The sequence below is a fragment of the Symphodus melops genome, assembly GCF_947650265.1.
Source record: "Symphodus melops genome assembly, chromosome: 2".
Classification (NCBI taxonomy): Eukaryota; Metazoa; Chordata; class Actinopteri; order Labriformes; family Labridae; genus Symphodus; species Symphodus melops.
Window position 1 is genome coordinate 1,314,267 of NC_136692.1, and position 52,048 is coordinate 1,366,314.

A 52,048-nucleotide genomic window follows, 5' to 3' on the forward strand; every position below is an offset into this window, starting at 1 on the left:
CAACAGTCACTGAAACGATCGTCTCCATAGCAACATGTTTAGCATGTCGAAGCTAACTCAGACATCATGCTGCATGTGGCTCGTTCACAGCAGAACCGAGCCGCGTGCGTGTCTCCTGCGGGTCTCTGACGTCACGCTCTGTCGTGTCCAGGTGTGATCGAGAGAGCCGTCCACTCGGGGATGATCAACCCTGACCGTCAGTGGCAGAACCTGAAGCACGAGGGCCGGGTGGCTCAGTTCGCCTTCCAGGTCCGACTCACCTGCGACGAGCACTACTTCGGCTTCGGCTGCAACAAGTTCTGCCGCCCGAGAGACGACTTCTTCGGACACTACGAGTGCGACCACAACGGTAACAAGACGTGTCTGGAGGGCTGGAGCGGTCCGGACTGTAACACAGGTGAGAGCCGTGCTTTCCCCCCTCAGCATGTAGGAAACAGATGTTTAAAATCTGCATCTGAGCTTTTTATTTTATTTTATTATTAACAGTTTCTTTTATTTTATTTAGAGCAAACAGATAATTTTATTTTATTTCTATTTTATTTTATTTCCATGTTTTCGGACACTTTCTCTGCAGCGATCTGCAGGCAGGGCTGCAGCTCAGAACACGGATCCTGTAAAGTTCCTGGAGAGTGCAAGTGAGAACCAACACACACACACACACACACACACACACACTCTAATACACACACACACACACACACACACACACACACACACACACACACAACCACACACACACACACCACTCTAATACACACACACACACAGTTTACCATGTTGTGGACGCTGAGTCAGAGTGCATTTCCAGTATCGATTGGACGCTAAAAGCCTCCTGCAGGACCAGTTGGATGATGTGACTCGGACTTTGTGCAGTAATATTGACTGTGTGTGTGTGTGTGTGTGTGTGTGTGTGTGTGTGTGTGTGTGTGTGTGTGTGTGTGTGTGTCAGTGTGTCTGTATGGCTGGCAGGGAGATTACTGTGATCAGTGTATTCCTCACCCCGGCTGTGTTCACGGCGGCTGTGTGGAGCCGTGGCAGTGTCTGTGTGACACCAACTATGGAGGACAGCTGTGTGACAAAGGTACACACACACACACACACACACACACACACACACACACACACACACACACACACACAGGTGTGCAGATCTTTAGCTTGCACACGCTGAGTGGTTTGTGTGTCTGCAGATCTGAACACGTGTGCGACGCTGCAGCCGTGTTTAAACGGAGGGACCTGCAGCAACACGGGACCGGACAAGTATCAGTGCTCCTGCAGGGACGGCTTCTCCGGAGTCACCTGTCAGAGAGGTGAGAGGAACCAGAGTCATGATGTAAACCCTCAGACGAGTGAGGCGATCCTCACCGCTCTCTCTCTCTCTCTCTCTCTCTGTCAGCGGACCACGCCTGTCTCTCTGCCCCCTGTGTGAACGGAGCGAGCTGTGCTGACACCGTCCTGGGGTTCGAGTGCCGATGTGCGCCCGGATGGAGAGGCCCGACCTGCTCCATCAGTACGCCTCCCCGAACCTTCCTGATCGGATCCTTTTCTTCACACCCTCACGAGATGATGCATGACCTCTGTCTCGCCCCTCTAGATGTGGACGAGTGTGCGGCGAACCCCTGCAGTCATGGGGGGACGTGTCAGGACCTGCTGAACGGCTTCAGGTGTTCGTGTCCTCCTCAGTGGACCGGGAAGACGTGCCTCATCGGTCAGTGATCCTCGCGTACATGTCCTGCTGTTTTCCATGAATTCTGATGTTGACGCTTGAGGAAAAAAAAACAAACTTGTTGGACTCGTCCTTGAAGTCGTGATTCATATTTTCCACTGCGGAGAGTTTCTTTAACTTTATGTACAAATAAATCAGCTGATGGTTTTATTTCCAAACTTCCAGCGTGTTGCCTGGAGGAACGCTTGTGGTTTGGAGGATTAGCGCCCCGTATCGCCTCACCGCAGCGCTAATCAACCGCCGACCACCAGCCACATGCTCCTCAGTGTGTAGCTGTGTGTAGCTAGCCGTCTGTTTTCTCTCTGACTGAAGCCAGACTCAGAAAACACACTGTTTATGTTTCATAATTCCACTGAGTTTTAGCCTCAAGTTTTGACTTTTCAAACAGTTCAGATATTTGTACAGATTACGCTCCAGGCTAATCAGCTAGCTAAGAAGCTAAGCTAACGAGTCAGCTGCAAAAGCAAGCACAGATAGCTGCTACTTGTTGCTAACATGTAAACACAATAAACTGCAGCTGTAAAGTTGGACATTTTAACATAGAGCTCTATGGAGACTGACTCACTGCAGGAGACAGACTCTAGTGGACACTGGAGGAACTGCAGCTGTAAAGTTGGACATTTTAACATAGAGCTCTATGGAGACTGACTCACTGCAGGAGACGGACTCTAGTGGACACTGGAGGAACTGCAGCTGTTGGACATTTTAACATAGAGCTCTATGGAGACTGACTCACTGCAGGAGACAGACTCTAGTGGACTCTGGAGGAACTGCAGCTGTAAAGTTGGAGATTTTAACATAGAGCTCTATGGAGACTGACTCACTGCAGGAGACAGACTCTGGTTTCACTCTTTAAATGTTTCGCGCTTCGTTCTTTCAGACGCCAACGAGTGTAAAGATGAACCCTGCGTCAACGCCAACTCCTGCAGAAATCTGATTGGCGGTTACTTCTGCGAGTGTCTCCCTGGTTGGACGGGACCGAACTGTGACATCAGTGAGTGTTTGTGATTTTGTGTAAAACACAATAATGCAAACATTTGAGTGTCCTGTGTGTTTGTCACACAGTCTGTACTGAGCAGTCATGGAAAGTTTTAGTTTTTTTTTTTTTTTTTTAACTTTTGGAAAAAAACATCTCAGAAAACTTCGTGTGCAACTTTTTGTTCTGTCCTGTTTCCAGCAGCGTATCTCGAGGACACCGTGCTGTCTGTGATCGTCTTATTGTTTTTATAACAACTTTTCATGCCCCCCCCCCCTCCCCCCCCCCCCCATTCAGATATCAATGACTGCCAAGGCCAGTGTCAGAACGGAGCTTCCTGTAAGGTGAGCGTCGGCCTCTTGTTCCTCCTTTAACACGCACTTTGTTTCTTCTGCAGAGTTATGAACAGTAAATGCTGAGGCAGTGTGTGTGTGTGTGTGTGTGTGTGTGTGTGTGTGTGTGTGTGTGTGTGTGTGTGTGTGTGTGTGTGTGTGTGTGTGTGTGTGTGTGTGTGTGTGTGTGTGTGTGTGTGTGTGTGTGTGTGTGTGTGTGTGTGTGTGTGTGTGTGTGTGTGTGTGTGTGTGTGTGTGTGTGTGTGTTGCCTCCATGACAACAGCAGATCACATTTCTCCAAACGTTCTGGTTTCCCCAGCGGAACGTAAACAGTCCGTCGTGGTTCTTTGCAGACGCTGATTGCTGTATTTTCCTTCCCTTCTCGCTCTCTCAGAGGTTTAACTGTCGGCTCCTGTGAGTCGTCTCACGTTACTATAACAACCATATCTGCCGCTGATCGCCACACCACGGACAGAAGCTGTCGTCTTAGTCCAGGAGGGGGGACAGGGGCAGGAGTTTATTAGAACCAAGAAATGATGTCATCTCACGCATTCTGTGACCGGGGGGGAGAGAGGGAGGGGGGGAGAGAGAGGGAGGGGGGGAGGGGTCGTCTTAGTTGTAAAACATTGTTACAGCCGTCTCCGCTGATGCTAAAGCTAGCTCTAGTTTCTGACCTGCACACGACTTCATCAAAGGTTAATATTTGTTGTCATGTCTCTCTCTCTCCCTCTGTCTCTCTCTCTCCCAATTTCTGTCTCTGTCTCTCTCTCTCTCTCCCCCCTTTCTGTCTCTCTCTCTGTCTCTCTCTCCCCCCCCTTTCTCTCTCTCTCTCCCCCTTTCTGTCTCTCCCCCCCCTCTCTCTCTCCCTCTCTCCCTCCTCTCTCTCTCTCTCTCTCTCTCTCTCTCTCTCTCTCTCTCTCTCTCTCTCTCTCTCTCTCTCTCTCTCTCAGGACCTGGTGAGCGGGTACAGGTGTGTGTGCGCTCCGGGTTTTGGCGGCGACCACTGTGAGGAAGACGTGGATGAGTGCTCCAGCGGGCCGTGCCTCAACGCCGGCCGTTGCCATGACGAAGTGAACGGCTTCCACTGCCTGTGTCCGCCCGGTTTCTCCGGGCGTCGCTGTCAGGTGAGAGCACGCACGCACGCACGCGCGCGAGAAGCCATGCTCGCTAAACGCTGTGTTTGCGCCCTTTCATGCGGTTACCATGACGACGGGTGCCATAGAAACGGCTGAGTACAGGGTGTCATTGTTTTTGTTTTGTTTTGTCCACAGTTGGATATCGATTACTGCCTCAACGCTCCGTGTGAAAATGGCGGCCGGTGTTTCAACCTGGTGTCGGACTACGTCTGCGAATGTGGCGACGACTACGAGGGGAAGAACTGCTCCCGTTTGAAGGATCACTGCCGCAGCACGCCGTGCAAAGGTTCCTCTCCCGCCCATCATTACTCGCCATCATCATTCAGCGCTAACTCTCAGCTCTCTGACCAATCAGCTGCTCCTCCTCCTCCTCCGCAGTGATCGACAGCTGCACGGTGGCGGTGACGTCCAATAGCACGCCAGGAGGGGTGCGGTTGATTTCGTCCCACGTGTGCGGCCCACACGGGCGGTGCCGGAGTCACGCCGGCGGACAGTTTAGCTGCGAGTGTGACGAGGGATTCAGCGGGACGTACTGCCAGCAGAGTGAGTGATGGGACGCTTGAACGCGTCGCGGCTTCAAACGAGGACTCGGCTCACGTTCTGTTTCTCTGTCAGACATCAACGACTGTGAGAGCGCCCCCTGCCTGCACGGAGGAACCTGCATCGACCACGTCTCAACCTTTCAGTGTATCTGTGCCGACGGCTGGGACGGAGCCACCTGCCACAACAGTGAGGACTCTTCATCTTCTTCATCCTCCTCCTCTACTCCTCTTCATCCTCTTCATCCTCCTCTACTCCTCTTCATCCTCCTCTACTCCTCTTCATCCTCTTCATCCTCTCACTCCTCCTCCTCATCTTCATCCTCTCACTCCTCCTACTCATCTTCATCCTCTCCCTCTTCATCCTCCTCCTCTACTCCTCTTCATCCTCACTCCTCCTCCTCCTCTTCATCCTCTCTCCTCTTCATCCTCTCTCTCATCTTCATCCTCTCACTCCTCCTACTCATCTTCATCCTCTCACTCCTCCTACTCATCTTCATCCTCTCACTCCTCCTACTCATCTTCATCCTCTCACTCCTCCTCCTCATCTTCATCCTCTCACTCCTCCTACTCATCTTCATCCTCTCCCTCCTCCTCATCTTCATCCTCTCACTCCTCCTACTCATCTTCATCCTCTCACTCCTCCTACTCATCTTCATCCTCTCCCTCCTACTCATCTTCATCCTCTCACTCCTCCTACTCTTCCGCCTCTTCATCCTCTCACTCCTCTTCATCCTCTCTCTCCTCTTCATCCTCCCACTCCTCTTCCTCATCTTCATCCTCTCACTCCTCCTACTCATCTTCATCCTCTCCCTCTTCATCCTCGCCCTCCTACTCCTCTTCATCCTCTCACTACTCATCTTCATCCTCTCACTCCTCCTCCTCCTCTTCATCCTCTCACTCCCACTCCTCTTCCTCATCTTCATCCTCTCACTCCTCCTACTCATCTTCATCCTCTCCCTCTTCATCCTCGCCCTCCACCTCCTCTTCATCCTCTTCCTCCTCTTCATCTTCTCCCTCTTCATCCTCTTCCCCCTCTCCCTCCTCCTCTTCGTCCTCCTTTTCCTCCTCTGCAGCCCAGCTGTGATGAAGAGCGAGCGGCCATGTTGGATGTGACCTCATGTTTTTTTGTGTCGTTCAGACGTTGATGATTGTCGCTCCGCTCCGTGCATGAACCGCGCCGCGTGTCGAGATCTGCTCAACGATTTCTCCTGCGAGTGCAGCGACGGCTGGAAGGGAAAAACCTGCAGCTCACGTACGAAGAACATCTCTTCTACTCCTCTTCATCCTCTTCATCCTCTTCATCCTCTCCCTCCTCTTCATCCTCTCCCTCCTCTTCATCCTCTCACATCGTTTGTTCTCATTCTGTTCTTCCTGCAGGAGAGAGTCAGTGTGACGAGGCCACGTGTAACAACGGAGGAACCTGCTACGACGAGGGACACACTTTCTCCTGCGTGTGCGTCGCTGGCTGGGAGGGCAGCAGCTGTAACATCGGTCAGCGAGACGCCATCTTGGATTTTTTATAATTCAAACGTCGTCTTCTCGCAGTCTGACCGTTTGTTGTTTTTCCCTGTGTGTGTGTGTGTGTGTGTGTGTGTGTGTGTGTGTGTGTGTGTGTGTGTGTGTGTGTGTGTGTGTGTGTGTGTGTGTGTGTGTGTGTGTGTGTGTGTGTGTGTGTGTGTGTGTGTGTGTGTGTGTGTGTGTGTGTGTGTGTGTGTGTGTGTGTGTGTGTGTGTGTGTGTGTGTCCAGCTCAGAACAGCAGCTGCGTGCCGAGCTCCTGTGAGAACGGAGGGACTTGTGTGGTGGACGGAGACTCGTTCAGCTGCGTCTGTAAGGAGGGCTGGGAGGGCGCCACCTGCAGCCAGAGTGAGTCACTGTAACGCACGTTGACGTCCACGTCACACATAGACCGTCGTTTGTTCAGTTCAGTAACACAGAAGAAACAAAATATTGAAAACTTCCAAAATCAAGAAACTTCTTCACTTTTTAAAAAGACACAATGATGAGTTTTAGGCCGTTTTGGATGCCCCTGGGTTTGCCAGATATGAGAGCAGTTATCAGGTGAACAGGTGTTGCAGCGATGGAAGCGGGCAGTGGAACTGCTTCAGATAGAAGTGATTGTACCCGAGCTAAAAAGCCTCTGCATGTTTCTAATAAGCTCCAGCAGCAGAAAGCTGCTCAAACTAGGATCAATGTTGGAGATGAAACATGGAGAGAGGTTAGAACGCAGAAAGCTTTACAGACCCATGCAGAGCTGGCTAAACACTGAAGCTACAGTGTCCACCACATGCAGAGCTGGCTAAACACTGAAGCTACAGTGTCCACCACATGCAGAGCTGGCTAAACACTGAAGCTACAGTGTCCACCACATGCAGAGCTGGCTAAACACTGAAGCTACAGTGTCCACCACATGCAGAGCTGGCTAAACACTGAAGCTACAGTGTCCACCACATGCAGAGCAGGCTAAACACTGAAGCTACAGTGTCCACCACATGCAGAGCTGGCTAAACACTGAAGCTACAGTGTCCACCACATGCAGAGCTGGCTAAACACTGAAGCTACAGTGTCCACCACATGCAGAGCTGGCTAAACACTGAAGCTACAGTGTCCACCACATGCAGAGCTGGCTAAACACTGAAGCTACAGTGTCCACCACATGCAGAGCTGTCTAAACACTGAAGCTACAGTGTCCACCACATGCAGAGCTGGCTAAACACTGAAGCTACAGTGTCCACCACATGCAGAGCTGGCTAAACACTGAAGCTACAGTGTCCACCACATGCAGAGCTGTATGATGTATACAAGTTGCCATGGAGACCAAACCGTACTGGCGCCTGTGACTGGCATTGCCACGGTTCGCTCTCTGTTTTGTAGATTATTGATGATTATTTTTTCTCTATATGTGATCTTTGCAGCCCAGATGACAAATGGAAGTGTCCTGGCTTTACTAACCTATGATCGGGACTCTTTATTTCGTATCAAAGAGTCATTGGAGGACATGTTTCATACCTGGGACCGTTACAAACAGGCATTTCTGCCTCCGTTTGAAATCGATCCCGTCTCACCTGACTACTTGGTGCTGTATCGGGTGCCGGGTAGGACCCGCAGGAGATCCAGAAAAAGAGGCTCTCGGTCCGGTATCCAAGTGAAGCGAGGGCGTGCTGCGGCTGCCGGGGGCTCCGTCGTCTTCGGCTGCCGGGACCACGCTCGGTTCCTGCGCCAGATTCCTCTCCTCGATGTGTGCGCCGGCGTGTCCTCGCTGCCGCCTGCCCGCACTTCAACAGGTGTCCTGGACCCTTCACAGTGCTGGAGCCATGATCAGGGGTTTTCATCGCCATCGCCTACCTCCGTGTTTATGCCGGCTTTTCCAGCGTGGACCAGCTGGAGCTCACGTGACCGCTGGATGTGCCTTCGTCCAGTCCCGCTCCGCAACACGGACACTACCTCCGAGACGCCAATCCACGTCGGCCTATTGGATGCTGTTCAATGTGACTCCGACACTTTCAAGAGTCAACTGGGGACGTTTTTGTTTGTCCAGGCTTTTAATTAGTCTCTTTTAGGGCTGTTATGATCTCTGTACTGTCTGTTTGTTGCTTGTGATGTTTTAAACCCTGTTTGTGAAGCACTTTGTGGCCCCTGCCTGTGAAAAGTGCTATATAAATAAATTTTACTTACTTACTTACTTACTTACTATGAGAGGAGGGGGGAGGCAGCTCTCTGTGATGATTAGAGTTTAGACTGCAGTACTCATTTTAAACACTAGGGGGAGCTACAGACTGCTCCTCTAAGTTATTCTTTTTGGAAACGACAGAATCTGAAAGTCTAAAACAGTTTTCCTTCTTTCTGTTCCAGATACCAACGACTGCAGCCTTCAGCCCTGGTGAGTCAACACACACTTTCAACATTTACCTGAACAGGTTCAAAGGCTGCTGGGAAATGAAGGAGCAAGTCTTTCTTTCCACACAGTCAAAACATTTGAGTTAAATTTAGACTAGAGACGCATGTTAGAGGAACATGGAGGAGAGGATTCTGGGTAATATGTGATGTTTGTTCTTTAATATAAATGTTGAATTAAAACTCATCTCTCAGTTATAACAGCGGGACGTGTGTGGACGGAGAGAACTGGTACCGATGTGAATGTGCTCCGGGGTTTACCGGTCCAGACTGCAGGATCAGTGAGTGGACCCTTTTGTGCTGTACTGTCACTCTCCGTCGCCCCCTATTGGCTCTTCTTATTTACTGATTTCTTTGTCTGACTTTTCTTTGCAGTTACTTTTCTCACTAAAAAAACTTGACTTGTGTTTTTATTAAATCAGAAAAAGTGAACGCCTCTTTCTGCCTTCTGCAGAATTTCAGATCAGCATCATTGGTCGTGCATGTGATTAGCCTAGCTTAGCACAAAAAAATACACTCACACAGCATCAGTTCTGTACAGCTGAAAACCTCCCTTCACTCTGCCATCCTTCGTTTCCTGTCTCGGGTTTGTAGGACGACTCTGTAAATCTCCTCTCCTGTCCCCTTCTTTGTCTCAGACATAAACGAGTGTCAGTCGTCGCCCTGCAGCTCCGCCTCCACCTGCGTGGACGAAATCAACGGTTACCGCTGCGTCTGTCCCCCGGGGCGGAGCGGCGCTCGCTGTCATCAAGGTAAAACCTGCAGCCGCACAGATTTTAGATGTTTCATGGTAGCCGAGCTTAAAAACAAACTAACCTTCAGGTGTGTGTGTGTGTGCGTGTGTGTGTGTGTGTGTGCAGTGTCGGGGAGGCCGTGTGTGGTGCGGGGGCTGGTCGCTCTGGATGGAAGCAGGTGGGATGAAGACTGCAACACCTGCAGCTGTAACAACGGGAGGATCAGCTGCACTAAGGTAGAGCGGACACCTGATCTGAGCCGTGCATCACTGATGCTCTGAAATGACCCTTTAAATAAACACGACCTCCTCCTCCTCCTCCTCCTCCTCCTCCTCTTCCTCTTCGTCTCCCCGTCAGCTCATGTGCGGACCCAAACCCTGCAGCCTGCACAGTAAGACGCGGGGCGCCGAGTGTCCGGCCGGTCACACCTGCGTCCCCATCCGTGATGAGCGATGCTTCGTTAAGCCCTGCACGCAGCAGGGGGAGTGCTGGAGCCACGCCCACCAGGCCCCGCCCACAGCCAGGTGTCACCTGGAGAGCAGCTGTGCAAACATCACCTTCACCTTCAGAAAGGACGGCATGGAACGGGTCAGTGGGCTTTATGTGGTCGATCAGGAAGTCCTGTGAGGTCACGTGACCATCGAAACACTTTTTGAAACGTATGAAAATAAGATCCAGGAGTGGAAACACGTGTTTGTCACCTTCGGGCTGCCGTAGTTTCTGATGTGCAGGTCCTGGTGTTCTGTGTTTTCAGGGTGTGACGGTGGAGCAGGTTTGTCACGAGCTCAGGAGTCTCTACGCCGTCAGGAATCTGTCCTCGGACTCGTCCGTGTCCGTGACCTGTGAGCCGTCGCTCAGCGCCAATAACGAGATCCACATCGCCATCGTGAGTCCTGCTTCATGGGGAAAAAAAAAAATCCTGCAAAGCAAATCATCAATAGGAAATAGGAAACTGTTCAAAGCACCAGAGAGGCAAAGTCAGCTGATTATAGAGAACGCCAAAGAGCGTTTAATCTGACAGGTCGCAGATAATCAGAGCGTTTCTTTGTGTCCATGTTTCAGTGGACGGAGGAGCGAGGAGGAGGAGGAGGACGAGGAGGTCTGACCTTTGTCAAAGAAATCACAGACAGGATCATGGATCTGGTCAGCAAGAGGAGCGCCAACAGCTCCATCATCAGCGCCATCGCCGAGGTCCGTGTGCAGAGAAGACAGAGCGGCGCCGCCAACGGTAACGACCACGCTTTGAATGTTGACAGTTCTGAGTCGTGAACGCCAAACTAACCCTGACCCTTCTTTCTCTCCGTCCATCAGACCACTTGGTCCCCCTGCTGGTCTCTGTGGTGGTCTTCGTGTGGGTGTTGGCGGTGGTCTCCATGCTGCTGTGGTGCGTGAGGCAGCGGAGGAAGCAGAGCGCGCACACGGGGGTCAGCACGCAGGTGGCGCCGTCCTCGTCTTTGAACCCCGCCGTCGAGGACAACAACGCGCTGCACAACAGCATCAGCGCCGCCCGCGAGCAGCTCAGGCACATCAAGAACCCCATCGAGAAGCAACCCCCCAACTACAGCCAGCAGCAGCACGCCCACCACCAGCTCCTCCTGCAGCCCCGCCTCTGTGACGACAAGAACGCCGTCAACGCCAGGATCAGGAAGTCGGACGCCGCGAGCCAATCGGACGAGGATGAGATGGACAAGCGTCTGCAGAAGGCGAGGTTCCCTCGGGCTCCGCCGGCGTACTCGCTGGTGGATTGGGAGGACCGACCCGCCCTCCATAAACCCGCCCAGTGGAGCTGCAAACAGGACAACAGGCAGCTGCAGACTCAGAGCGGGAAGCGCGGCGAGTACATCGTATAACCGACGCCGAGGCTGCACCTTTGGATCCTTTATTGTTCCTGACGTCACATTTTATTTTCCTGATGCTGGTCTGAACGCTCCGCCGCAGTCGGTGTAAATGTCGATATTCAGGAAGAATCTGAAACTCTGACGTGACTTTGATTAATAACTGAGTTTGATTCGGCTGCACGCCGGCGACCGTCCAATGTAGAAACAAAACAAACATATTTATTTGAGTTATTTTTAGAGGAGGAGAAGTCGAATGTTTCTGTACAGACGTGTAAATATATTTCTAAGAGTCGTTGTGCATATTAGATTTTTTTTTAACTCCAGAGTCTTCACTTTTGTAATTTATGATTTTTAGCCTGGAGGTTTGACGGCTCAGGACTTCTGAATGGAAATCATTTCATGTTGTTGTTTTTATTTTTACAGCAGAAATGTTCTGAGAGAAGAGATTCAGTCGAGACGTTTGGATTCGGGCATTTTGGTGCCTCAGATGAATCTGTCGTTGGCGTCCGATGTTCGTGTTGTGTCGGCACGTTGGCCACGATGTTCTGTGTAGACGTAACGAGGCCAACATGGCGGGGGACATTTTGCTTTTGCTACTGAAAAGAAATGATTTGAGAGACTGAACAGTGAAGTTTTTGTAGTGATTTGTATATTTTGCACATTGTCAAACGAGTTGACAAACAGACTCTGGATCCTGTTTGTCTTTGTAACTGTCTGATTCATTAAAGGAGCCATGTGGAGTTTGATTGTAAAATCGTGTTAAAGCCATCAAAATACAATATGTGTATCTTTAGTTTAAAGTCAGGGTGGGTCATTTCCTCCAGATCGACCTTTTTAAGATCCTGGTTGAAACTGTCTTTAGGTCCTGACAGAAATTAATAACTCAGGTTCTCTGAAAAAGGATCAAAGTAAATCCATCATCTGGATCAGTTTGTAAGTCTGTAAAAACTTCAACCAATGTCTGCCACGAGGTACCAATCTGATGAACCAATCACAGGCCTCCCTGTCTCCCTGCTCTCTGATGAACCAATCACAGGCCTCCCTGCTCTCTGATGAACCAATCACACGCCTCCCTGCTCTCTGATGAACCAATCACACGCCTCCCTGCTCTCTGATGAACCAATCACAGCCTCCCTGTCTCCCTGCTCTCTGATGAACCAATCACAGCCTCCCTGTCTCCCTGCTCTCTGATGAACCAATCACAGGCCTCCCTGTCTCCCTGCTCTCTGATGAACCAATCACAGGCCTCCCTGTCTCCCTGCTCTCTGATGAACCAATCACACGCCTCCCTGCTCTCTGATGAACCAATCACAGCCTCCCTGTCTCCCTGCTCTCTGATGAACCAATCACAGGCCTCCCTGTCTCCCTGCTCTCTGATGAACCAATCACAGCCTCCCTGTCTCCCTGCTCTCTGATGAACCAATCACAGCCTCCCTGCTTTCTGATGAACCAATCACAGCCTCCCTGTCTCCCTGCTCACACTCAAAGCTTGTCACCGATGACAATACTGAGAGTTTACTTCCCGCTGAATGAGACATGAGACGAGCTGAGGTCACCTTCTGGAGCGACGGCGCTCGTGCAAATACAGGTAAGGGGGCGTGGCTTTAGATAGATGGATAGATAGATAGATAGATACTTTATTGATCCCGAGGGAAATTCAAGGCGTGTGATTAGAGGGAGCACAGAGGGGAGGGAATGCTACTTTTAAAATCATGCTAGTTTTAGAAAACCACCAACCCTGCCTTTGAGTGGAGCCCGTTTTTTAGTGCGAGGGGATAAAAAGTAAAGAAGGTTTGGTTTGGTTAAGAACGGTAGAGCCTGAGCTTGTTTAGGTTTAATGAACAAGGCCTGAGTGACGTCACTCATCTGTTCCTGCAGGGGGCGCTGGAGTCCAATCGATGGAGGTACTCCCACCCCCCACCCCCCCCGCTAGAATCCTGAACACGTTTGGTTCTGAATCATTTAAGAAGCCAAAAAACAAAAAGTGTTTTTTTTCTGCAGCACGGTCAAAGTACATGTTTGAGCCTGGATGAGCTCTGGTGAGTTCACTGTTCACTGAGAGCCCACAAACAACACGGGACTGAAGAAAGACTGCAGGAATCTGTGCTTCGACACACAAAACAATCAACAAACAGAGAGCAGAGACCAAACAGATTCCACTGTGGTCGGGTCTGGGAGGGGGGGGACGGGTGGGGTGGGGCGTCTTTCATTCTTCTCAGATGATCCAGACATTGTGATTTTCAAACTGAGGCTCCAAACCAGAGAGTGTCTCGACCTCTGAGTCGCTGTCAGACGAAGCCGATCAGTGTGATTGTTTCATGGCTGTTGTGTGTTTTGTGTCTCTTGATGCCTAACCCCCCCCCCCCCCCCCCCCGACACAAACCCATCCATTATGGCCTCTTCCCGGTTCAGACCACATCTTCCACTCTCAGACTCCGACTGTCTCTTCACGGTTTCTCTGACAAACAAAAATCTGATTTTGAAGAATTCGTTTTCCTCGTTGAAAAAAGTTTTCCACCGTCGAGCTGTCGCTTTAAAGTCTAAAGTTTTTAATAGCTCAACAACTTTCAACTGAGAGAACGTCTCAGAGCGTCCCAGTCGAGAGTTTTCAGGTGGTATCGGCGTACTGAAGGTTTGAACAGCCTCTCAGTGTGAACAGATGTGGAGCTGTGTGAAGGTCAGCTTGCACACACTGAGGGGTGTGACTGACGTCTGTGTTGTTGTTGGAGCTGCAGGAGTGCAGAGAACAGAGGAGCTGACGTCACCGCCCACTGGCTTCAGATCAGCCAGTGATTCATCCCGACATGTTTCACCATCGCTCTGTTCTTCTCTGTCCGCTGACTTTTCTCAAACATCTTGACTCAATTTCTCAACAATCAAATCTGCAGAGAAAAAAAATCAGACTTAAAAAAACTCCCTGACCGACCGTGCAAAGACACAACATCTCCTGATCAAACTTCTGCAGGCTGAAGTTCTTCTCTGTTTTCTCTTCTTGTTGAGGTGAGAGCACGCACATGACAAACTCTCAATCAAACAATTATCATGCTCTAAACGTCTCCACAGAAGGAAGCTGGGAGGGTGAGGAGCTCAGTGAAGAGCCGCTGATCCTTCGCACTGAAAGGGGCCAGCCGAGGTGGTCCAGGCATCTGATCAGGATCCCTTGGGTGGGGTCGCCTCCGACTGGGAGGAGACCCCGAGGTAGACCAAGAGCTCGCTGGAGGGATCATGTATTTCTTCTGGCCTGGGAACGCCTTTGGGGAGGAAGGAGCTGGAAAATGTTGGGATAAGCAGAAGATAATGGATGGAAGGATGGAGGTTCAAGAGTTTCACCTGGGTCAGTTTCCCAGATCGGTCTTAAAGGTTGGACATAGACCAGCTTCCTCCGTCCAACACGATTATGTCACTGCTGAAATGAACTCGTCTCCAAAGACGAGTCATGAAGAGAAACAGCTCAAACTCCAGCAGCCGGACGGTTGGGTCCGTCTCTCTGAGTCGGTCTAGTTTGGGTGGTCTGAGTTCAGCCCGGTCCAGCGTTCCCACACAGACCAGTAGGCAGTGTTGACAGGAAAAGTGGAGCTCAGGATGCAAATTCTCTGCTGTGGTTTTGGGGTAAACATCTTGTTCTGCAGCCTCAGGGTCTGAAAAGCTGGAAGGAAACCCAGGAGGCAGAGCTGACGGCTCCGAGGCCTCTGAACATCCCGAGGAAGACCGTGAACCACTCTGACACCAGCTGCGTTTTGGCAGACACATCCGAGGTTTGAAGGAGAAGTTGTGGTTTAAAAAAGGGAAGCGAGACAGCCACGATCAAAGTCAGAAGATGGAAATGAGCATCGGCAGCTCAACGCGAGGTCAGCGGAGAGCAGGGTGGTCTGCTGGGTTCAGAGAAACATCCAGAACCAGAAATCACAGAGAAGCAAATAGAACGTTACATTCTCAGGAAATAAAAGTGTCGTCTGCTCCAACAAATACAATCTAAGGATTATGATTTATCCCTCGATGGACCTGCTGGGATTATGAAACTCGATTACACGTCCATGCTTGATGTGGGAATCTAAACCTCACGAGTCAGAAACATTCAAACAAATAACGTGATGTAGCTGGCGAGCCCAGCACCAGTGTTTACAAACGGCTCATTATTCATGTCCTCTCCTGGGAGGGGCTTTAAAAACAACACATTTAAGTGGATCAATAACAAATTAAACACGCTGCTTTCTTTGTGTGGTTTTCAATCTCAGAGAGAGAGAGGACTTCTAACAGATCACACAAAGGTTTTTATGTTCTGTCGGTCGGGACGTTTGGGTTGTTTTTATTCACACACAAGCAGCACTCAGACCTGAGTCTCCAGGATGGACGACCCATAGGCAAGGCAGGCATGGGGCCCCCGACCAGTAGGGGACCCCCAGCAACTGACAAACTCTAAACCACAGCATTGCCTCAAATTGTGCAAACTTTGCAACGACAGTAGGAAACCCCCCTAATGGTGCCCCATCTGAAATGTAGGCTGTGGCCTCCATACGGGACGTGTGCACTAACCACTGCGCCACATTGAATTTTAAAGGGAAAATGTACCGGTGGACAGACAGGGCAATGATAGTGAGTGCTGTCAGATGGGGCCCCCTTAGGGAGGTTTCCGACTGTCGTTGCAAAATTTGCACATTTTGGGTTGTGGCTTTGGTTCAAAGAGACCCTGCTGATCTGGGGTCCCAAGCAGCAGCCGCCCCTCCTTAATGCTTACACACGGAGCTGCAGGTCAGCGTCCGTCCTGCAGACACGAGGATGATCAATGACTCTAATTATCTTTAAATGATAACTTATTGATCTCTGACTCAGCAAAAAAACAGCCGACACACTCAGCAGGGTAATTAAAGAAGCTTTTTAAGTCATCGATTCAGAAAACACATTAAATACAGGACAAACAACTTCAAACTGCTGCTCTTGTGAAACTTTGCGTTCACTCGCTGTGAGTCCGAGGTGAAAAAAAAAAAAATCGATACCATTTGTGTTTAAACGACACGATCTGTTATTTCAAGGTCGACCAATTCTGCTGATCCCTATTTTTAAAACTCACATATAGGAGGTATAATGCTGGACGAACAAAGTTTCAGATGATTTTGTCGGCGTAATCCCAGGAGGAGTCTGCAGAGGGCGCTAAACAGCGTGCTCTCACGCCACAGTTCCCCCGATATGAAACCGAGACTTCAAGCCTCTACGAGAGCTGCTGACACAGACTCTCTTCTCCCAGCACTCCCCTGGCAGCCCTGCCGCGTTCTGCACCCCTGGTAGACTTCAAGAAAGTCGACCAATCAGAAGAGAGAGGGAACATAGAGAGGGGGGCCTTAAAGAGACAGGAGCAGAAACAAACCCCAGTGACCGTTTCTTTCAGTTTATTTATTAGATGTAAATCAAAGATCAATCATTAAACATTCAATTCAACACAGCAGAAAACACAAACTGTCCCACACAGCAGCTTCTTTACATCACTTCTGTGATTTTAATTTAAATAAACGATGAAAAGGTGGAGTGATGCTCAGTCCTCTCTGTGACCAACACTTCCTGTCCCTTCCATCAGTGAGGGTTTCTGTACGTCTCAGTCCTCCGAAGGTTTCTGTCGCAGTGCGGCCTCCGAGCGCACCAAGCTCTTCATCGCTCTCTGCATCAGCCAGGTGACCAGGTGGATGCTGACGAAGGCGCCGCCCGCCGCCCACATCCAGTTCCTCCGGAGCCAGCTCTGAGGCTTCATCACAACTGTATGCAGGAGGGAAGACACGCAAAACTGTATGATACTCTCTCTCTCTCTGCTTGCTCAAAGTGACGAGGGAGCAGCTGGCGTTGATAAGAGTGACTTTGTTTTATGTAAATGTGAATCTAAGTTCATAAGTTTGCTGTATTTTGTGATATTTCTGATTTTCTATGTAAACAGATCTTTCCTTTGGAGGATGTTTTAAGAACAACAGCCTGAAGCCTGTCCACCGTGTACTTTGAGCAGCATCTAGTGGACAGAGCAGGAACTGCAGCTGAGCTTCTTACCTCAGCGTGGTTACTTGCTCTTGGCAGCCGGAGAGGAGACGTAAGCGACGATGCCCGGCTCAGGAATGTAGTCGTCTTTGTCTTTGCGCAGCAGCGGGTTGGCCTTCAGGTTGTACCAGCCCCAGTGGATCAGCCCCAGACTTGTTCCCATCACAATCAGGACTTTGTAGCTCCTCCAGAACTCCCGCAGGCCCATGACTGACCCACAGCGAGCGGAGGAGGGACAAAGTGGAATTAAAACAACGTCATTCAAAAAACGATCTGGGTGAAGGACGGTGATAAAATCCTCTCCACCAACATGTACAAACAAAACATGAAATAAATCAATAAGTTTTAATATAATAACACAATCAAGACTTTATAAGATTGAAGGTTTGAAGATTGAAGATTTCATGCAAGTCCACTTAAATATCGAAGCTATTCTTCTACTCAGCGCGACTCTTATTATTCTCATTCAGTAGATTTATGTTGTAGTGAAGCGATGTGCGGAGGGGTCATTGGCTCCCTGCAGACATTGTGGGGAGGTTGGAACTGTTGGACTGATGACTCTCATCTGTGTTGTTTTGAAGAGGGGCGGAGTCAAGGGGGGCGAGGAAGAGAACGGGCAGTTGTCTGGGGGCTTTGGTACTAAACGATAAGGGGGACACGTGTGCCGTCTGCAACTCATCGCCAGACCGGGCGAGTTAAGTCCAATATATTTATTTTGTTTGTTTTGTTTTGTTAGTTCTAATTAATTTAGCTTCTAGGTTATCAGGCCTAATTTAAATATTTGATGAGCTAACACCTGGTCTTACTGGGTCATGATTGAGGGAGGGGGGGGTTGAAGTGGTTTTGGCCTTCTGATAGTGTGAAGTGGTCCTTAGTGGTGGGCTTGCAGTCAGTCACCCCTCTTTGTTATTGTGAGGTGCATTGATCATTGATTACTGAGTGTTAGTGTGCAGTGTCTCTTTACGGTGTGTTTTATTGTCATTGCTGTGTTTCTGGGGGGCCATCGATAAATGAATTAAAACTGTGAAATAAAGTCGACATTTGTACAAAAAGTGTAGTGTGAACTCTCTGACACCGGACCAGACAGGGTTAATAAAGGTGGTTACAACCAAACCTTTTATTTATATATATATATATATATTTATATTTATTTATTTTTTAAATTACAATATATATATTTTCCTAATTCTGTGTTTTAGAGCGACTGTCCTGAATTATTTTAATTCGTAAACTCGTGAGGCGGAAACATCAAAGGACAGTTATTCAACAGCGCTGTTAGCTTTAACAGCTCGCGGAACGGTTAGCTAGCTGCACGCGCAGACTCACCTGAGCACGTGAATCAAACTTTATACAGAATTTAAAATCATAAACGACCCTGAGAAGAATTCACTGACATACTCTCACCTTCAGAAATCAGCTGTTTCTCTCCTGTAGTCGACCATGATGTCCCGAACGGGGTCCTGATCCGCTGTAGGGTGACCGATCAGATGCCTGAACACATTCATGACATCGTTCCTGCTTCTTCAAAATAAAAGTCCTGTCTATTAGAAAAATAAAAATAAAATGTTGATAATAAACGAGTCGTGTTCAGCTCCATGTACATAATAACATAATAATATATAAATCACCACACATAAACACGACGGTGAAGACAGCGATGTTTTTTTGTAACGTTGTGGAGTCAGGCAACTTTGTGGGCGACTATAACGGTCAAAATACTACAAAATAAAAATAACAGTAAAAACTTTATTTACAGTACATTTATTGTGATGATTATGATATAATGAATACAATGATAGCCTAAGGATAACTTAGTACTTTTACACATGTAATAATAATTTTATAATTACAGTAATATTAAAAATAAAAATATATATACTTATAACAAATAAACAAGTAACAATAATATCAGAATTAAAAATATACCCAGTAAAAGTACTTTATAGTATCTTTGCATGTAATCTAAGAAGTTCTAACCATATCAGAATCATGGTATACTTACAAAAAAGACATCAAAGTCCAAAAAAAAATAAATCAAGGAGGTTTATGTTTTATAGCATCAAAGAAAAACCTTTAAAAAATGATACAAAATAGAAAAAAAAGAAATGCAAAACTGGGTTTGAGAAAATTAGACCCTACATGATCTCTTTGACCTCATAGTTGGTTTGGTTTGTATGCTATTTGTCATTTGGTGTGCCACAAAGCTCAGTCTTGGAGCCACTGTTATTTACACTTTATCTAAAGTGCATCAGTTAAAATGTTGAAAATGCAGACTTTCATTTGTATGTGGATGAGACTGTTCTTTCTTGCATTTCATTAGAATTTAAAATAAACTATCCTTTTGAGCCAGGGTGCATCATCACATCCAGTTTTTTTTCTAATTCTGCAATGATTTATTTTATTTTTTTTACATTGAGCTACAAACAAGAGTCTTGATATTCTTGTCCTTAATGAGTCAACTCTATGAGTGCCATAGATTCCGTTTAAAAAAAACTAACATCAGTACTGGATGCCAGTCTGTAACTTCCTGCATATCAATGATGTGAAGAGGAAGGAAGACAAACTTTAACAGCTCGACTCGCGCTGCCTGATGACCACAGAGGAACATTTGCTGTAGAGACGACATCTCCTCCCTGTTGTAAGTATTCAGTGATATGACTGATATTTATTGAAACATGTACAGACCTTGTGTTGATGTGTTTAATTTTCTCTGAAGTCACACAGGGATGAGAGGAGCAGCTATGAGTTTGAAAGCAGCAGTGAGTGGATTGGTTGTCTTCCTTCTCTCTGTGTCAGGTACTGTATATCCTCATTCAAACTTTCATCACTGAACCTTTTTTTATAAGGCTTCAATAGTTTTCAAAATGATTAAAAAAGAAAAGATGACTTTAATGTTCATGTTTTTAGAGTGAGTGTTAGATATGATGCGAACTGTGAAAGTTTGCTTCTGTCTCTTTCTATAATTAGATTGTTTTGTCTCTCCACCTTTCTAACTCTCAGGATGTGTTTTTAATGTTTTCACACATTCAGCATCTGTCCGAATCATTTGATCATTTTTCACAAACAGTGAAGATGTTTGGAATATTTCACATTAAGAAACGTTCTGAGAGATTAGAGCTGCAGCATTCAGTAACTTTCAGCTCTCAGAGTCTTTATGAGAGAACAAAATAACACCTTCAGAAAAAAGGAAGCAGAATTTGCAGATGCATTAAGTTTGTATTGACGTAGTGTATGTGTGATGTTTGTGTTCTATTTATGGTGAACAGTTAACAGTCCTCTGAATTCAGGCTCACACGTGATCTTCAGTTCTCTTCTTTTCAGTCTCTAACCTGACCACAAGTTAAACAGACAGGAAACAAAGACAACAACACTTCAGATATGCCCACAACACTGCATTTACATTCACTTACCTACAATCAGTTCCTCGTCTGTATGCAAACACTTTGTCTTTACAAAGAAACATTTTAAAACAACAAATGTCTTAGTGTTGTTCATCTTTACAGGAGAGATACATTCCTTCTAAAATCAGTAATTATGTTCTTTGTGTATTTAAATCAGTGAGTTATCAGAGCACCAGTCCTAAATGTGATCCACCTCAGCTCTGCATCATCTGCAGGTTTAATTTATTCACAGTTATCCTGATGACTTGTACTGTCATATAGACAAAGTGAACATCAGAGGGGAGAGGATGCATCCTTGTGGTACCTTAGAGGATGGTAACAAGTTGTTTCCTTTCAGAAAGGAAGTGATGTGTCCACCTAACGACGGTGTGCTTAACTCCCATAATGCTCAGCATCACAGCCAATAGTTCTGCTCAAACAGTGTTAAAGACAAGTGTTCAGGACACTTTACAAAAAGCAGGTAAAAGACCTCACTCATTATCTACAGAGACCCAACATCAATCCAGCATGAGCACGAAGCAACATTTATCAAAGTGACAGTGGAGAGGACAAAGTACACATGAATTTCCTTTCTAACACTTCTTGCTAAACTCTGTTTGAGGTGCACTGGCTGACTTCAAAGTTTCTGAATTCACTCAGCAGGAAGAGTCTCTGTTGTGTGTTTTAAACGAGCTGTTCTGTGGTCCATGTTTGTCCTGATTGTGTTTCCTGATCTGTGTTTCAGTGGTGAGGGGAGAGGAGACCTGGGGAGTGACTCACTCTTCTGCTCAGATCTGTGCCGTCAAAGGATCAACAGTGGAGATACCCTGCACCTTCACATACCCATCCAGACAAAATGAGCATGATGACATCGACGTTAAAGCTGTCTTCTTAACTAAGTGGAATCGATATGTTGATTTGAGCTCAGACCCAGACTACTCAGGTCGTGTTCAGTATCTTTTTAATGAGGGCGTCTGCACTCTGAGAATCACAGACCTGAGAGAGAGCGACTCGACTGTTTACAAGTTCAGGTTCACAACAAACCAACCAGGAGGAAGATTTACTGGTGAAGGAGTCACTTTGTCCGTCACAGGTAACATTCTCATTTCAAGTATTGTCCTCACATCATCAGAGTTCATACTACTGTGAGTCTTTTTGTGTATTTTAATGCTCTAACTTTCTTCACATGTTCAGACCTTCAGGTTCAAGTGAAGAGAGTCGGGAACCAGGCAGAGCTGAAGTGTTACAGCAGCTGTAAAGTGGCTGATAATCCTTCATATGTCTGGTACAGAAACGGACAAACAATGACTCAAGAGACGTCTTCTATTAGAGTCTCTGTTTCTAATAATAATAACAAGTATTCCTGCTCTGTTAAAGGACGAGAGGATTACCGCTCTCCTGAAGTGTGTAAGTTTACTCCACAGTGTTTGACTTTATTTTTAACAACCTGTTCACTCTTCCTCATTTTAACTTGTTAAAGTTTGACCATACATTGATTTCTAATAAAATGAAAAGTTTGTCATTTTCTCCTCCAGATGCTCCAAAGCGTCCCTCTGTGTCAGTGAGTCCCTCTGCTGAGATAGTGGAGGGCAGGTCAGTGACTCTGACATGTAGCTCTGATGCTAACCCAGCAGCTATTTACACCTGGTTCAAGAAGAACAACAATCAACCTCTCATTAGAGAAGCTCAGCTCGTCTTCAGATCCATCCAGTCCTCTGACTCTGGACAGTATTACTGTGAAGCTGAGAACAAGCTGCGGAGGACGAGGTCTCAACACGTCTCTATCAATGTGAAATGTGAGTGAAACTGCAGAAATGTTCTAGAAGATATTTTGTGTAAAGAAGAAACTGTCACCTACAAATATACACACTACTACAGACTCTCTGACAGATTCAAGTTAAAGGACCAGTGTGGGAGATTTAATCAGGACTTTTTAACTTTGGTTTCATTACTTTAAGAGTTTGTTTGTTAATGATTTCAAAGAAACAGTTTTTTTAATGTCTACACTTTACAAAGTTCACACTGCAGCTTCATATGTTTCTATCATGAACCAGAAGAGACAAAACAAACGGCAGCTTCAGAGTGACCTTCAGTATACTGAAGCTGGGTGGACACTTTGTGATGTCATCGAGGGAGGGGTTATCAGCTGGTTGAAATCTGCAGCGTCAGCTCTTTATGTCTCTTAATTCTCCACATTGGTCATTTCAGTTATATTTGTATTCTTCTCTCCTCCAGATGCTCCAACAGTTTGTTCAGTGACTGTGAGTCCTGCTGGTGAAATCACAGAGAACAGTAGAGTGACTGTGACCTGTAGCTGTGATGGTTTCCCACCACCACATGAATACAACTGGTTCAAGGAGTACAGTCTTATTCATCCCAGTAAAGCATCAGAGCTGATCTTCAGTTCAGTTCAGTCCTCTGACTCTGGATGGTATTACTGTAAGGCTCAGAATGATCTGGGGGAGAGTTCATCTGGATGGGCCGATGTTTCAGTGAAATGTGAGTGAAAAACATTTGATTTGAAAAGCAAACATTGATCTGATTTCTCATGTGTAGGTTTAATGTGCTGATCATATCTGCTTCCTCGAGCTCTGTCTACTCCACAGAGGAGTTTATATTTAACATCCTTGTGCAGGGGACCGGTACAGATATATAGTTTTTGGGGTCCTCGTTTTAAACCACAGATGAGCGCGCTCGTTTGCACCAACCTGCACAGACAATGCTAATACAGACGATTTATGTCACCATCCGGAAAACCCCATGGCATGTCATTCAAAGCAGCCTGTGATCAGCACCACGGACAGCAGCCAGAGACACATTTATCCATGCTGAACTAACAACCAGAGACAGCTGGTCTATAGAGGGGCCACAAGGGGGCAGCAGAGGGAGACTGTGACTGTAGCTGCTGGAACAGAGTCACTTAAAGGAATCATTCAGTTTCCATATATTCAAGCTGGCTCCTTCTTGTCCTCTTTTCTGTTCATCTGATGTGTCTCTAATTATCCAGTTCTTTATACTTATTATTATTCTCCCATTTCCGTACGTTTTTTGCTTCGCTTCTACTTTTGCACCGTTTGTGCTACTTTCACCGTTCAACTATCATACTGTTCAGCTTTTTCTGCTCATATATGACTTTTCACGTTTTTACTACTTTTAATTTTTAAGTTATTTCACTTTTCTGCCCATTGAAATTAATGGGAAACTTTTCCACCTTTTTCTCAGCCTTATAACTTTTGCTGTGTTCCACGTAGAGACTTCATTTTTACCTCCACACGGTTTTCCACTACATTTACTACATTTACATTGTTTTGTTATCTTTTATACTTTTTAAACTATACCTCCAAATGTTTTGTGATGTTTTTTGCTGTCTTCCTTGTTTTTGAATGGGTGTCTATGTGGTGGAATGTTCAGAGCTAGAGTGCGTGACATCATCGTGAGAGTGCGGCAGAGTTGGGAGATTATTTCAAGATCTTCTGAACAAATTGCTCTAGCGACCACAATTTTCACACCACATGACTAAATTTACCCTCAAAACGTAGGACAACTTGTCCTCTCGCTCACATTAAGATTTCAAGACAAACGGAGCTACGGTTTGGACACTGTGAGCTTCAAAGCGGCAGGTGGTCCAAAAAACTCTCCATCCGCGATAATGTTAAAACGAAACGACACATGTCTCAAGAATACAACATTTTCTAAGTTTTTACATCGCTGTAATTCCGACATTTCTTGGATCCCAGACATTAAAATTACATCAACGCGTTCAGCTACTTCTCCTCTTGCTCAAAAAATCTTCATTCAGCCACCAAGTCTTCATTTTAACCCTTAAAATAAGCACTGAATAGGGAGACTTTTCGCACCCCAGCTGCCAGCTGAGTGCAGTTACCGTAAATTCCGGACTATAAGTAGCTATTTCTTTTCTCACACTTAGAGCACTGCGGCTTCTACTCCGGTGCGGCTTATTTATGGATTTTTCTTGGGGGACTGTGGCGGGGTTCTCTTATTAAACACCCGAAAAGAAAGTTTGAAAAACACACAGGCGTAGTCGAAGACTGTGTTTTGTGGATTTATTCTTCACCGGCCTCCAAAAGTGCACAATGTTTACAAAAATGTGAAAAATCCAAAACAAAAAAAAATAGAACAAAAATATTTACAAAAGAAATATTTACAGACCAAAACTCCAACATGAGTAGTTCAAAAAAACCCGTTCGTCCTCGAGATGTTACCTTCTCTGTAACTTGCCTTCTAACCCCTGAAGGTCCCACACAGCCTTCCTTTTAAAGAAAAAACCCCTCCCACCGGGCATTATGATTTGCCTATTTCTAAATCACGTGGTTGTGATTGGGCGCCACGTCCACCTATTTACCTGGCGGAAATGTACCGCCTCTGTTTTCATCAGAACGGGACGCCACGGAGCGTGCATCCAACGCCCTGAACGGTGAGTGCGCTGAAAGTTGATTTAAATGTATGAGACCCTTGGTTGCGCTATGGAACGGGAAGGGAAAGGAGGAAGATGATATGTTTAATTGCATGATAAGGAGTATTGGCAGAGGGGAAAGTTTGGTGCGCGTGTGTGTGTGTGTGTGCGTCTACACTCCGTGATGGAGCCGCTCCGTCACAGGGACAATGAGCTTGTGCCGCAAAAACATTTGTCCTCGTCACATCGGATCTTAATATCAGTCATTTTGCGCTTCATGCACGCACCCTCATCATGGAAAACACACGGAGAAATACATATTATGCAGCTTTCAAGTTAAAGGCGATCGAGCTGGCTGTCAAAGAAGCTAACAGAGCTGCTGCACGTAAAGTTGAAACTGACAGTGACAACGAAAAAGACACTGAGGAAGTAATGAGTAATGAAGTCATTCTGAGTCAGTGAATGGATGGACATTTTCTTGTGAAATGTATTACGGTAATGTGGCGAGTTTTCACACACAAACTGACACTTTATTCTGGAGGGTCAGTTTCCGGGGTAAGGGCAAATAAAGACAGGTTTCCGGTGCCGCGTTTTCTGACACTGTATGTGAAGTGAGTTGCAAAATAAAGCAGTGGAGACTCAGAGATACTTTCGTTCATTTTTCTCTTCGACCTCCACATTGGTGACCCCGACGTTTGAACTATGTCGACTGAGAGCACTTCTTCGGTTGCAACCGCACCGACTGTTTTCGCGGCCACGGTTAAAATCCCGGACTTTTGGCAGCATGACCCGGAGCCATGGTTCCAACACGTGGAGGCTCAGTTTCACCTGCGCGGCATAACCGCGGACGACACGAAGTATTATCATGTCGTCGCGGCTTTGGATTCAGCCACGACACGCCGGCTAATGGGACTGCTCCGGGACCCGCCTGGAGCCGGGAAGTATGCTGCACTGAGGACGGCGTTGCTACAACTGTACCAGCTCTCGGATATGGAGCGGGCTGATCGTTTGTTGTCCCTCACGGGTTTGGGAGATAGCAAGCCTTCTGAATTGATGGAGAATATGTTGGCGCTGCGAGGCTCCGGGGACGCTTCTTTCCTTTTCACTCACCTTTTTCTGCGTCAGCTTCTGCCGCAGGTGCGCACAACCCTGGCCAGCTCTCCTCTGATTCGAACCAAGGATTACAGAGGTTTGGCTGAAGAAGCAGACAGACTTTTGTTGGCATCCCGCCAGTTTTCGGTGCACGCTCTGCTGCCCTGCGTGCCTGACGGTGACACTAGGGACATGACGTCTGATAGAGGCCCCCAATTTACCTCCGAGCTGTGGAATATGGTTGCTGGGAGCTTGGGGGTTAAGCTTCACCGAACCACCGCGTACCACCCACAGGCACTGGTTTCACCGTACCATGAAGGCTGCCCTCCGCGCGTCTTTAGTTGACAGTAGTTGGGTGGATAGACTGCCGTGGGTGTTGTTGGGGCTACGTTCTGCCCCCAAGGAGGACCTGCAATTCTCCTCTGGTGAGCTGGTTCTGGGTCAGACCTTGAGGGTCCCGGGGGAGTTCCTTCCTGGGGTCTCGGGGTTGGGCCCCGTGGTGGTGGGGAGGTCTGGTTTACAGGGGGAGGCAAAGGTTTTCTCACCTGTGGTAGTGCACCACTGCATCCCCCAGTCATACATTCCCAAGGACCTCATGTCGGCGAAGTACGTTTTTATCAGACATGATGCGCACCGTTCTCCCCTGCAGTCGCCGTATGACGGGCCTTTCGGGTGTTAGAAGCAGCGAGTAAGTTTTTCCTGGTTGAGATGGGGACGAATCGGGACCTGGTTTCGGTGGACCGTCTGAAGCCTGCTCATGTGCTTCAGGATGAGCAGGTGGAGCTGGCTCGTCCTGCACGCCAGGGCCGTCCTCCTAACCCTGCCTCTTTGTCTCTTCCTGTTGTACCTCCGGTGGCTGTTAGGTATAGTCGCAGGGGTAGGGAGGTCAAAGTGCCTAAGCGGTTTGGTTGAAGTTTCAGGATATGCACTTGTTGTTTTTCATGTTATTGGATGAAGTGTGTTTTGTGTGTTCTGGGGGGGCCTATGTGGCGACGCTATTCTGAGTTTTCACACACAAACTGACACTTTATTCTGGAGGGTCAGTTTCCGGGGTAAGGGCAAATAAAGACAGGTTTCCGGTGCCGCGTTTTCTGACACTGTATGTGAAGTGAGTTGCAAAATAAAGCAGTGGAGACTCAGAGATACTTTCGTTCATTTTTCTCTTCGACCTCCACAGTAATCTTTTCCATCAGCCGTGTTACAGACACTGTTTGATAAAGGATTTCCACTAGGCTTCGTATTTGCGTATGTTACCGGTAGTACGTATTTAATTAAAAGTTAAACAAATGTTTTTATGTCACGTCTTTCTGTGCAAATAGCTCTGTTATAACGTGGACACCTGCGGCTTATAATCAGGTGCGGCTTATATATGTACTAACAATTTTTTTTACTTATTTTTAGCCGCTGCGGCTTATATCCAGGTGCGCTCAATAGTCCGGAATTTACGGTACTCTTGATTGCAGTTACACACACAAACACCCTCCCCCACACGCGCACACACATGCATTGAACTTTTTACTGTAAATGCTTTGCTTTCTCATTTACTTCTTCATACTTCTGCTTTTTCTACATTTTCTGCTTCCACGTCTTTTACTACATTTTCTTTATCAGTATTTCTTGTTCTTGTAGAGATACTTTTACTTCTTGTACTAATTTTACTACTGTTTTTTCTGCTATTTCCTCTTCTTCTACGTCTTCTTATTCTGCTTGTACTTCTTTTTCTGCTTCCACTTCTTCTTTTACTACACTTTCTTATTCTAGCACTATTTCTTGTTCTCATACAGATACTTGTACTTTTTTCTACTTCTTGTTCTACTTTTACTTCTGTGTGTTTTCCTCTACTTCTGCTAGTTCTTTTTCATTCAGCAGTGTTTCTGCAACATTTCAGCGGGAAGCATTCACACGCATTTTCCGCAGGGAAATGCACATTTTCTAGTTCAGTTTCTATATGTTCAAGCTGGCAAATTTTCTAGTTTTATTTCAGTGGTTTCATCTTGACAGCTCAAACATGTGAATGTTGATGAGGCTTTAAAACAGATGTTTTCTCCTCCAGATGCTCCAAAGCTTCCCTCTGTGTCAGTGAGTCCATTTGCTGAGATAGTGGAGGGCGACCTGCCCTCTACAGTGCCGTCTACAATGGCACTCTATGGTCACAGATGGAGGGTCTTTATGGCATGGCTGCTACTTGGTCTGGCCCGTCTACATTTGCTCGGTTCTACCAGATTAATGTGGCTGGAAGCATGTCGTTCGGTGAACGCTTACTTGAGCTAGCCCAGGAACAGCATCATTTATTACTTTTTTCCTTGTCCATCAGCCTGACGTGGCTGTTCGGAGTGGCAACTTCACCTCTTTTGTCGAGCCTTAGCGCCTTGCAGGGCAGGCTGGTCTTGGTAGCATCTGGCAGCAATGTCTGGCAGTCAGCTGTGCTTGCTTGCCTAGTGGTGTGCATATTTTGTACATTTGTATATAGTTTGTTGGCATCCACGTGGTGAGTGTTTTGTTTGGAGCACTGGTGGTGGCAACATCTCATGCGAAGGACACACAATTCATGTTATGGGCGGGTGCTGCTCTATCCCCTTGCAGTGTGTCTTAAACAGCCCCATACATATGGAATATGTAGTGAAGAGATAGTCTCGACACTATAGAGAACGTAGGTTAATAGGTGTAACCATGGTTCTCTGAGTGAAGAGAGTGATTGAGGCCACACAGGGAAATGTTCCATCAAAATTTTAATCAGTGACATTGTGGTGCACAGGTCATAAAGCTAATTGTTCACAACGTCACCTGACCCGATGGTCAGCAACATACATACGGAATATGGAGTGGAGAGACATTGTCTTCACTCAGAGAACCATGGTTACAACTTGTAACCTGCGTTTTCTTAAGTTTAGTTTGGATGCATCCTTTAAGGAAATGAGTTGTTTTGTAACTCCCACGATGCTTTGCAAAATTAAATGTAAAACGTCACTTCACATGTGCCTCCAAATCATAAACAAAGCAGTTGTCTAAGTTGAAGTTATGATGTTGATGGTTGTTCCTGATCTGCTTTATGTTACAGTGATTCAGGGTCAGAATGGCTGGGGAGTGACTTACACATCTACTAAAGTCTGTGCCATAAGAGGATCAACAGTCATACTGAGGTGCACCTACATATATCCATCCACAACATATACTACAGTCCAGAAGCCCTTCTGGTTTACTAAAGTGCGGTATGGAGAACCTGTAGATCTGCAAGCAGACTCCCAGTACACAGGTCGTGTGACGTACAGCTCTAAATCTAAGGACTGCACTCTGACCATCACCAATGTGAGACATAGTGACTCAGCTGTTTACAAGTTCAGGTTCATAACAAACCAGCCTGGTGGAATTCATACAGGTGAACCTGGAATCACTTTGTCTGTCACAGGTAATTTGTTGATTATTTTAATGACAATAAAAAACATAATACCAATTCTTTAGTATCTGTGAATGTAGACAGTGATGACTGAAATCTCCTCCCTGTTCTCTCTACACAGAAGATCCAGAAGATCTACGTCTTCATGTGCAGGTGGTCAAATATGCATGGCCTTCTTCTCAGGCAGATCTGACGTGTGTCAGCGGTTGTCCTCTCCCTCCTGACTCCTCCTACATTTGGTTCAAGAATGGAGAGAAAATTCCAGCACAAACATCCTCGACTTACTCAGATTACTTTGGTTATGGAGACAGCTACTCCTGTGCTTTACAGGAACACCAGGACTTCCCCTCTCCTTCAGTCTGTGAGTTTACTTCACAATCTGACTCAAACAAAACAACATCTGGTGGAGGAGACCAGTAACTACTTCTGTTTCCTCCTGTGAATACTCACCTACTGAGATTTAAATCTATGAATCTAAATATTTGTTTTATTTTCCAGGTGTTCATGGAACATCCTGTAACAGAGTGACGTACGATGTCAGATCCACCTGTGCACCCAAAGGCTCATCAGTCGACATTTATTGTTCTTATAACAGTTACAGCGGTCATTATTGGGTCTCTTCAACGCTCTGGTTCAGGTCTGAGCGTACTCTCTCTGGGGGTTATTCTACACAACATGAAGACCTCAGTAGAGACTCTCGGTATACAAATCGTGTTCAGGTCGTTGATACAGAAAGTGGACGCTCCCACCTGAGACTCTCTGACCTGAGAGAGAGCGATTCAGCCCAGTATCGTTTCAAATTAACAACAACAAGTAACTTTGAATGGAGGAGCAGTTTACCTGGAACAAGTCTGACTGTCACAGGTACTCATCAACACAAAGTGATGGAGACACACAAACACAGAACATGAACTGATCACTCTCAGTTTGTACTCACTGTCTCATATGTGCAAACAGGTCGAGCTTGTGTGTTAATAACAGAGAACCACTCAGCCTCTTTGACTTTAGAGCAGTGGTTCTCAACTGGGGGGTCGGGACTCAGAAAAGAGTTTAAAAAGTCTCTGAGAGCTTCTAACATGTTTTATACCATCTGAGGTCCAAACTGAACAACATGTCAATGAATCTGATTGGTTGATATCAGATATTCTGGTCCTCAGTTCCTCTTTAAGGAGTTGGTGGTCGGTCCTTGGAGCTTTTCTGTCAGAATCAAAGGCTGTGTGGTCACAGGATCGTAGTGTTCCTGATTTCACTTCTAGATATTAAAGAAGTTTAGATAATCTGTCTCTGTTTAGAACAATGATAATAGACTTCTTTCTCTGTATTCAGCTTTACAGGTGCAGGTTAAAAGGATACGAGTCAGTCAGAATCTCATTGAGGCAGAGCTGACGTGTCACAGCAGCTGCAGTGGAGCAGCTCGTCTCTCATACGTCTGGTTCAGGAACAGACGGATAATAACCAGAGCTGTGACATCTACCTTTAAAGGCCGGTTTTCTCTTGGGGATGAAATCTCCTGTGCCTTAAAGGGACATGATGGATTCCCCTCTCCTTCAGTGTGTGAGTAAACTCAACTAATTCAGGAAACACATTTACAGACTGACACCACAGCACACTGCTCTAATCTTTGAGTCATGTGACCTGATGTCTTCCTCAGATGCTCCAAAGCTTCCCTCTGTGTCAGTGAGTCCCTCTGCTGAGATAGTGGAGGGCAGTTCAGTGACTCTGACCTGTAGCTCTGATGCTAACCCAGCAGCTAATTACACCTGGTACAAGAAGAACAGGAACCAAGACTTTAAACCTCTCAGTGAAGGACCAGAGGTCGTCTTCAGATCCGTCCAGTCGTCTGACTCCGGGGTGTTTTACTGTGCAGCTGAGAACGAGCTGGGGACGAGGACATCTGAACTCTCCAACGTTGATGTGAAATGTGAGTGAAACATGACAAACTGTTTTTATCTCTTCCATCTCTGTGGGAGAAGGTTGTGCTCAGCTTTCATGTTTGAATGTCATTCACACTAAGCTCCAATCCACTGAGCTAAGGCCCCGTTCACACAGAGACGCTGTGACAGTAAGACGAAACACTTGAGTAACGGATTATCCTGTTGTTCACATGGCAACGGCGTTTCATGGGTGTCAAAACGCAAGTTTTGGAATTCGACCTCCAGGGTGGAGCGATACTGATACTAGGGTGTATCGCAGCCATGTGAACAAAACGGAGCGAACTCTCTGTCTGCGATGACCTCACCACACCTCCCCCCATAAATTGAGATTTGCGCAGTAGCCGAGAACAAACATAAACAACAATGGTGGCGTATCCACTTGTGGTATGTGTGCTTCAGCAGCTATTCGCGTTGTATAGTCTCTTAAAACAGAACCTTGATATGATACATTGTGTATGTCGCCACCGAAAAAGAATCGAATACTTACGGCGAATAGTCCAACCTTTACCCAAGCACAGGGCGACCATACGCAGTCTTTGGGTAAGACCTAGGACAACTAGTATCCTAGGAGGATGTTATGGAGGAAGTGGTTATACTGTTGAGTTTTGCGTGCATAGATATATGGTCGTGCGTGTCGCGTGTTAAAGTTCCACTGCCCACTACTGGCCACGCGTGAGAACTACATCGTTTTCACTCAGGCAAGACCTGCAGTGTGGACGATCTGTACTTCGAATCCAGAGTGGGGTCATTTTGCTGCATTTCTGTCACAGCGTCTCCATGTAAACGGGGCCTAAGACTGGGGAGTTTTGTCACATGGTCTCTTCAGACCAAAAACAGCTAAAATGTTGCTACACAAAGTTATTCACGGTTTATGATTCAACTACTCTGTGCTGTGGTGCTAGCATACCTCAACATAGAATAATCACTGCTGACACATCTTCTCCAGATGCTCCAAAGCTTCCCTCTGTGTCAGTGAGTCCGTCTGCTGAGATAGTGGAGGGCAGTTCAGTGACTCTGACCTGTAGCTCTGATGCTAACCCAGCAGCTAATTACACCTGGTACAAGGAGGATGAACACTCACCAACAGCTTCAGGACAGAATTTTACCATCAACGACACAGGACTTCAACACAGTGGGAAATATATTTGTATCACCAAGAACACAAGAGGACGTCATAACTCCACCGTACATCTGACTGTTGTGGCAGGTAAGTTTTACCCACACTGCTTCATAGGTCATGACACATCTACTGGGTCTGATAAAACAGTTCTTGTGAGACTCTGATGTTTGTTAAGTTGATGGTTTACTCAGTTGGTTAAAGAGAAGGCCCAAAGTTGTCTCAGTACAAGACTTAAGATTCATCATTGCATGTCTTCATCTTCCATAAACTATCTATCTATCTATCTATCTATCTATCTATCTATCTATCTATCTATCTATCTATCTATCTATCTATCTATCTATCTATCTATCTATCTATCTATCTATCTATCTATCTATCTATCTATCTATCTATCTATCTATCTATCTATCTATCTATCTAGCTAGCTAGACCTCCTGTATGCAAACCTGAAGGACGCCTACACTGCCACCCCCTTACCACCTCTGGGGAAGTCCGATCACAACCTGGTCCTACTCAAACCACAGTACAAGACAAAGATCCAGAGACAACCGGTAACAGCACGCACCTTCAGAAAGTGGTCTCCTGAAGCAGACGAGGCTCTCAGAGACTGTTTTGAGACCACTGACTGGAGTGCCCTGCAAGAGACTCATGGTGATGACATTGAGGGGGTCACACACTGCACAACTGACTACATGAACTTCTGTATGGACGTTGTGGTTCCCACTAAAACTGTGCGCTGCTTCCTGAACAACAAGCCCTGGATCACCAGCGATGTCAAGGAGATCCTTAACAGGAAGAAAAGGGCATTCAAGGAGGGAGACCAGGCAGAGCTGAAGCGTGTGCAGGGGGAACTCAAGGTCAGACTCCGAGAGGCAAAGGAGGAGTACAGAAGGAAGGTAGAGCAGAAGCTGCAGAAGAACAACATGAGGGAGGTCTGGGAGGGCATTAAAACCATCACAGGCTGCAAGAAGAAAAACAACAACGCAGAAGACGGGGACCCTGAGAGAGCAAACCAGCTCAACTTGTTTTTTAACAGGTTTGACTGCCCCGTTGCTGCAGCCAGTGCCTGACCCCCCAGCACCCCTCTACACACCCCCTCCCTCCCTCTCACTCCCCCCAACACCTCCACCAGGACAAACACAATCTCCAGAGACAATCCATCCCCTCTCCCCCCCCACCATCACCAGAGACCAGGTGAGCAAGGAGCTGAAAAGACTCCGCCCCAGGAAGGCAGCAGGCCCGGACAAGGCGTGTCCCAGGATGCTAAAGGCCTGCTCTGCTGAGCTGGGGGAGCCGCTTCAGCATGTCTTCAACATGAGCCTGCGGCTCGGGAAGGTTCCTGTGCTCTGGAAGACTTTGTGCCTCACCCCGGTCCCCAAGAAGAAAAACCCCAGTGAGCCAGGCGACTTCAGACCTGTCACTCTGACATCCCACGTTATGAAGACCTTTGAACGGCTGCTGCTCCAACAACTCAGATCCCAGGTCCAACACGCACAGGATCCCCTGCAGTTTGCATACCAGGCAAAGGTGGGCGTGGACGATGCCATCCTCTATCTTCCACACAGGGCTTACTCTCATCTGGGGAGCAGAGTGATGAGAACTATGTTCTTTGATTTCTCAAGTGCTTTTGACACCATCCATCCCCTCCTACTGAGAGACAAGCTGACCGAGATGAGGGTGGACTCGCACTTGGTGAGGTGGATCACAGACTACCTCACAGAGAGACCACAGTATGTCAGACTGAAGGACTGCATATCTGAGACTGTGGTCAGCTGCACCGGAGCACCACAGGGGACTGTGCTCTCCCCTGTCCTGTTCACCCTGTACACCTCTGACTTCCAGTATAACTCTGAGCTCTGCCACATGCAGAAATACTCGGACGACACTGCGATAGTTGGTTGTGTCAGGGATGGACAGGAGGAGGAGTACAGGAGCCTGATCGAGGACTTTGTGGCGTGGTGCAGTGCCAACCATCTGCAGTTAAACACCTCCAAGAGTTCAGGAAGGAACAAACCACATCTAGAACCTGTTTCCATCAGGGGGGTCGACGTGGAGGTGGTCAGGACCTATGGGTATTTGGGGCTGCAACTGGATGACAAGCTGGACTGGTCACCTAACATGGACACTACCTGCTGGAAGGGACAGAGCCATCTGTACTTCCTGAGAAGGCTGGGGTCCTTCAACATCTGCAAAAAGCTGCTGCAGATGTTCTACCAGTCTGCGGTGTCCAGCGTCCTCTTCTATGCAGTGGTGTGCTGGGGAGGAAGCTGCAAGAAGAGGGATGCAGCACGCCTGGACAAGACTGGTGAGGAGGGCCGGCTCTGTGGTGGGCACAGAGCTGGACTCACTGGTGACAGTGGTAGAGAGGAGGTCTCTGGACAAAATGCTCTCCATCATGGACAACACACACCACCCTCTGCACAGCACCTTCACCGGGCAGAGGAGCATGTTCAGTGACAGACTGCTGTCACAGTTATGCTCCACGGACAGACTCAAGAACTCTTTTGTCCCCCTATAGGCCATAAGACTGTACAACACTTCACTGTCACGGCAGGGAAGAAGCACACGCTGAACCCTGGACTCATTTTTCACTTTTTTTCTCACTCCTCATCTGCACTGCCGACCTCAGAGTCAGCCTCCAGTTGGACACTTCAATGCATATCGATAGTCACCTTACTGAGCACTGGTCACTTTAATGATAATCACCCTAATCATGTCTGGTTTCATCCTACTGTTGTGTTATGCTACATCTGTAATGGTTTGATATGATCACCCTAACTAGGTCAAGTTTCACTGTATTTTCGTTGACACTTAATGTTAATCTGCTCCTCAATAGTTGGGTACTTTAATGGCAATCACCCAAATCACTCCTGGTTTCACCTTATTGTTTTGGACACTTAATGCTAATCACTGCTCCTTTATGTTGCTGAGTACTTTAATGGACCAATCTGCATCCCTAACTGTCTGCATTGACTGTTTAATGACTGTACTCACACCTCTGGCACTACCTCAAACACCTCTGTACATGCACATGTAACTAGTTTCTAGAAGGTCAGCACTTTGTTTCTAAGGCTCTTTAACTGTTTTACAGGTGTCTTTTAATCAGCACATGTTTTTCTCTCCTTCACAGGTTATGTACATTATGCTATATAAGTTTTAAGTCTAATGCTAATGCTAACTGCACAGGTTTAACTGGTGATTATGTTTACTCTTGGTCACATAGGAGGGCTGCTTAATCTTGTTTGGGGGATTCTTGTATACAGAAGGGAGGGGGGACAGCGGGTGTGTATTGTAACTAATGTCTTGTGCCCTGCCTGTCTGTATACTGCAACTGGATGCCTTGAATTTCCATCGGGATCAATAAAGTATCTATCTATCTAGCCATCCATCCATCCATCCATCCAGGTGAATTAACCAGCTGCTCATGGATATACCACCTGAAGCCACCTCTCTGTCAGTGCTCTGACGGTTGGCACAGGGAGAAAGGCTCTGATTGAACGGGTGACTTTAACGCCCACTGGAGCAGTTATTGACCCCCTGGAAAAAAAGGATGATTGATATAGTGACATGTCTGATCTGATCACGAGGGGTTCTTTGTTATTGGACTTCTGTGCGAGTCATGGATTGGCCATAACAAACACCATGTTCGGGGATAGGAATGTTCACATGTGTACCTGGTATCAGAACACCCTAGGTCGTAAATCAATAAGCAGCTGTATGTCTCACCCACGCCTGGTCCCTTGACACTGAGGAACTTTTTGACATCTATGGCATCCTCTGCTAAGCGATTCTTTCTTTTCCTGAGCCCTCTGACGGTTTGTCAGAACTTCCCTGCAACCACACAAAAGTCCTTTTCCACAGCCTGCCTGAAGTCCACCAACATCTAGGTTTTTGCCTCCACAACTACTGCGATATTCCAAGCCCTCCAGTGGCTTTCAGCTGCTTCAAAAGAGTCCTTGGCTATCCAAGTGCAAAAGGTGTCCCTCTCAGACCAGATGGCTTTCTTCACGGATAGTGTCCACAAGGGGGTTCTTAGGAAGACGTCAAGACTTGCACCGAGGGTCTTCTCCGATCAGCCACTTCCACAATGGAGGCTTTGACCGAGGACCACTCGGGATTGATGTCCCCAACCTCCCCAGGCATGCAAGAGACAATCTTTGGAAGAGGAGACCTAACCAACCACCTCTTCAACCAGACATTCCCAGTTCACCCACACTGCACATTTAGGTTCACCTGGTCTAAGCAGCAGGCTTTCCTGCCATCTGATCCAATTTACCATCAGATGGAGATCAGTTATAAGTCTGCCTTTCATTCACCCATGTGTAAAAGTCATACCACAACAGATATGATGAGAAGACTGAAAACCAAAGATCCATGTACCATAGACACAAGTTGTCAGAATGTGTTCATGACGTGTTTTTACTTGAACGGTTAACTTCCTGTCACACCATTATCATTACAGGAGAATGGAAACTGGCGACTGCTGTGACAGTTCCTGCTATTTTCCTCATTATCATACTCATCTTCGTCATATGGATCATGTGAGCAGTTCTGTTTCAGCAAATCTTTGTTTAACTTCATGACTGATTCATTGAATCCTTAAGAGCAACAATATGTTTTACTTGTCTATGTAAATACACCTCACTAGAAAGAAGAGGGCCAACAAGCAACCGTCTGAGCTCAGAGAGAGACCACACAACAGTGAACAGGTGAGGAAGTCTCTGGATTTACAAATCAGGGATTTGTAAATTTGTTTGTTTCCTGTTAGTGCTTAAGCTTTTGCTCTGATGAAACGACCCAAGGTTCATAGACATTCAGTGTGGCTCTCAGTGAAACACCAATAACAGGATCTGTGTCTCATTCAAGTCTCTATTGTGCTTTGAGTTCAATCAAAACGTCTGTCTCTGTGAGTAACACAAGCCTTCAATCCTTTCTTTTAAAAGTCTGTCTGTAAATATTTAAACACTCTTGGTTGTCTGGTCTTTACAGATACAACCAGCAGAGGAGCAGAGTGAACTTCAATATGCCACCGTCAACTTTTCCAGGAACCAGGCTGATCCTCTCTACTCCAACATCCAACCAGATAAACCCCAGAGACTCAAGAAAAAGAAGAAGGAAGAAGAAGGAGAACAAGAGGAGATGGTTGAGTACTCTGCGGTTAACTTTAACAGTCGCAGCACAGCCCAGAGGTAAAACAACCCATCAAATAACACTATCTTTAATCACAAGAGATCTACAACTATTGTTTGAATCATTCTGTTTTGAAATTGACTGTGATCATATTATCTCATTTCTTTCTTCTTCTCAGCACCAGTGGTCAGGAGGCTGCAGATCCAACTGCATTGTACAGTACAGTCAACAAACCCAACCAAAAACGTGGACGAAGAAACCTCTAGTTTAGTCTCGTCCAATGAAATCCTTACAGGAAACTACTTTCAAAATGAATCCTCTGGACAGACTCCTTCAAGAACGCAGCTCGAACGGCATTTAATAAATCATTAAAACAGATAATTTATGTCAGTATTAAACTTTGTGTATGATTAACTGTTAGGAAAGTGATTTTGAATTATTTTACAGGATTCATTGAGTTTCACATTAACTAGACTCAGTTATAAGAGAGCCAACATCAAACATGTATTACTAGCTAAGAAGTATTTACCTTTATTTTTCTTGTGAAGTTTCTTATTTTGTATTTAACCGTTTCTAAATGTTTTTTTGGGGGTTGCTTTTATTTTGAAGGCTGATTTTGTTCTTACCTGCTTTAAACCAGATATAAAAGGACGCAGGTAGGTAGGCAGTCAGTGTGTTAATTGATGAAAAGAAATCACTGTTATTTACGTCTTTACATCTTTGAACGTGTACAAGCTAAAACCTCGATATTCTGTAAGATGTTTTCAGTGATTTATTTAAACATGCTAGCATGCCAGCTAGCCTTTAGCTTAGCCGTGCTATCTTACTCGTTCGCCTTGGTTAATTGAGTCCTGTACAATGTATTAGCCTATGTAGAATTTCTTGCCAGCTTATTTGACATGCACACTTTTTTTGTATTAAAGACTTATAGTACACAATATGTGCTTTGTGTATTTGTTTTGGAAGCTGAGGCTCTGTGGCTCTGCAGGAAACACTTCCTCACTCCTGCGTCTCCGCGGAAGGCGTTGCTAACAACTGTATCCTTGATGTAGGCCTTGCCCTCTCTTTCTCCCTGTCCGTGGCCTGGCCTGCAGCTGCCCATGTTTTTACGTTGATGGCAAGGCAGACATCTCTCAGCCGCCTTTCCAAGTGGCTCTCACCATTTGGTCGAACTCCTGTCCAGCCTCCTGAACTGTTCAAGTTCATCCCATACAGGTTCCTGTTCTCCCTCTGCTCTGCCACATGGTCGCCAACCTGACCTTTCCTGCTCCCTGAACTGTAGCCCTCGGTTCATCTCAGCTGCATAGCGTTTAGCATAGCATCCAGCCTCAGTGCCCTGTTGAACTGTACAGGACCATGCAAAGAGAAGACTGAAAACATTTAAATAATAAAGAAAACTTTGAACTCAGCATTTGTCTATTTTGATCTCATTTTTTTGTTTTAACTTTCAATTGTAATAAATACTTATATCTAATTCATGCTAGCTGTGCAAAGGACATAAATCCACACTGTCCTACTTGCAATAAAATAACATGTACAGCACCTAAACATTGCGAATTCCGTTTTTTACACTGATTTTGGGTTTGGGTTTGGTTTCATTGTAGAGACATGCTTCTCATACACACAGGCCTGAATATCAGACATGCACAAGCCGGACCTGAGGACATGCATCAGATGGACGGGTCAGATTGTGACGGCTCCCACTGGGAGCGCCCCCTGAGCTGGTGGGCGTTCGGTGCCTTGCCCAAGGGCACTTTGGCATTGCTCGAGAAGTGGTCTTAAATCTCTCCAGCTACCAGACAAACTTCTATATTTTGGTCCACATCGGGACTTGAACCGCCGACTCTGAGGGTACTATTGTTCATGATTCCTTTGTTCAGTTTTTATGTCTTGAAAAAAGAGAGCTTGACAGTCAAACAAGTTTGGTAGCTGCACTTATTTGTGATCTAAGTTCTTCCTGTTTTTAAGTCATCATGTATGTAAATCATCTAAAGAGGAAGGAAATGTAGTTGTTGAAAACACCCTGAAATCTGTCTTCTGCTCAGTGAGTGCAGAGTCTTCTTTCAGACGTCGTCCTTCTTCACTGTAAGTAAAATAATTTATCAACATGTCTGATACAGTTTGAGTCCTGCTCCGTTCTTATTGTTCTCTCTGCTAACATGTCTTATTGTCCCTTCAGTCACACAGAGAGAAGAGAGGAGCAGCCATGAGTCTAACTGCAGCAGTGAGTGGGTTCATCATCCTGCTCCTCTCTGTGTCAGGTACTTCATACCTACAGTCACATTCATTTCATCAAAAGAGAGATGTAGCATTAGACATCCTTGCAGCAGTCTTGTGTGGTTACAGTCATCAGAGATGGCAAGCTATCACTAGCTTATTTAGTTATGCAAGAAAAACAGCACACCTGCTTCTTTGGTCGGAGCTCTAGACGGAGACCAGTTTTATTGTCACGCATGCGCACAGACTGCAAAACAAATTCAGTGAAATCACAGCATGTATATGTAAATGAACGTGGCTTTGCATCTCATTTCAGATATGCTTAACAAGAGAAATGTGATGACTGATTCATGCAGACTGAAGGTCACCTGTGTGAAAAGTGGATCACAGTTCATGAAGACATGAATTAGAGTTCTGTGGTACAAACTCTTTGACAAGCTTTTCATAGCTTTCATGTGACGCCACACGCTTATGGATCCGCCCATCTGGCTGGTGAGAAAGGCTCTGTAGCTGTACGCTTCTGTGAAGTTATCGGTCTCAGAGCTTGTTGTTCTACAGAATGTATTGTTTGAAATAAAACCCAGAGATGCTGTTTGACGCTCAGCTGAAACATGCAGCAGGTTCCTTCTTTTACATCACTGTAGTCACAGTTCAGTATGGAGGCCGAACGTTTCAGTAGTCTGAACCCTCGTGGTCATTCAGTGGTCAGTTTTTGGGTCCGCCTCTGTAGACTGAACATTTCAGGATGGGTGCGAACTTCCTGGTTTTCTGCAGTTTGGTTTGGATGCATCCTTTTTGGAAATGAGTTGTACTTTAACTCCCATGATGCTTTGCATGATCACCTCACATGTGTCTCCAAATCATAAACAAAGGAGGATGGATGCGTCTGGTTCGGGTAACGCACCATTCAAATGTAACATTGTTTATATGTTTTGTAATCTTTACTCAGCCTTCGTGCTCATCGCGCTCGTGGATGATGATTTTATTTCAGATACTTTGATCAGGTTTACTGTAAGCTGACGACATGTTTCATGAATTATTTAACTTTATTCAAGTTGGACAAAATCAAAACTTGTTTCCTGACATTTATTTTATTTTGAAATATGTTGAGGCTGTTTTGTTGTCTGAGTTGAAGTTATGATGTTGATGGTTGTTCCTGATCTGCTTTATGTTACAGTGATTCAGGGTCAGAATGGCTGGGCAGTGACTTACACATCTACTAAAGTTTGTGCCAAAAGAGGATCAACAGTCACACTGAGGTGCACCTACATATATCCATCCACAACATATGCTACAGTCCAGAAGTCCTTCTGGTTTACTAAAGTGCGGTATGAAGAACCTGTAGATCTGCAAACAGTCTCCCAGTACACAGGTCGTGTGACGTACAACTGTCAATCTAAGGACTGCACTCTGAACATCACCAATGTGAGACATAGTGACTCAGCTGTTTACAAGTTCAGGTTCACAACAAAACGGCATGATGGAAAGTATATAGGTGAACCTGGAGTCACTTTGTCTGTCACAGGTAATTTGTTGATGATTTTAATGACAATAAAAAAAAACCCAAAACAATTCTTTAGTATGTGTGAATGTAGACAGTGATGACTGAAATCTCCTCCCTGTTCTCTCTACACAGAAGATCCAGAAGATCCAGGTCTTCTTGTGCAGGTGGTCAAATATACATGGTCTTCTTCTTCTCGGACAGATCTGACGTGTCTCAGCAGTTGTCCTCTCCCTCCTGACTCCTCCTACATTTGGTTCAAGAATGGAGAGAAAATTCCAGCACCAACATCCTCGACTTACTCAGGCTCCTTTGGTTATGTAGACAGCTACTCCTGTGCTTTACAGGAACACCAGGACTTCCCCTCTGCTCCAGTCTGTGAGTTTACTTCACAATCTGACAAACAAAACAACATCTGGTGGAGGAGACCAGTAACTACTTCTGTTTCCTCCTGTGAATACTCACCTACTGAGATTTAAATCTATGAATCTAAATATTTGTTTTATTTTCCAGGTGTTCATGGAACGTCCTGTTACAGAGTGACGTACGATGTCAGATCCACCTGTGCACCCAAAGGCTCATCAGTCGACATTTATTGTTCTTATAATGGTCATTATTCGGTCTCTTCAAAGCTCTGGTTCAGGTCTGAGCGTACTCTCTCTGGGGGTTATTCTACACAACATGAAGACCTCAGTAGAGACTCCCGGTATACAAATCATGTTCAGGTCGTTGATACAGAAAGTGGACGCTCCCACCTGAGACTCTCTGACCTGAGAGAGAGCGATTCAGCCCAGTATCGTTTCAAATTTACAACAACAACAAGCAGCTTTGAATGGAGGAGCAGTTTACCTGGAACAAGTCTGACTGTCACAGGTACTCATCAACACAAAGTGATGGAGACACACAAACACAGAACATGAACTGATCACTCTCAGTTTGTACTCACTGTCTCATATGTGCAAACAGGTCGAGCTTGTGTGTTAATAACAGAGAACCACTCAGCCTCTTTGACTTTAGAGCAGTGGTTCTCAACTGGGGGGTCTTGACCACAAAGTGGGTCTCAGAAAAGAGTTTAAAAAGTCTCTGAGAGCTTCTAACATGTTTTATACCATCTGAGGTCCAAACTGAACAACATGTCAATGAAACTGATTGGTTGATAGATATCAGATATTCTGGTTCTCAGTTCCTCTTTAAGGAGTTGGTGGTCGGTCCTGAGCAGAGACCAGTTAAGAACCACTGATTCAGAGCTCTCCAACTTTTAGAAGCTTCTCTGAGTCTTTTCAGTTTCAGGTCTTTGAACTCTTCAGGAAGAAACTTTTAACCTTTTGGTTTCTTTCTTTGGAAACCAATTAATCAATCAATTAATTATTGACCAATCTTTCTAACAAATTCTTCCTAAGACAAAGTTAAAAATGAAAAGCTTGACTCGGTTTTACACCAAGCTGTAAAGTATGTCAGATAGAAATGATCATAATAGAAAAGACACCTAGTTAGTGTGCACTGACTGAGTCCAACAAAAAAAGACTTTTCAGTCCAAGTTCTCTGTTGGAGCTTTTCTGTCAGAATCAAAGGCTGTGTGGTCACAGGATCGTAGTGTTCCTGATTTCACTTCTAGATATTAAAGAAGTTGAAATAATCTGTCTCTGTTTAGAACAATGATAATAGACTTCTTTCTCTGTATTCAGCTTTACAGGTGCAGGTTAAAAGGATACAAGTCAGTCAGAATCTCACAGAGGCAGAGCTGACGTGTCACAGCAGCTGCAGTGGAGCAGCTCGTCTCTCATACGTCTGGTTCAGGAACACACAGATAATAACCACAGCTGTGACGTCTACCTATAAAAGCTGGTTTTCTCTTGGGGATGAAATCTCCTGTGCCTTTAAGGGACATGATGGATTCCCCTCTCCTTCAGTGTGTGAGTAAACTCGACTAAATCAGGAAACACATTTACAGACTGACACCACAGCACACTGCTCTAATCTTTGAGTCATGTGACCTGATGTCTTCCTCAGATGCTCCAAAGCTTCCCTCTGTGTCAGTGAGTCCCTCTGCTGAGATAGTGGAGGGCAGGTCAGTGACTCTGAACTGTAGCTCTGATGCTAACCCAGCAGCTGATTACACCTGGTACAAGAAGAACAGGAACCAAGACTTTAAACCTCTCAGTGAAGGACCAGAGCTCGTCTTCAGCTCCGTCCAGTCGTCTGACTCCGGGGTGTTTTACTGTGCAGCTGAGAACGAGCTGGGGACGAGGACATCTGAACTCTCCAACGTTGATGTGAAATGTGAGTGAAAGACGACAAACTGTTTTTATCTCTTCCATCTCTGTGGGAGAAGATTGTGCTCAGCTTTCATGTTTGAATGTCATTCACACTAAGCTCCAATCCACTGAGCTAAGGCCCCATTTACACAGAGACGCTGTGACAGTAAGACGAAACAGTTGAGTCACGGATTGTCCGGTCGTTCACATCGCGACGACGTTTCACGGGTGTGAATACGCAAGCTTTTGAATTCGACCTCCAGGGTGGAGGGATACTGATACGGGGGGCGTATCGCAGCCATGTGAATAAAACAGAGCGAACTCTCTGGCTGCGATGACCTCACCACACCTCCCCCCATACATTTTGATTTGCGCAGTTGCCGAGAACAAACATAAACAACAATGGTGGCGTATCCACTTGTGGTATGTGTGCTTCAGCAGCTATTCGCATTGTATAGTCTCTTAAAACAGAACCTTGATATGATACATTGTGTATGTCGCCGCCGAAAGAGAATCGAATACTTACGGCAAATATTCCAACCTTTACCCAAGCGCAGGGCGACCATACGCAGTCTTTGGGTAAGACCTAGGATAACTAGCATCCTAGGAGGATGTTGTGGAGGAAGTGGTTATACTGTTAAGTGTTGCGCGCATAGATATATGGTCGTGCGTGTCGCGTGTTAAAGTTCCACTGCCCACTACTGGCCGGGCGTGAGAACTACGTCGTTTTCACTCAGGCAAGACCTGCAGTGTGGACGATCTGTACTTCGAATCCGGTGTGGGGTCGTTTTGCTGCATTTCTGTCACAGCGTCTCCATGTAAACGGGGCCTATAACTGGGGAGTTTTGTCACATGGTCACTTCAGACCAAAAACAGCCAAAATGTTGCTACACAAAGTTATTCACGGTTTTTGATTCAACTACTCTGTGCTGTGGTGCTAGCATACCTCATAGAATAATCACTGCTGACACATCTTCTCCAGATGCTCCAAAGCTTCCCTCTGTATCAGTGAGTCCCTCTGCTGAGATAGTGGAGGGCAGTTCAGTGACTCTGACCTGTAGCTCTGATGCTAACCCAGCAGCTAATTACACCTGGTACAAGGAGGATGAACACTCACCAACAGCTTCAGGACAGAATTTTACCATCAGCGACACAAGACCTCAACACAGTGGGAATTATGTTTGTATCACCGAGAACACAATAGGACACCATAACTCCACCGTACATCTGACTGTTGTGGCAGGTAAGTTTTACCCACACTGCTTCATCGGTCATGACACATCTACTGGGTCTCATAAAACAGTTCTTGTGAGACTCTGATGTTCGTTAAGTTGATGGTTTTTTCAGCTGGTTAAAGAGAAGGCCCAGAGTTGTCTCAGAACAAGACTTAAGATTCATCATCGCATGTCTTCATCTTCCATCTTCTTATCATAAACTACAGTTTAAGTTACAGCAAGTTCTTTTCATGGTAAAAATAAATGCATTGTTTGAGGTATTTTTGTTTTAATCTAAATTGACCTAAGAGCACTTCCATGAATCTCTAAAGTTTGGAGCCCAACTCTAACCCTCTGATGATTCAGAGATTGCGATACATGAACTCATCATGTCTCGACTCGACAACTTTAATTCTTTGAATGTGTGATTGAACCGGTCGGTCGCAACATAAATCTCAAATTATTTGGTCTTTTTCAATTCTCTGGTAGAGGAAGAGAGAAATCATAACCCTTGAGTTGCTAACCTTTCACTGGCTTCCTGTCTACAACAGGATCAATTTTAATAATAAGTAATTACTTCAATGAAATAGCTAATTAAATAAAGATAATTATTCATTTTAATTTGATAACCAAATGTTACAATGCAAAAACCCAACCCAACCCAACAGAACATTATGGTGCCCCGTGTGAGGCCCTTGGACTCTACACAACCGGACTTTCACCAGTTTGTAAGCTGTCCCACCAGGAAGAACAGGACAATAGAACTCCTGTATGCACACCTGAAGGACGCCTACACTGCCACCCCCCTACCACCTCTGGGGAAGTCCGATCACAACCTGGTCCTACTCAAACCACAGTATAAGACAAAGATCCAGAGACAACCTGTAACAGCACGCACCTTCAGAAAGTGGTCTCCTGAAGCAGAGGAGGCTCTCAGAGACTGTTTTGAGACCACTGACTGTAGTGCAAGAGACTCATGGTGAGGACATTGAGGGGGTCACACACTGCACAACTGACTACATGAACTTCTGTATTGACGTTGTGGTTCCCACTAAAACTGTGCGCTTCTTCCCGAACAACAGGCCCTGGATTACCAGCGAGGCCCGGACAAGGTGTGTCCCAGGATGCTAAAGGCCTGCTCTGCTGAGCTGGGGGAGCCGCTTCAGCATGTCTTCAACATGAGCCTGCAGCTTGGGAGGGTTCCTGTGCTCTGGAAGACTTTGTGCCTCACCCCGGTCCCCAAGAAGAAAAACCCCAGTGAGCCAGGCGACTTCAGACCAATTGCTCTGACATCCCACGTTATGAAGACCTTTGAACGGCTGCTGCTCCAACACCTCAGAACCCAAGTCCAACACGCACAGGATCCCCTGCAGTTTGCATACCAGGCAAAGGTGGGCGTGGACGATGCCATCCTCTATCTTCTACACAGGGCTTACTCTCATCTGGACAAAGGGAGCAGAGTGATGAGAATCATGTTCTTTGATTTCTCAAGTGCTTTTGACACCATCCATCCCCTCCTACTGAGAGACAAGCTGACCGAGATGAGGGTGGACTCGCACTTGGTGAGGTGGATCACAGACTACCTCACAGAGAGACCACAGTATGTCAGACTGAAGGACTGCACATCTGACACTGTGGTCAGCTGCACCGGAGCACCACAGGGGACTGTGCTCTCCCCTGTCCTGTTCACCCTGTACACCTCTGACTTCCAGTATAACTCTGAGCTCTGCCACATGCAGAAATACTTGGACGACACTGCGATAGTTGGTTGTGTCAGGGATGGACAGGAGGAGGAGTACAGGAGCCTGATCGAGGACTTTGTGGTGTCCTCGATCAGGCTCCTGTACTCCTCCTCCTGTCCATCCCTGACACAACCAACTATCGCAGTGTCGTGGTGCAGTGCCAACCATCTGCAGTTAAACACCTCCAAGAGTTCAGGAAGGAACAAACCACATCTAGAACCTGTTTCCATCGGGGGGGTCGACGTGGAGGTGGTCAGGACCTATGGGTATCTGGGGCTACAACTGGATGACAAGCTGGACTGGTCACCTAATATGGACACTACCTGCAGGAAGGGACAGAGTCGTCTGTACTTCCTGAGAAGTCTGGGGTCCATCAACATCTGCAAAAAGCTGCTGCAGATGTTCTACCAGTCTGCGGTGTCCAGCGTCCTCTTCTACGCCGTGGTGTGCTGGGGGAGGAAGCTGCAAGAAGGAGGGATGCAGCACGCCTGGACAGACTGGTGAGGAGGGCCGGCTCTGTGGTGGGCACAGAGCTGGACTCACTGGTGACAGTGGTAGAGAGGAGGACTCTGGACAAAATGCTCTCCATCATGGACAACACACACCACCCTCTGCACAGCACCTTGACCGGGCAGAGGAGCATGTTCAGTGACAGACTGCTGTCACAGTCGTGCTCCACGGACAGACTCAAGAACTCTTTTGTCCCCCTATAGGCCATAAGACTGTACAACACTTCACTGTCACGGCAGGGAAGAAGCACACGGTGAACCCTGGACTCTTTTTTCACTTTTTTTCTCACTCCTCATCTGCACTGCTGACCTCAGAGTCAGCCCCCAGTTGGACACTTTAATACATTTTGATAGTCACCTTACTGAGCACTGGTCACTTTAATGATAATCACCCTAATCATGTCTGGTTTCATCCTACTGTTGTGCTATACTACATCTGGAAGGTTTGATATGATCACCCTAACTAGGTCAAGTTTCACTGTATTTTCTTTGACATTTAACGCTAATCTGCTCCTCAATAGTTGGGTACTTTAATGACAATCACCCTAATCACTCCTTCACCTTATTGTTTTGGACACTTAATGCTAATCACTGCTCCTTTATGTTGCTGAGCACTTTAATGGACCAATCTGCATCCCTAACTGTCTGCATTGACTGTTTAATGACTGTACTCTCTGGCACTACCTCAAACACCTCTGTACATGCACAAAGAACACTTGTTTCTAGAAGGTCAGCACTTTGTTTCTAAGGCTCTTTAACTGTTTACAGGTCTCTTTTAATCAGCACATGTTTTTCTCTCCTTCACAGGTTATGTACATTATGCTATATAAGTTTAAGTCTAATGCTAATGCTAACTGCACAGGTTTAACTGGTAATTATGTTTACTCTTAGTCACATAGGAGGGCTGCTTAATCTTGTTTGGGGGATTATTGTATACAGAGGGGGGGGACAGCGGGTGTGTATTGTAACTAATGTCTTGTGCCCTGCCTGTCTGTATACTGCTACTGGATGCCTTGAATTTCCATCGGGATCAATAAAGTATCTATCTATCTATCCATCCATCCATCCATCCATCCATCCAGGTGAATTAACCAGCTGCTCATGGATATACCACCTGAAGCCACCTCTCTGTCAGTGCTCTGACGGTTGGCACAGCGAGAAAGGCTCTGATTGAACGGGGGACTTTAACGCCCACTGGAGCAGTTATTGACACCCTGGAAAAAAAGGATGATTGATATAGCGATATGTCTGATCTGATCACCAGGAGTTCTTTGTTATTGGACTTCACCATGTTCGGGCATAGGAATGTTCACATGTGTACCTGGCATCAGAACACCCTAGGTCGTAAATCAATAAGCAGCTGTATGTCTCACCCACGCCTGGTCCCTTGACACTGAGGAACTTTTTGACATCTATGGCATCCTCTGCTAAGCGATTCTTTCTTTTCCTGAGCCCTCTGACGGTTTGTCAGAACTTCCCTGCAACCACACAAAAGTCCTTTTCCACAGCCTGCCTGAAGTCCACCAACATCTAGGTTTTTGCCTCCACAACTACTGCGATATTCCACCAAGCCCTCCAGTGGCTTTCAGCTGCTTCCAAAGAGCGCTTGGTTATCCAAGTGCCAAAGGTGTCCCTCTCAGACCAGATGGCTTTCTTCACGGTTAGTGTCCACAAGGGGGTTCTTAGGACGACATCAAGACTTGCACCGAGGGTCTTCTCCGATCAGCCACTTCCACAATGGAGGCTTTGACCAAGGACAACTCAGAATCAATGTCCCCAACCTCCCCAGGCATGCAAGAGACAGTCTTTGGAAGAGGAGACCTAGCCAACCACCTCTTCAACCAGACATTCCCAGTTCACCCACACTGCACATTTAGGTTCACCTGGTCTGAGCTGCAGGCTTTCCTGCCATCTGATCCAATTTACCGTCATGTGGAGATCAGTTATAAGTCTGCCTTTCATTCACCCATGTGTAAAAGTCATATCACAACAGATATGATGAGAAGACTGAAAACCAAAGATCCTTGTACCATAGACACAAGTTGTCAGAATGTGTTCATGACGTGTTTTTACTTGAACGGTTGACTTCCTGTCACACCATTATCATTACAGCTCCTGCAGAAGGATGGAAACTGGCGACTGCTGTGACAGTTCCTGCTATTTTCCTCATTATCATACTCATCTTCATCATATGGATCATGTGAGCAGTTCTGTTTCAGCAAATCTTTGTTTAATTTCATGACTGATTCATTGAATCCTTAAGAGCAACAATATGTTTTACTTGTCTATTTAAATACACCTCACTAGAAAGAAGAGGGCCAGCAAGCAACCGTCTGAGCTCGGAGAGAGACCACACAACAGTGAACAGGTGAGGAAGTCTCTGGATTTACAAATCAGTGATTGTTGCACACATTGTGTTTGTTTGTCTACAGCAATGTTTGTTTCCTGTTAGTGCTTAAGCTTTTGCTCTGATGAAACCACCCAAGGTTCATAGATATTCAACAAGGCTCTCAGTGAAACACCAATAACAGGATCTGTTTCTCATTCAAGTCTTCATTGTGCTTTGAGTTAAATGAAAATGTCTGTCTCTGTGAGTAACACAAGCTTTCAAAATGTCTGCCTGTAAATATTTAAACACTCTTGGTTGTCCGGTCTTTACAGATACAACCAGCAGAGGAGCAGAGTGAACTTCAATATGCCACCGTCAACTTTTCCAGGAACCAGGCTGATCCTCTCTACTCCAACATCCAACCAGTTAAACCCCAGAGACTCAAGAAAAAGAAGAAGGAAGAAGAAGGAGGAGGAGAACAAGAGGAGATGGTTGAGTACTCTGCGGTTCACTTTAACAGTCGCAGCACAGCCCAGAGGTAAAACTACCCATCAAATAACACTATCTTTAATCACAAGAGATCTACAACTATTGTTTGAATCATTCTGTTTTGAAATTGACTGTGATCATATTATCTCATTTCTTTCTTCTTCTCAGCACCAGTGGTCAGGAGGCTGCAGATCCAACTGCATTGTACAGTACAGTCAACAAACCCAACCAAAAACATGGACGAAGAAACCTCTAGTTTAGTCTCGTCCAATGAAATCCTTACAGGAAACTACTTTCAAAATGAATCCTCGGGACAGACTCCTTCAAGAACGCAGCTCGACCGGCATTTAATAAATCATTAAAACAGATAATTTTTGTCAGTATTAAGCTTTGTGTATGATTAACTGTTAGTAAAGTGATTTTGAATTATTTTACAGGATTCATAAGTTTTACATTAACTAGACTCAGTTATAAGAGAGCCAACATCAAACATGTATTACTAGCTAAGAAGTATTTACCTTTATTTTTGTTGTGAAGTTTCTTATTTTGTATTTAACCGTTTCTAAATGTTTTTTTGGGGGTTGCTTTTATTTTGAAGGCTGATTTTCTTCTTACCTGCTTTAAACCAGATTTAAAAGGATGCAGGTAGGTAGGCAGTCAGTGTGTTAATTGATGAAAAGAAATCAATGTTTTTTACATCTTTACATCTTTGCAGCAGCTTGAACGTGTACAAGCTAAAACCTCTATAATCTTGAAGATGTTTTCAGTGATTTATTTAAACATGCTAGCATGCCAGCTAGCCTTTAGCTTAGCCGTGCTATCTTACTCGTTCGCCTTGGTTAATTGAGTCCTGTACAATGTATTAGCCTATGTAGAATTTCTTGCCAGCTTATTTGACATGCACACTTTTTTTGTATTAAAGACTTATAGTTTGCACTATGTGATTTATGTGTATTTGTTTTGGAAGCTAAGGCTCTGTGGCATGGCAGGAAACACTTCCTCACTCCTGCGTCTCTGCGGGAGGCGTTGCTAACAACTGTATCCCCGATGTAGGCCTTGCCCTCTCTTTCTCCCTGTCAGTGGCCTGGCCTATAGCTGCCCATGTTTTTACGTTGATGGCAAGGCAGACATCTCTGAGCCGCCTTTCCAAGTGGCTCTCACCATTTGGTCGATCTCCTGTCCAGCCTCCTGAACTGTTCAAGTTCATCCCATACAGGTTCCTGTTCTCCCTCTGCTCTGCCACATGGTCGCCAACCTGACCTTTCCTGCTCCCTGAACTGTAGCCCTTGGTTCATCTCAGCTGCATAGCGTTTAGCATAGCATCCAGCCTCAGTGCCCTGTTGAACTGTACAGGACCATGCAAAGAGAAGTGAGACTTAAAACATTTAAATAATAAAGAAAACTTTGAACTCAGCATTTGTCTATTTTGATCTCATTTTTTTGTTTTAACTTTCAATTGTAATAAATACTTATATCTAATTCATGCTAGCTGTGCAAAGGACATAAATCCACACTGTCCTACTTGCAATAAAATAACATGTACAGCACCTAAACATTGCGAATTCCGTTTTTTACACTGATTTTGGGTTTGGGTTTGGTTTCATTGTAGAGACATGCTTCTCATACACACAGGCCTGAATATCAGACATGCACAAGCCGGACCTGTGGACATGCATCAGATGGACGGGTCAGATTGTGACGGCTCCCACTGGGAGCGCCCCCTGAGCTGGTGGGGGTTCGGTGCCTTGCCCAAGGGCACTTTGGCATTGCTCGAGAAGTGGTCTTAAATCTCTCCAGCTACCAGACAAACTTCTATATTTTGGTCCACATCGGGACTTGAACCGCCGACTCTGAGGGTACTATTGTTCATGATTCCTTTGTTCAGTTTTTATGTCTTGAAAAAAGAGAGCTTGACAGTCAAACAAGTTTGGTAGCTGCACTTATTTGTGATCTAAGTTCTTCCTGTTTTTAAGTCATCATATATGTAAATCATCTAAAGAGGAAGGAAATGTAGTTGTTGAAAACACCCTGAAATCTGTCTTCTGCTCAGTGAGTGCAGAGTCTTCTTTCAGACGTCGTCCTTCTTCACTGTAAGTAAAATAATTTATCAACATGTCTGATACAGTTTGAGTC

The 52,048-nt window shown here is 46.0% G+C and overlaps 3 protein-coding genes and 1 long non-coding RNA gene across 4 annotated transcripts; 3 read left to right on the forward strand and 1 right to left on the reverse strand.

Moving 5' to 3' along the window:
* Window positions 1-132: 132 nt before the first annotated feature.
* Window positions 133-11,231, forward strand: LOC306818556 (protein jagged-1a-like). The gene is given in 24 exon segments (XM_079336219.1): window positions 133-397; window positions 575-633; window position 635; window positions 950-1,081; window positions 1,191-1,310; window positions 1,397-1,510; window positions 1,595-1,708; window positions 2,607-2,720; window positions 3,000-3,046; window positions 3,986-4,159; window positions 4,307-4,457; window positions 4,550-4,714; window positions 4,787-4,900; window positions 5,852-5,965; window positions 6,091-6,204; window positions 6,461-6,577; window positions 8,564-8,591; window positions 8,801-8,886; window positions 9,244-9,357; window positions 9,466-9,575; window positions 9,697-9,927; window positions 10,094-10,225; window positions 10,402-10,567; window positions 10,651-11,231. Coding segments are annotated over 24 exon segments (3,273 nt in total). The 5' UTR covers window positions 133-180; the 3' UTR covers window positions 11,190-11,231.
* A 5,548-nt stretch (window positions 11,232-16,779) lies between these two features.
* LOC306818565 lies at window positions 16,780-18,706 on the reverse strand. The gene is made up of 3 exons (XR_013778284.1): window positions 18,597-18,706; window positions 17,205-17,402; window positions 16,780-16,922 (listed from the first exon to the last, which is right to left on the reverse strand). It is a non-coding gene; the product is annotated as an uncharacterized lncRNA (long non-coding RNA).
* A 4,203-nt stretch (window positions 18,707-22,909) lies between these two features.
* On the forward strand, window positions 22,910-38,092 carry LOC306819967 (uncharacterized protein; the record flags this gene model as incomplete). Its single annotated transcript, XM_079337594.1, has 12 exons — window positions 22,910-22,922; window positions 22,964-23,071; window positions 29,137-29,484; window positions 29,594-29,833; window positions 29,971-30,336; window positions 30,799-31,026; window positions 31,124-31,393; window positions 32,353-32,613; window positions 36,992-37,070; window positions 37,178-37,238; window positions 37,519-37,718; window positions 37,838-38,092. The coding sequence occupies 12 exons, from the start codon at window positions 22,910-22,912 to the stop codon at window positions 37,923-37,925; spliced, it is 2,262 nt and encodes a 753-aa protein (XP_079193720.1). The 3' UTR covers window positions 37,926-38,092.
* A 2,924-nt stretch (window positions 38,093-41,016) lies between these two features.
* Window positions 41,017-50,195, forward strand: LOC306819968 (uncharacterized protein; the record flags this gene model as incomplete). Its single annotated transcript, XM_079337595.1, has 11 exons — window positions 41,017-41,301; window positions 41,641-41,755; window positions 41,891-42,250; window positions 43,063-43,290; window positions 43,388-43,657; window positions 44,615-44,875; window positions 48,569-48,757; window positions 49,210-49,297; window positions 49,405-49,465; window positions 49,759-49,964; window positions 50,084-50,195. 11 exons carry the CDS (start codon window positions 41,017-41,019, stop codon window positions 50,169-50,171), a joined length of 2,151 nt encoding a protein of 716 aa, XP_079193721.1. The 3' UTR covers window positions 50,172-50,195.
* Between the last annotated feature and the right edge of the window lie 1,853 nt (window positions 50,196-52,048).